The sequence below is a fragment of the Oryctolagus cuniculus genome, chromosome 6 (assembly GCF_051225735.1).
Source record: "Oryctolagus cuniculus isolate XC-2025 breed Fujian yellow rabbit chromosome 6, ASM5122573v1, whole genome shotgun sequence".
Taxonomy (NCBI): Eukaryota; Metazoa; Chordata; class Mammalia; order Lagomorpha; family Leporidae; genus Oryctolagus; species Oryctolagus cuniculus.
Window position 1 is genome coordinate 128,646,710 of NC_142872.1, and position 71,597 is coordinate 128,718,306.

At 45.2% G+C, this 71,597-nt stretch overlaps 1 protein-coding gene and 1 pseudogene across 13 annotated transcripts; one reads left to right on the forward strand and one right to left on the reverse strand.

Moving 5' to 3' along the window:
* Window positions 1–1,099: 1,099 nt before the first annotated feature.
* Window positions 1,100–37,057, reverse strand: AZIN1 (antizyme inhibitor 1). Of its 13 annotated transcripts, NM_001292042.1 has the most exons (14): window positions 36,571–37,057; window positions 32,624–32,761; window positions 30,504–30,604; window positions 24,637–24,782; window positions 18,793–18,989; window positions 14,928–15,101; window positions 13,997–14,169; window positions 11,691–11,825; window positions 8,673–8,754; window positions 8,282–8,356; window positions 5,826–5,988; window positions 4,771–4,886; window positions 4,196–4,410; window positions 1,100–3,721 (listed from the first exon to the last, which is right to left on the reverse strand). In NM_001292042.1, exons 5-14 carry the CDS (start codon window positions 18,892–18,894, stop codon window positions 3,610–3,612), a joined length of 1,347 nt encoding a protein of 448 aa, NP_001278971.1. In that variant the 5' UTR covers window positions 18,895–18,989; window positions 24,637–24,782; window positions 30,504–30,604; window positions 32,624–32,761; window positions 36,571–37,057; the 3' UTR covers window positions 1,100–3,609. The 13 variants fall into 13 exon arrangements, 12 of the variants coding, with proteins under 12 accessions (NP_001278971.1, XP_069931136.1, XP_069931131.1 ...); XM_070075035.2 differs by lacking the exon at window positions 30,504–30,604 and having other exon boundaries at window positions 1,399–3,721; window positions 4,771–4,883; XM_070075030.2 differs by lacking the exon at window positions 30,504–30,604 and having other exon boundaries at window positions 1,399–3,721.
* Window positions 37,058–58,940: 21,883 nt separating this feature from the next.
* On the forward strand, window positions 58,941–61,975 carry LOC149126298 (keratin, type I cytoskeletal 18 pseudogene; annotated as a pseudogene).
* Window positions 61,976–71,597: the final 9,622 nt, after the last annotated feature.

Below are 71,597 nucleotides of genomic sequence, written 5' to 3' on the forward strand. Positions count from 1 at the left end.
AAGGATGGGAAGAAAAAATAAAATGGAAGCTGGAAGGCAGATTAGTATTTAATTCAGCATTTTCAGGAAATGCAATTTCAAGCAGTGTGGCAACCAAAAGTGGGGGAGGGCAGCACTCCTGATCCACAGAGCCAAGATCCTTTCTCCTACAAGGCAGGCCTGGGCAAGGGCCCTCCCACCCCGTACAGGCGTCCTACCCGCTGGCAGCAGTTCAACCCTCTCACCCTGCTGGGTTTCCAGGATGCTGGCTGGCGGCAGGCCCGTCACCCTCAGGCAGAGTACCAATCTGCAAGATCTCAATATAATAGCCCAAGGTCTTAACTAATTTGCCTGGACAGGATCATTTTTTCAGCTGACAAACCGCACTCAAATCCTCCCATTAGCTCTCTACCACTGGGTCACGAAGCTTACCCAGGTAGTTAAGGAGTCCTTCCACTCATGAAAGGTACAAAACAAACAGAAGAAGGGTGGGTGCTGTGAGGCAACTCCTTAAGATGCCGCAGCATGGCCAGTGTGGAGTCCCACTACTCTGCTTCCTGCTAATGCACCTGGAAAAGCAGTGGATGCTGGCCTCTGTCACTTACTTGGCAGGCCCAGGAAGAGTTCCACACTCCTGGCTCTGGCCAGGCCCAGCCCCACGTGTTGCGGCCATTTTGGGAGTGAATCAGCAGATGCAGATCCCTCCTTCTGCCTCTCCACCTTTCAAACAATGAAAAAAATCATTTAAAAAGACAATTTAAGATAAAAACCAGAATATTCAGGGCTGGAAGGAAGTAGGTTAAGATGTCAAAACCTGAATAATGTTAGAAATAAATGGTTTGCTCCAATTTCGCTTGGAAGTTTAAAAACTTCCAATTTCACCGAAGTGAAAAACACAAGACTTAGAATTACAGGGCTCAGAAAATAGGAAACCAATGAAATCTACAGAAGTAAAATGACAAACTTTAGCCATGTGTCCCACCCTCTGCAGATTTTTGCTAAAAACTGAGGGGCAACAAAGTTGTAAGCGCCAACACGCACAAATAAGCCTAACACCATTATTCAGGAAACAGCTCAAATGGACTCTAGGGCCAAAGTTAACCACAGGAAGATGCTACCCATTTATCACAAGATCTTCTGTACTCCTATGCCACCCCCTCTATTGCCAATGCAGCCTCGACTCCATTACCTTACACCACCTTAGAGCTGCTGGTTCTTTCATTTAGTATACATTACTGAACTTTACCAACACCCTCACCATTCCATACCTAGCTCCCAGCACTGCTCTACAACATATTCAATCTACTTGGTAACAAATCCAGGAAGATTCCTAAAGAACACTTGCAAGTTATGTACAAAAAGCAGCTATGTACAATTTCCCCTCTATTTCATGACGCCAAATAAAACATGAGGAATAAAAACATTTTATCTGTGTATTCAGAATCACACACAAGTCACCTTTACAGTTCATTTTACTATATAGAAATCATTTGGGTCGTATATTTTCAGTTAAATCTTGAACTGAGATTACAATATTGTAAAAAAAATTCTTTTTACATTAATTCATGAACTGTTTTAGCATACCAAATTGAAATACAAGGTTCAAACTTCAGATTTATGGCAAACAGTCTTTAAAATACAACACAGACATTTCTTTACGTTACCAAATCATTCCCATGTAATATTTGCAACTCCGAGCTATTTCACGTAAAACAGCTCTCCGACAGACACAGCAAAACTGACACGCCGTGAAGCTCAAGCCTGCAGTCAAGAACTCAAAAGCTGTACCACCTTTTAAAAGGTTTGGCATTTCTGGACCACAACAATGTACATGTAAAGAAGGTAGGGAACAATTCCTCCTCCTTGCTATGATTTATAAAAAGAAAAATGTTGCAATGCAGCTTGGAATTTTGCATAAAACCCCATAAATATTACCCCTTGGAAAAGTCCAAGGGAATTAAATGACAAGGACTTTGGGGTCCTAATTTTATTTTCATTAATAGAACCCATGAAATTCAAATGGGTATAATCAAATCAAAAGTAGTAAGCACCTACTGGTTTGAGATTCAAATTTATTAGAGATTCATGATTAATTTCTTTCCACCTTGAAATCAAGGTGCAAAAACCAGCTGTTAAGTGCATTCCAAACTTCTCCTATGTAGCACAGGTAGAATTTTCTGTCTGTTGGCACCAAAGTGAAGTCACATTTCCTCTTGGGAGACAGAAATTCCACATCCGAACATAGAGTAAGTTAGGAAAAAAATGACCCTTGTTGCTTATTACTATTGTGATTCTGAGATCTAGGATTACTAATATACTAGCAGTGAACAAAGCAAATTCCTGGCAACAACTGTCAGGTTAGTGATGCTAACTCCCTTCCCCTAATCACCATAAAGATTTAGTATAAAAAGAATTAAAAGCAATTACTAAGCTGAACAAATGGGAAATAAGAAAATAAGGGAATAGTACAAACCCAAATCAAAAAAAGCCTAAACTTGCCATGACTGAAATTAGAAAATTGAAGAAAGTAAGTGTGCTTCACCCCACCCCCCACTCTGAATTTAAATATCCGTGCAAAAGAGCGTCAGGTTTCTGGATAGAGGTGTAGCCCTTCTTTAAGTTTTAGTGCTCTGCAGCTTTCTGAAATTTTATCTCCCTTCCCCCACATTTACCCAAGTGTTTAACAGAATCTTCCACTTCAGCCAAAAGATCTGTGATTCCAAGAACTCACTAAGGTACTCTATGTATCCTATCTATACAGAAACACCCACTGATGACAACTGGCTTACTCAAGATTAGCATTTTTGGTGTTAAACTGTTAACATCATGCCTACTACTGCACATCAACTCTCCATAATGAATCTGAGCGTCACAAGGATTTACCAAACACTTTACTTAAATTACTAATTAAATAACTGAAAAAGTTCTGAGCCAAACTAAACTTAAAGTGGGCTATAAAGAAAAATAACCTTCAACAACAGTCCATATACACATCTATTCCAAAACTACCTTTGCTAGCTAGCCCCTTCCCCAAAGTTTTAGCCTGAAAAAACAGTAAAATCTACACAAAATTTTATTGCAATCATACAAGGGTTACATTAGGTCAAATACAACAAATACTATGATGCAATTTTACATTTATTAAACTACAGTTCAAAGCACAAATTTACACATCCTAAATACACTAAACGTATCTAATGAAGTCACACTGGTCGTCTTCCACTGACATCTGATATATCTGGGTGAAAGACATTAACTTTACAAGACTTTTAAACACGAATCCTTAGTATAAAAACTGTGTACTTGTATGTAAACGGTTTAATGGGGAACCCAATTAATGGGCTTCCATCTCCGCTAAGTCATCCATTTTGTTGCATATTTTATTTTAAACGCTTAAGGGGTAGAACAAACTGGTAAGTTTAAATCTGGATACATTATCTAAATCTCCCATTACCCCCAGTGAATTATTGATGAAAACTGATTTCGTCTGGTCCCAATTGGCTATTACTAATCATTTTTGTTTCCAAGATAATTAACAAATAAGATTGTTTGAATTTTCCCCCCACACTGGAATGTAGACCAGACAAGCTTAACCTGCAACTTCAGATCTAAAGAAGCGTTAGTGCCTGTTTAAGCTTCAGTGGGAAAGCTGTCTTCTTGGCTCAGCTGAATGCAAGAAGGCACAAAGAAGAAGTTCTTCATCATTGTGTCTGAAGTAATTCCAGAATCTTGCATCTCATACCTACATAAAAATAAGCAAAAAGTTGAATTTCAGCCCAAAGACCACAGCGATCACATCACAAATGGACAAGGAAATAGGATTATACCTAGTCTTTCCACAACCCTTAAAAAGTTTATATCATTTACCTATTAGTTTAAGTCACATACTTGATACAGGAGTTATTAGCAAATAAAAAAAACATCACCTCACATAACCCGTTTGTTTAAAAGTAAAACCACCCAGCTGCTCCTCTTCCAATCCAGCTCTCTGCTGTGGCCGGGGAAAGCAGCGGAAGATGCCCAAGTGCTTGGGGCCCTGCAGTCAGGAGGGAGACCCAGAAGAAGCTCCTGACTCCTGGCTTCAGCCTGGCCCTGCCCCAGACTTTGAAACCACCTGGGCAGTGAACCAGTAGATGTCCCTCTGTCTCTCTCTCTAAGCTGCCTTTCAAATAAATCAATCTTTAAAAAAACAAACACAAACATAAAAACACCTTACCAATCACTGAATGACATCATGTAATAAACAGCTGGCCTCTGAAAATCATTAAAAGCAGACGGTTCGTGGAAGGAGTCTGCTCCCATGTTATCAAAGATAAGCCAGTCTCCCACATTCAGCTCAGGAAGAAGACAGTTTTCCACAATTAGATCCAGCTCATCACAGGATGGACCCCAAAGGCTGCTTGTAAACAGAGGCTCATCTTCCTTGCATTTCTGTAGGAAGAGAAAAGTGTTGCTCTCTTTAGAGTTAAGTTTTTATTCACTCTCAGATACTGAATTTGTTGGATGGATAAGCATTCTTCACTGTGTCAGACTCAACGTGCCACGGAAGGACAGCGTAGGCCCACGGGCCAGGCTGCTCCTGCTTTAGCCTCAGTGGTACCGCTAACTCCATGTCAGGGCAATGAACTAAAGTGACTCAGCCACAATATGTGAATCCTAAAAAAAAGGTATCTCCCCCCATTGTAGAGCACTTCCAAAAAAATTTGGGGTATACCCTTAGAAAACAAAAACCCAGCAGTTTGGTTTGTAAACTGCCAAACAGGTCTTAGCGTTCTTTGTAATAGAACTTGCCTTGTGAACCTCTGGAATGGCATTTAAGTTCTCAGACAGTTTACTTGCAAAAGAACCATAAACACCATCATTCATATAATACACGAAGGCTGGTTCATCACTTCCGGTTTTTTCTACTGAAATAAAACAGGGAAAGCAAAGATCAATTTATAGTAAACTGCACAATAGTGTAAAAGGCATTATTAAATGGACTGATATATTTAAAACAAATGGATGCAATTTCCACATTTCTCAAACGATTTAACTCCAAAATCAAGACTGATACCTACTACTGATAAACCCTCAAACAAAACAGCCTAAAAAATGGAACACACCGTTCACAAAGGGGACCCATGAACACATGAAAAAGTGCTCTGCATTATCAACTTAGAAGAGAAGAGCAATTTACAACCACAATGAACCACTACCACCACCTACTTACTGGAAACACTTTCACCTTTGAAAACATCTGTTCTCTGACCCAGCAGTTCTGCTTTTAGTGCACAAAAATGAACAAGGACCCCTTGCAGAAACAACCGAGTACAGGATTGAGGCAGGGAAAGGAGAAAATGAGCCCGAAACACCCTGACGCACCAGAAAAAGTATTAGGGACATGTCACACAAGGACTCGAATCTGGGACAGTAAGATAAATTAACAGATTCAATGATCGCTACTTTTTACAAAATGATTTCACGGGCCTTAGATGGCCCATGGGCAGGATGTTCCCCACCAAACTGAAAGACTTTCTTTTTGTAGGCCCTTGGTATGTAAGGAACTATGGGCAGAGTCTTCCTGTGACCCACATAAGGGAAGAGGAAAATAAGACAGATCACAAGGAAATAGTGGCACAAAGGACGAGAAACAATCACCTGATAGTTTAATCACAACATTCGTATCTGCACCATCAGTATACCAAGAGAGCTGGATTCATGAAATATCACAGAATAGGATCCTGGCTATGGCTTTTTGCAAAGTTCCCCGGCTGCCTACAGCTGGCTAAGAAGCACCCGTCCTTTTACCTAGAAACTAAGAGAATGATCCACTAACAGAAACAAAACTGAAATTTAGAACTCACCTCCAGAGGAAAGTTTACCATTTTCAACAACTTTCTTTGCAATGATATTAACTGCAAGTGTGAATGCAGAAGACACATAGTAGCTGCCAGGTTCTGAAATGATCTTAATACCAGATCCTTCAGGAAAGTAGACATCCAACAGAGGGCTGATAACATGATTAACCTATGGATTATAATCCCAGATTACAGTGTCAGTACTGGATAACATAAATCACAATATTAAATAATTAATAATAAAGTTTTCTAGGAAAACCACATAATTCCAATTACACACTATGAAGCTGAGCAATTTTGAAGTTATCTTCAAGTAATTAATTAGGCAGGTTTTCAAGCCAAAGTTTATCTTGTAACTGCCAGGAAGACAATTAAAAAAAATATACACCTAACTCCAATAGCAAATACCTACTGGTTTTGTTTTTTTTAAAGTCATTTTTCTATACTTGACTGCTATAAGCAGCAAGATTTTAAATCATGGGGGGTTGACTTTGTGGCACAATGGGTTAAGCCACTGCCCATGATGGTGACATCCCATATAAGCACTGGTTCCTATCAGGGCTAATGTACATGGGGAAAGCCGCAGAAGATGGCCCAAATGCTTGGCTCCCTGCCACCTACATGGAGTTCTAGGTTCCTGCTTCAGCCTGGCCCTGCCCCAGCTGTTTTGGAGAATGAACCCACAGATGGAGGTTTCTGTGTCCCCTACTCTCTTCTCCACCTTCACCACACAACTGTCTTTCAAATAAATAAGTCTTTAAAAAAAAATGAAGTTTCTACATACTATAGAAAACAAAAGGAGGAGGGCAGGAGGAAGGTGAGGAGCTAAGGAATGAAGTCCATCTAAAGAAAATAACTAAAGTTATCAAAGTTGTGGGTTCATTCATGACATCAAGTACAGAAACACATGGGGCCAGCACTGTGGCATAGTGGGTAAAGATGCCACTTGGGGTGCTGATTCAAGTCCCACCTGCTCCACTTCTGATTCAGCTCCCTGTTAATGCACCTGGGAAGGAAGTGGAAGATAGCACAGCTCCCTGCTAATGCACCTGGCAAGGCAGTGGAAGATGGCCCAAGTGCTTGGGGCCCCTGTACCACATGCCTTCCAAATAACTCTGCCTTCCAAATAAATGCTTTAAAATTTTTTTTAATTATAAAAAGTACAGAAAAACAACAGAACTAGAAACTTTTTGTGATGTTACAGGATTCAAAGGATTTTATCAAATTTTTTGAAGCTAACTGTATTTCCTTTCTTTTTTAAAAAAGATTTATTTATTTAAAAGGAAGAGTTAGAGAAGAGAGATCTTCTATCTGCTGGTTCACTCCTCAAATGGCTGCAACAGACTGAAGCCAGGAGCCAGGAGCTTCTTCTAGGTCTCCCACATCAGTCCAGGGGCTCAACCAATTCAGCCATTTTCTGCTGTTTTCCCAGGTGCATCAACAGGGAGCTTGATGAGACGTAAAGCAGCTGGACTTGAACTGGCACCTATATGGGGTTGCCAGAGTTGCAGGTGGCAGCTTAAACTCCAACTAACTACATTTTCTTTCTTCCTTTTTTTTTTTTTTTAAAAGAGAGATTTTATTTGTGGGGAGCAATCCGGACTAGACTAAGTTACTCGAATTAGGACTTATTCTATGCATCTGCTCTCCCACAATATGGCGCTGGGAGAGAAGTAAACAGCTTCCGCACAGCTGCCTCCAGTTCAACCAATTAACTGTAGGACTTGCTCCTGATTGGAGAGCAGCGTACTCAGCCGAGTTGGGATTGGCGGAGGAGGACTATAAAGGAGGAGAGAGACGGCATGCACCAGGAACATCTATGGGGAACATCTAAGGGAACCCGTGCAGCCCCCGAAGAAAGCCGGCCGGCGGTGTGCCGCTCCCCTGCGGAAGTGGGGAATGCGGCCAGGGGGAACTGCCCTTCCACGGAGGTGGAAGGGATAGTAGCCAACCCGGGAAGAACCAGCAGCAAACCCGGGGAGGGCCGAGCAGACGAAAGAACAGCGCAGGGTCCTGTGTCGTTCCTCCACGAAGAGGGGGAGCGACATTTATTTATTTGAAAGACAGAGTTACAGAGAGAGGTAGAGACAGAGAGAGAGGTCTTCTATCTGGCTGGTTCACTCCCTTGATGGCTGGGGAGCTGCGCTGGGGAACTGTGCTGATCCAAAGCCAGGAGCCAGGAGCTTCTTCCAGGTCTCCCACACAAGTGCAGGGACCCAAGGACTTGGGCCATCTTCTATTGCTTTCCCAGGCCACAGCAGAGAGCTGGATTGGAAAAGGAGCAGCCAGGACTAGAACCGGCGCCCATGTGGGATGCTAGCGCTTCATGCCAGGGCTTTAACCCACTGCGCCACAGCACCGGCCCCAACTACATTTTCTTATGATTTTAAATGTTATTGCCTTATGCCCTCTATTTAAGTAACAAAGTTATTTTCAAATTGTCTATGCACTGAGAAAGTTACCTCTTCCAATTGAAACTCAGTTCCTGTGAAGCCTCCACCAATGTCTAACATGTTCATGGTATAGCCAAATTCTCCCTAGAAATGAAAAACACACTTTAAATATCTGTTCTGATCTTTAGTATACCAAATTCTCTTGAGTTTTATTTAAAAAAAAAAAAACACTAATTTTGATGCTATATATATTGTCCTTATGATCTTTTCTGTATTGTCTTATAGTATATTACTATTTCACTCTTTTGCCCATTTACTAAGAATGCATTAAGCCTGGAATGCTTATCTGAAGTGTGTATGACATTAAGTGTGATGAGAGAAATTCACACAGGTAGAAAACATCGTCTTAGTCTTAACAAATATTCTGGCTTAAAAATAACAAAATAAACAAAGAACTCACAGCCATGTCAAAAACACATCGTGCATCAGATAGAGCATGGACATATACTTGAGATTCTTTGCAAGCACTTGAAACATGAAATCTGAAATAAAGAAACAGAACAATAAAGCAGCAAGTTTTATAGTCCTGTAAGTCCTTTAACTTATCATTCACTGAATGTACACTGGAAGTATACACATCATCAATTAACCTGATTATCCTCATTCTATAAGCAGAATTTTATTAAGAAATCAAGCTCAATGGAAATTAAGCAGGAAATGCTTATGTGTATGAAGTAACAAGTGCCAATCAAATTGGATCATAAAAGCTCTAAACATTCAATTCATCTAACCAAATACAAAATTGCGTCAATTGTGCCAAAATAAAAATACAAATGAATTCTTTTTAAAGATTTATTTATTTATTTGAAATGCAGAGTTGCAGAGAGGGACAGGCAGAGAGGTCTTCCATCCACTGATTCACTTCCCAAACGGAGGCAATGGTGGAAGCTGGGCTCATCCAAAGCCATTCCGGGTCTTCCATGCGGGGGTGCTAGGACCCAAGGACTTGGACCATCTTCTACTGCTTTCCCAGGGTATAGCAGGGAGCTGGATCGGAAGTGGAGCAGCCTGGTCTTGAATTAGCGCCCATATAGGATGGTGGCAACACAGATTGTGGCTCTACCTACTACGCCACAGTGTTGACCCCACAAATGAATTGAGTAAGTCATACTTTTTTTAGTGTTACTATTAAAGCTTCCAAACAGAATACTTAAATTTCACTGAAATACGGTTTTATTTCTTGATTACAGCAGTGGTTATACAAATGTTAAAATTCATAAACTGTATTCCTAAAAAGTTGATTTTTCCTTAACTTAAAGAATAAAAGTACACTGAAATTTGAGTTCTCAAACATGCCAACATTACCAACTAGCTGGACAGACATGGAGTCTATTGTTTGGCGTATAGCAAGATTCAATTCTTCATTTATAAACATTTCATTAAAAATCACCTATGTCTATACACAAAATGGTACAGAAAGACAAACTATTAACAAGATCACCTTTGTGGTCAGTTAAAAACCAAGACCTTTCACTAAACCAAGACTAGTAACCCAGAAAATCTAGAACTTACTGTTGCTATGTCCTCAATTTGTACTCAAACTACAATAAAATCATTAAACTTCTTCAGGTCTTGGTTATCTCACACTAAAAAAACCCACCGGGGCGGGTGCTGTGGCACAGTAGGTTAAGCCTCCACCTCCACCTCCGCCACCAGCATCCCATATGGGTGTTGGTTCAAGTCCCAGCTGCTCCACATCTGATCCAGCTCCCTGGGAAATGCAGTGGAAGTTGGTCCAAGTGCTGGGGGCCCTGCACCCACATGAGAGACCATTTAGGGAGTGAACCAGTAGATGGCAGACCTCTCTCTCTGTAACTCTACCTCTCAAATAAAACAAATAATAATAATAATAATAATAATAATAATAAAAAAAAAACCCAACAACAAAAAGGAGGGATGGGCTCTGCTTCCAGTTCAGCTTCCTGCTAATGTATCCTGGGAGACAGCAAGGTACCTGGGCCCTTGCCATGACACAGGAGACATGGAGAGCTTCAGGGTCCAGGCTTCAAATGCTGCAGGCATTTGGAAAGTGAACCAGTGGATAAACCTTTTAGACAAACAGAAAAAGAGAAGGGGAGTGGGCAAGGGAGAGGAGGAGGACACAAACACATACTAAAGTGCCCTGGGATTATTTACTTATTTTACACATTTGAAAGGGAGAGAAACAGGAAGAGGGAGGAAATGAAAAAGAAAGACAGATAGATATCTTCCATTTGCTAGTTCATTTTCTAAGTGCCCACAATAGTGTCAAACCCAGGAGCCCAGAACTCAATCTGGGTTTCCTACATGGGTGGCAGGGACCCATGAGCTAGGCTGGAAACAGAGCCAGGACTCAAACCCCTGCCCTCCAGTCTCGAACCAACGCCGATATGAGATGCTGAAATCACAGGCAGCTGCTTAACCCACTATACCAGCCCCTTGGTATAGCTCTTGGGATACTTGGACATATGTGGCATAGTAGGTTAAGCAGCTGCCTGTGATGCAGGCATCCCATACGGGCATTGGTTCAAATAGTGTTGGCTGCTACACTTCTGATCCAGCTCCCTGTCAATGTGCAGGGGGAAAGCAGCAGCAGATGGCCCAAATGCTTGGGCACCTGCAGCCATACAGGAGATCCAGATGAAGCTCCCAGCTCCTGGCTTTGGCCTAGCCCAGTCCCTGTTGGTATAGCCATTTGGGAAATGAACTATCAGATGGAAGGTAAGACGGCTCTCTCTCCCTCCAACTCTGCCTTCTTTCAAATAAATAATAAACTATGTATATATAAACTGTGTAGTTTACATATAAACTTTATAAATATATAAATATATTTTTATAAATATATAAATAAACTATAAAGCTATACCAAACACCAACTCATCCCTCCATGGGGATTAAAAGGAGGAAAAAGTCTTCACACAGGAAACAAAAACGCAATAATGTAACTTAGAAGTTGAATATCATTTTGTTTTTTAAAGATTTATTCCAGGTCTCATACATGGATGGCAGGGGCCCAAGCACTTGGGCCATCTTCCGCTGCTTTTCCCAGGCCATTAGCAGGCAGCTGATCAGGAAGCGGAACAGCTGGAACTTGAACCAGTGCTTACATGGGAAGCCAAGGTGGCAGGTGGCAGCTTTACCCACTGTGCCAAGGCCAGCCCCTTGAGTGTCATTTTAACATGCATTAGACTTCTAATCCACTCCACCCAACCCAAAGAAGCTGAATCAATGACACTGCACTAACTTAATCAGGACATTATGGGCTGCTTTGTCTCTAGGAGAGGTACAGTAACAAAGGAGAAAGCATGTTTGTTTTTCTTATATACATTTACAAACCCAGAGAAGTCAAATCTTAAGATTTCATGAAAATAAAGTCTTACACCAATAACCAGCAACATGTTATCACCATAAAACAAAATTAAAAAAAAAAAATACTTACTTAACCCCAATTATTTGCACATCTAGTTCCTTAGCACATTCCAACAGATGCCTACAGTTCTTCAGTGAGGTGCCAAACTTCATGTTACCCTCTTCACCTCCAATATAATCTTCTGTTGCAATATGTAGTAAGACCCTAAGAGAAGGGGAAGATGATTGGGGCAGAGTTGGTTTACACCATCATCAGCACATGTGAAGCCTGAAGATTGTAGGAAGTGTGTTGATTATGTTGCCAGTGCTCCAAAATCCAGCGTCGGATGAGTCAAGTGAACCTAATGAAAAACAATCCTGTATAGAGAAAAAACTAGCAATTAGGACCTACAGCATGAAGCTTACAAGGTTGGGAATTTGGAAAAGGCGCAAGTTAAGACTGTTGTAGCAGCAAGAGTCGGTTGGGCCCTGTAATGAAAGACGACATTACTTTCAAATGAAGTCCATCAATCCACCTAGAAAGACTAAATTGAATAGCAATGCCATAATTGTCTTTCAATACAAATATCAGGGCTTTAAATGTCTCCAAAAAGTCCCGAAATTGTCCTTAGCCAAGTCACTCTCACTGCACACTCCCGATGCGCCTCCTATTCATCCCTTGCATCCCAGCAGTTTTCTAAACAAAAAACTTGAGAAGCTTTGAGTTATTTTATGTTTCTCAACTGCAAACTTAGTTTACTGACTGAACTCAATTTGGTATTTCTTTCCAAACTATCACAACCAAGACAGAATTATCAGGCTAATTCAATTTTTCTATTATTAGAATTAACCACTAAACCAGAAGTGGTGACCATCCAGCTCCTGGGCCCCCAAAGTCACCTGGTCTAGCTAGTCCTGCCGAGGTGACCGCAGCAGGACTTGAAATTCAGTAAATCTGTGGCAGGCCAATTTTTAAAATGATAAATGTTATGGCCTGCAAATGATGTTAATAAATATCTAAATGGCCCTTAGCAGAAAAAAGGTTCCACACCTCTGCACTAAATGTAATAATACACAAATGTTGTTTGTGAAACTCTTTACCCAAGAAAAGTCCTGATGAATAAGTGACAATCAAAGGGCAAAGCCAGTAAAAGCAAATTATTTTACTTAAGGCAACAGGTCAGTTCTCTCAAGAATGTAGCAGTTTACAATCTAAAAGAGCAAACAGCCCAACCCAAACCTTTCTTCAGAAGATCACAAATAGGAAATTTTTTTTAAAAAGAAAACCAGGTGTTCTCTACAGTTTGCCCAATAATAATACACTTTCACTCTTATTCTAAAGCCTTAAAATAACATCAGTTCACAATGTGAATTCTGCCCCAAAACTTGCAAAAAGTACCTCTGGATGTACACAGTTGTCAAAAAAGATTGAATTTATGTTAAGAAAAATGTGAAGCTAAAGGAAACCACCTGGAATCTATGAAGGAGGGTCCAAAGACACTTTCATGTAGGTAAACCACTCAAGAAAAGTTGAGTGTTTAAGTAGATTAAAGCCATTACCTATACAGGAGAACAACCGAAAATACAAGGACACATCTAAAGGTTAGTGGAAATGCATATGAACACACACAGGTTCTACGCCCACGTGTGCTCAGTGATTTCCAAGGTGGTAATTCCACCTTATCATGAGATTAGCCTTTCAGCTTTACACATCAAAATTGATTTTTTTTTTTTTTTTTTGACAGGCAGAGTGGACAGTGAGAGAGAGAGACAGAGAGAAAGGTCTTCCTTTGCCATTGGTTCACCCTCCAATGGCCGCCGCGGCCGGCGCGCTGCGGCCGGCGCACCGCGCTGATCCGATGGCAGGAGCCAGGAGCCAGGTGCTTTTCCTGGTCTCCCATGGGGTGCAGGGCCCAAGCACCTGGGCCATCCTCCACTGCACTCCCTGGCCACAGCAGAGGGCTGGCCTGGAAGAGGGGCAACCGGGACAGAATCCGGCGCCCCGACCGGGACTAGAACCCGGTGTGCCGGCGCCGCTAGGCGGAGGATTAGCCTAGTGAGCCGCGGCGCCGGCTCAAAATTGATTTTTAATTCCATCTCCATAACTTTTCAGAAGTATCCTCATACATCTTACACCCAACTTATCAAGTAACTAAGAAGGTTAATGTAGCACAGCTATAGCCACAATTTGATGACCACACCAAAATTTCTCCCTTGAGTTACAGATTTATAAAAATAGGTATCCAATAGAATGTTAATAGCACCCAGGAAGCTTAACTAAGGTGAGTTAATCACATGACACCACTGCCCTACCATATTCCTTCTTTCCAGCCTAAAGAGAAACCCAACCCTTTAAGTAGCAAGACAATATTCTTAAGTATTTAGATTTACACTTACTTAGCATTTTGATGATTACGTGCAATCTTCTTCAATTCAATTTCATTGTCACATGTCATGATATTCACTCCAACTTTTGCAGCATATTTTATCTGAGATGCCTGCTTGCAAGGACTTATGTAAATAATGTTTTCTGGTGGCACACCCAATTCTTGCACTAAAGCCATTTCATTCTGTGAAATAAGATTTTAGACAGTGTCATCTAAAAGTAAAAGTATTACTTTCTAATTTATACTCATTTTTTGGCTAAAAAATTGTCTGAGGTTAAATTAAGATTCTAAAATGTTACAGTTCATATTCTGGTGATGCTCTGTCTTTTTTTTTTTTTTTTTTTTTTTTTTTTTTGACAGGCAGAGTGGACAGCGAGAGAGAGAGACAGAGAGAAAGGTCTTCCTTTGCCGTTGGTTCACCCTCCAATGGCCGGCGCACCGCGCTGATCCGATGGCAGGAGCCAGGAGCCAGGTGCTTTTCCTGGTCTCCCATGGGGTGCAGGGCCCAAGCACCTGGGCCATCCTCCACTGCACTCCCTGGCCACAGCAGAGGGCTGGCCTGGAAGAGGGGCAACCGGGACAGAATCCGGAGCCCCGACCGGGACTAGAAGGTGCTCTGTCTTAAAACCTTTAAAAAGAAGTACCAGAGCAATCTGGTAGTTTAGAAATAGCTGCTTTATGCAGTCAGAAGTAGCCCGCTCTACAGCTAGCTCTAGCCTAAGAAAGAAGAACAAATAATTTTTGATTAATAATAAAGAGAAAGCTTCACAAAGGTTCATCACAATAAAAATTTAAATTTCCAACATTAAATTGTAAATTTAAACAATTATTTAAAAACTCCACCCAAAAGTCCAACTTCCTTGCACTGTTCTACTGCTGTGGGTAAATAAAAAGTTTAGGTGAATCTTAAAATGCTGTAATAAAACAAAAACAAAACTTACTTTACTGGAACAAGCAAATCCAGTTCCAAGAGCTGCCAAAATCTCAAGTACAGCTGGAGTAGAGTTGCATTTCACTGTATAGAATGGCTTAATCTGAGCCACTACATTCTGCCATTGACTGTGTTTCTTCACAATCTTTCCAAGATCTCCCACAAAAAACGCACTTTTCCCTGTCTGTTATGGTTATGTAAAACAAAAAAACACAAAAACACACACAATCAAAAGATCATGAACATACTCACCAGTATATTTAAGTTTAGAAACCAGATCTAGTGACTATGAAAAGCAGAAACTTGAACATATTTGTTCTTTTTAGACCTTTTTGCTGTTACATACTGCCATATAAAATATTCTCTCCTTGGAGATTAAAAAAAAAACCTATCAATTTAAGTGACAAATGCTTCAATTTTACTTCTTGGTAGTTGAGGGAAGGAAAACTTTCTTTCCATGCTTCTCCAAATCTTTTTTTTTTTTGTAAGATTTATTTATTTGAAAGGCATTGTTACAGAGAGGCAGAGGTGGTGGGATGTACATGTGTGTGTGTGTTATGTGTGTCTTCCATCCGCTGGTTCACCCCCCAGACAGCCACAATGGTCAGAGCTTTGCCTATCCGAAGCCAGGAGCAGGAGCTTCTTCTGGGTCTCTTATGTGGGTGCAGGAGCCCAAGGACTTGGGCCATCTTCCACTGCTTTCCCAGGCCACAGCAGAGAGCTGGATCCGAAGTGGAGCAGCTGGGACTAGAACCAGTGCCCATATAGAATGCCGGCACTGCAGGCGGTGGCCCAACTGGCTACACCACAGCACCAGCCCTGTCTCCAATTGCTTTAAAACAGTGGAAGTTTGGTGCACTGGTTCAGACATTCCTTGAGATGCTCACATCACTTACTGGAATTTCTGGCCCTGAGTCCTTCGTGGGCTTTCTGATAATGTGCACCCTGTGAGGGAGCAGTGATGGCTCCGTGTAGATTCCTGCCCACTACATGGGTGACCTGGATGCAGCTGACCCTGGCTTCAGCCTAGCCCACCCTGGTTGCTGTGGGCATCTGGAAAGTGATCCAGCAGGTAGAAGATCTGTTTCAAAAGTTTTTTAAAAGTTAAATTATAGGTGGCTGGCACTGTGGTGTAGTGGTTTAAGCCTCCGCCTATGATGCCAGCATCCCATATAGGTATAGGTTTGAGTCCCAGCTGCTCTACTTCCAATCCAGCTCCCTGCTAATACACCTGGAAAAGCAACAGAGGATGGACCAAGTTCCTGGGCCCCTGTACCCACACGGGAGACCTGGAAGAAGCTCCTGGCTTCAGCCTGGCCCAGCTCTGGCCACTGTGGCATCTGGGGAGTAAAGTGATGGATGGAAGATTTCTCTCCTTTTCTCTCCATAAGTCTACCTTCCAAATAAAGCTTTAAAAAAAAAGTTTGATTATAAAAAACATAAAACACAGCTGGTAGCTCAGCATCTAATTTTCTAATACAGTGAGAACCAGGAATGTTAAGCAAAACTAAATACAGCTCCATTAAAATTACACCTTGTGGGCTAACACTGTGGTGCAGCAGTCTAAGCTGCTGGCATCCCATACTGGAGTTCCAGCTGCTTCTGATCCAGCTCCTCGTTAATGCACCTGGGAGAGCAGCAGAGGATGACCCAAGTGCTTGAGCCCATCACGCACATGGGAGGCCAGTGGATGGAAGATCAATTGATCTCGCCCTGCCGGCCCACCCCCCCTCACTCAAATAAATAACTGAATCATGTTAGTCAGGGAGCAAAGTTACTGGAAAACTTTTTTTTTTTTTTTTGACAGGCAGAGTGGACAGTGAGAGAGAGAGAGACAGAGAGAAAGGTCTTCCTTTACTGTTGGTTCACCCTCCAATGGCTGCCATGGCCAGCCCGCTGCGGCCGGTGCACCGCGCTAATCCGATGGCAGGAGCCAGGTACTTATCCTGGTCTCCCATGGGGTGCAGGACCCAAGCACATGGGCCATCCTCCACTGCACTCCCTGGCCACAGCAGAGAGCTGGACTGGAAGAGGGGCAACTGGGACAGAATCCGGCACCCCGACCGGGACTAGAACCCGGTGTGCTGGCACCGCAAGGCAGAGATTAACCTAGTGAGCCGCGGCGCCGGCCGTGAAAACCATTCTTTAAGGAGGTAAACTGGTTGGTTTGTTCATTGAAATGGACATTACTAGAATACACTGCTCAGTTGATAAGCGATATGGTAAGTCTGGAACAGCTGTGATCAAGTTACCCACTGTCACAGACATGTCATTCACAATATTCTAAGGGCACCACAAAAAGAACAAGGATAAAAAAAGGTAGGGGCAGGTTCAGTTTCCTTTCTTAGGCACAATAGGAGTTGAAAATGCAAAGCTTGTAGGTCAGTTAGGAGGTCACTAGGATGATCTGAGCAAAGGCAAACTGAATTAATAAAACAGAACTACAGAAGACAATAAAGGATGGTAGGGAGGAAAGACCAAAGCCGATGGGCAGAAAGGCCCACTCAGAAACAAGATGAAGTAGCATCTTGGAGCCACATAATACAATGAGGCTATCAGAAAACAGAACAGAGGACTCCAAATAAATGCTACTAATTGTGGGATAATTTAGGCTGTGGGACAAGAATGGATAAGAGAAATATTTCAAAGAATTTACCTGAAGCAGGAAACTATTGCAAAAGCAAGAAAAGGATAGGTGACTAAGAAAAGGTTACCAAAATCTAACCAGGAACTTCCTGTCGATGGCTTGGCAGAAATCGGTTGAATAGTGTCAACAAGTGTCACAATTTTTTTTTTTCCCCAAGAAGCTTAATGGCAAAGTAGGAGAGATATAAAGGGACTTTTCCAGAGTGAACAAAAAACTTGAGTCCATCTATATGTATGTCGACAGAAGGGCCAGAGGAAAATGGAGACTTTTTGGGGTTATCCTATTACTGGACACCAGTAACACAACAATGATTCTTCAACAAATTTGGGAATATGAGAAATTAGCTCCAACAAGTCAATAAATTATATAACTAAGTCTAAAATGAAAATAAATCACCTACTTAAGTAGCAGGGAGCGTGATTTTGCTGAAGTTGACTCCTGGGGTGGTAGAGAGGTAGTAAGCACTTAGAATAAATTATCAGTCAAAATCCACAACCAAGATTACATTAAAATCCATGGAATAAAGTCAAGAAACCTAAATGTGGGCCATGTATCAATTAGAAAGTTTTCTGGCAATTATGTCAAGAAAATAAATAGGACACACAAGAGCCAGGCACTAAAAGGCATAGAAGAGAAAGGGCCACCAAGAAGTTTCTGTTTTTTTAATGGAATGAATTGAAATAAAAAACAAATCACACTGATCAAAGAGAACAAAAGTGGAGGTGTGCTTCCAGTCAAGCTGGAAAACAACTGAATCAAGCAATTTTATCAGATTCACACATTAGAAATTAATAAAGCACCGATGTATTCAAATGTGGAATATATTTTTTTTTTCTTTTTTTGACAGGCAGAGTGGACAGTGAGAGAGAGAGACAGAGAGAAAGGTCTTCCTTTGCCGCTGGTTCACCCTCCAATGGCCGCCGTGGCTGGCGCGCCGCGGCCGGCGCACCGCGCTGATCTGATGGCAGGAACCAGGAGCCAGGTGCTTTTCCTGGTCTCCCATGGGGTGCAGGGCCCAAGCACCTGGGCCATCCTCCACTGCACTCCCTGGCCACAGCAGAGGGCTGGCCTGGAAGAGGGGCAACCGGGACAGAATCCGGCGCCCCGACCGGGACTAGAACCCGGTGTGCCGGCGCCGCTAGGCGGAGGATTAGCCTAGTGAGCCGCGGCGCCGGCCAAATGTGGAATATATTAACAATGTATTTGAGGAATGTGAGATGGCACTTACCAGGGTATGTTCATATACATAGTTATCAATAACATTTCCAAGGTTTGTTCCTTCATCCAACAGGCCGACGGAGTAGTTTGCATCGTCAATAAATCCTTTCATCTCAGCCGTATTCCACAAAGCCGAAAGTCATAAACCAGGAAAAACAAGAGACGGGCCACCAAGCCTATGTCTGGGTCCTTAGAATATGCAACAAACTGTCAAAACAGAAATTGCATCAAAGTTGGTATTACTTCAATAGTTATGAAAGCCTATGCCACGTGCCCAATTTAGTGAGGAATTTACATAATCAGGTAACACTCAGAAACAATGCCCACTGAAAAGTAAACGCAACTATAAAAGTAAATCTCTAAAAAAAACAAGCCCAGTACAATGTTATTTAAAAATTTCTATTTTCATCTTATCTAAAAGGCAGAGAGATCAACTGGTTCCCTCCCCCAAAATACCTCCAACAGAGCTGGGAAAGACAGATGCGGAGGAGCCTGGAACTTAATCCCGAGCTCCCACGTGGGTGGCAGGGACTCTGGTATTTAAGCCATCACCTGCTGCCTTCCAGAGTGTGCATAAGCAGGAAGCTCAACTGGAGGTAGAGTAAACGGAACTCAACCTAGGCACTCCAATAGGGGGTGCCGGCATCCCAGGCAGTGACTTCGTGGCTGTGAGGAACATCAGTCCCTCAGTATTGCTTCTTCAGAGGGTAATTCACTTATGTGCACAATTTATCATAAGCCATGGTCAACCTAGGTACCCAGTGTTGCAGACCCAGGCTACATTAGTATCTTGTGTTATGCTTTTGTAACATAAAATTTTACTCATTTTAACTAGACATCTTGAGGCAGGCATCTGACAGGATGGATTAAGAAGCCACTTGAAAAGTCTGGGATGCAGACTTTTCAGCAGGTGATGGCTCAAGGATTTGGGTCAATGCCACTCACATGGAAGACTGGGGCTGAGTTCTGGACACCTGGCTTTGTTACTGTTGCAGGCATTTCAGGAGTGAACCAACAAATAGATCTTTTCCTCTCTCACAGCCTTTCAAATAAATTTTAGAAAATATAGACAACTATTTGCAGCCAAGAAATTATTAAAATTCTAGTCTGACTTCAATACACTGCATCCATAACACATAACTGCAGGATAAATGTTAAGATAAAAATGTCATCAAAATCAGTAACAAGGTATAAGCCAGTTATTAAGAATTGATTAAAAAAAAAGCTTCATTCAGACTTAACCCTATCCCTCTCCAATCAGTCAATCAGCTGATCAATCAACCAAATAAACCTCTCCTCCTCCCCCAGTTCACCTCTTCTTCTCTGTAGCAGCATACACTGACATAATATTGGTTTGTTGTCTCACTGTCTGGTACCGCTTTCAGACTGCCACATTAATAACAGGCCTACACCGGCTGTCTCAGCAACCCGTCGTATAAAACCTCAGTCTTTTCCTGCCTGTGTCCTTGATTCCTCCCACCTACCCCCCTCCCCAGGCCCCATGCTAGAAGTCGAGTAAGGTGATGGTTCCTTTCCTGGAAGTGTATCCCGATTCAATGGTTCCCAAAATATTCCAAAACAACTCCTCAATAAGATATACTTTTAGTCAAATTTCATGAAATACAATAATACTTAGCTTTATTTTTAACACTAACAGTTTTATATTCCAAGAACCTGACTACATTTAGTCCAACTGTCCAATCTCTTTCATGCTGTGGTAGACATGAAAAGCTGAGGAATTACTTTTGTTTTACCAAAGGAGTAAATTTACGCTTATCTGCATAAAATCTAGTACTTAGCAGTAAACCACAACCTGGGCATTCTACAGGCCGCTACACCACAAATGATTAAATCTGCCCTGGGTAAGGATGTGTGTTTTAAGCAACTCCAGCTAGAAAATGAATCTCAGGGAAACATTCAAGCAATCACTAACGGCAATAGAAAGGGGCCACTCATTCAGAAAGATACATGTCAAGGTAAATAAAGAGTAAAGTATGAATTTCTTGATTAGTACCGCTGGTTTTTGTTGTTGTTTAACAGGTAGCTTTCATCTATTCTACTAATGGGAAAAAATTAATCAAGATTTTTAGACAAAAAATTCACCTTAAAGTGCTAAAAATTTCCTTTATCCTATTATTTCGGTTCTTGAATCTCTAAGCATATTCTACTGTATGGAAGTAGGAGGACACTTAATACTTGAATTGAATTAAAATTTTTTGTCAGGTGCAAGATGTTTGAAGCCCATGAAAACTGTTTTTCATGAACTTTTAAGAATTCTCGGTTGGCGCCGTGGCTCAATAGGCTAATCCTCCGCCTTGCGGCGCAGGCACACCGGGTTCTAGTCCCGGTTGCCCCTCTTCCAGGCCAGCTCTCTGCTATGGCCCGGGAGTGCAGTGGAGGATGGCCCAAGTGCTTAGGCCCTACACCCCATGGGAGACCAGGAGAAGCACCTGGCTCCTGCCTTTGGATCAGTGCGGTGCACCGGCCACAGCGGCCACTGGAGGGTGAACCAACGGCAAAAGAAAGACCTTTCTCTCTGTCTCTCTCTCTCACTGTCCACTCTGCCTGTCAAAAAAAAAAAAAAAAAAGGCCGGCGCCGCGGCTCACTAGGCTAATCCTCCGCCTAGCGGCGCCAGCACACCGGGTTCTAGTCCCGGTAGGGGCGCCGGATTCTGTCCCGGTTGCCCCTCTTCCAGGCCAGCTCTCTGCTGTGGCCAGGGAGTGCAGTGGAGGATGGCCCAGGTGCTTGGGCCCTGCACCCCATGGGAGACCAGGAAAAGCACCTGGCTCCTGGCTCCTGCCATTGGATCAGCGCGGTGCGCCAGCCGCAGCGCGCCGGCTGCGGCGGCCATTGGAGGGTGAACCAACGGCAAAGGAAGACCTTTCTCTCTGTCTCTCTCTCTCACTGTCCACTCTGCCTGTCAAATAAATAAATAAATAAATAAAAAGAATTCTCATTTGTATGGATTTAAAAATGTTTTGCACCAAAATATTTATCGTTTAATTCCATCTTTAACAAACTCTGATGTACCCTCTCAGTGGTGAACACTTGATCAATTATGGACCACCACAGGCAACTAACTGCTGCCCCGTGCTGAAAACCTCAACCAGGACAAGATCAACCTCCGTGTCCTAGAGCCGCAGTACTTACAAGACTGGTCACTTTCCTCTAACATTCAGATCCTCACGCACTGGATCTAGTCTTACCTGCTGACTGTCACATCCTTGACAGCTTTTCTGGAGTAATAAATCACAGGAACAGAGGGGTTTTTTTCCACCTATTTCAAGAACATTATCTAGTAGATTCAACCTCTCATTGCCTGCTAAACTGGCTGACATAGCATGTTTATAGCAGTATGCCAGGCATTGCTCTTTATTCAGTATTCTCTTAACCATCAAAACTACAAGAACGGTACTATCCCCATTCTACACATGAAGACACTGAGGCACAAGTAAGTAAGTAAATAGGCTACCTCTGGAGATGCTGGTGATCAAACTGTTTAGCCTTTCTACTTTTTTTAAGATTTTACTTAATTGAAAGGCAAAGTGACAAAGAGAGAGAGACAGAGATTTTCTTTCTGCTGGTTCACTCCCCAAATGGCCAAAATGGCCAGGGCTAGGCCAGGCTGAAGCCAGGAGCCAGGAGCTTCATCTGGGTCTTCCACATGGGTGCAGGAGCCCAAGCATCATGGGCCATCCTCTGCTGCTTTCTTAGGCACGTCAGCAGGGAGCTGGATGGAAAGTGGAGCAGCCGGGACTTGAACCAGCATCCATACGGTATGCTGGCAGCTCAACCCTTTATGCCACAGCACTGGCCCCTCTACTTTGCTTTCTATGACTCTATTACTCTTATTCTTTGTATGGTTTTAGATTTGGAGATCCTAAAACTTGAAACTATTTCTTTTCTCATCCACCTTATTTATCAACAGTCTACATGCAATAACATGCATCCATTCTGACAAACATCTACAACTGTATTATCATAATTACCATAAAGGTATGTTCTCCATGTGCTTTTTGTAGTAAATCTGACTCCACCCCACACAACCAAGGCAACCAGAAAACTGCTTCCTGTCACTGTAAACTAGACTTTTCTGCAAGGGCAATAATTTGAAATGTGAATTGAAAGTCAAAAAAAAGTTGGCAAATAATGGCATCAAAATGAATGAAAATATACTATCAATGTAAGTAAAAAATTGGAAAGCCAAGTCCTGCTCTAAATATATATTGTTTATGAAGTGACTTTTCATCTCTGAAATGGAATGGTCACTTTAGAAGTAGTGCAGGTGGTTAACCAAACTGACAAAAAAAAAGGATTCTGCTGTTAAGAAAGTTCTTTTTGTACCAGCAGTTTAACAAAACGCATGAAGGCACGCCCAAAAGCATTAAAAAGATGCAGCACATGCAATGTTATTTGATTTCCTTAATTTTACCAAGAACAAGGGGGAAATAATTACATACTTCCTGAAGGCTTTGGGATTCCCAGAAATTCTTGGCCCAGAGTGGGGTCTTAGAAACAGAATTAGAAGTGGTGGTAAGGAACTCCCAGAACTGTTGAAAACAGAGGCCCATCTTTCACATTCCTAAGGAGTGCATAGCTTTGATATGCAAGTCATCCACATGTAAATTCAATGCTCAACTATCAGTTACTATAAACCCAAGCTAGATCCAGGAAAAACTAACCCCTTAGAACAATCTGCAAAATATAAATACTTTCAAGGATACAGGTTTTCTAATACAATTTGGGCAATACAGTCTTTGTTCAAACCTAGTGTCATTTGGAAGTTCAAAATTTCCAATAACTGAAAGAAAAGTCGGTAAGGCTGGGCTGATCTTAAGTCTTCCTACCTTCAATACCGCTAATTCAAAGGAGTGCCATACCTCCTTGAGTCTTTATAATTTTCTTAATATGCTGGCAAAAACACTTTACAGCACTCTGATAACAAAAAAGGGTTTGTGTTCTAACATTTTTGCTTCATTTAAAGCACTAAGAAACATTTAGCTAGAGCATTTTTAAGAAACACTAACGGTAACTGGCAAATTATGTGTTAAGCCGAAAAATCTGAGACATGGCATGTTCCAAGGAGCCAGCATGAAAGCTAAGTGCTTATGTCGGGAGTGGGCACAGTTTATACTGCACGCCAGGTCCATGCTGTCACCTACTCCGTTTTCGACAGCACAAGGACACTTTCCAGGACCTCGCAAGCTCCAACCACAGTGAAACCAGGCCTCTCCGCAAGTCTCCCAATGGACACTGCGCTGTACTTTCTGGCTTCTAAATGAGCAATGGCACTTCCAAAACATCATAGCCCACCATTCTCTCCACTCTGTGCCGCTGGGCCTTGGCTTAGTTACATTGCACTTTCCAAAATCTACTCAGCGAGAATCTCAGGTTCTCCTCATCAAAATGTTTTAGTGTAACAAGTTTATTTTTAATAAAAGCTCTCATGTTTACTGGTATCATACACACTAAGAAATGTTCTCTACACACAAGCATATCTAAACTATTTTTAAAAACAAGTATCTTATTAATATATGGTCCAAAATTCAGATTATTCTACACTATTATAGTTGTTATAATCATGACACTATTTTCATTGAGCAGTTACTTCTTGGACTCATAGCTGGGAAGAATAAAGACATAACGACGCCTTATTTACACCTTTATATCGGTGTTTTTTGACAATACATTTTCCATGAAGAGCTGCCAAAAGAAACAAAAGGCTCCAAAGAACCCAACTGCTGCTCCTGGAGCCGGAGGAGCCGTTCAGGAGGAAGCTCAGTGCGCACGTCCGTCGAGCGGGTAGCTCCAAGAGTAGCGGCTGCAGCAGCTGGGCACTTGCCTGTTACACACCTGCTACAAGGGCTTCTACAGTTGGTTGTACTTCAGAAGAAACTGATACATCTCTCAAATAATCACAAGACAATCCTGGCAGCAACAGCCCACTTGACACCAAGCTGGATGAATATGAGTCCTGGATTTCGGAAGTGAAGACCTCCCTGGAAGCAGAACAGGGAGAGCTGAAGGTTGAGAGTACTGTGTGCGACACCTACGCAGGAAACCCAAGCTTAATACACAACCACTTGTCTAATACGTCCTTTGCTCATTAAAAATGAGAGCTTAAGATATCTTGAAACTTACACTATCACGGAAAATGCCTACTGGTATTTCTACCTTTATTTTTATATAAACACTCGACGTGGCACTCAGCTTACAACCTTATAAAAACAGACAATCTTAAGTCTCCTCTGCATTCTACCTACAAGAGAAAAAAAAAGGTTACTTACCCATACAGAATACCTTTACAAATAATTATAAATAGCTGCCCAGAAGAGCACTAGAAAACTGAAAAAGGATGACTTCGGCATAAGGGATGTGAGGCCTGGAGCAAGTTAGAATAAAAAAAAAAAAAAAAAAAAAAAAAAAAAAAAAAAGCAGTTTCCAGGAAACTATGTACTCAATCTGGTAGAATTTCCAATTAACTGGGTGGTGATCCTAAGATCAAATAAACATTTGCCATACTGAAGCAAGATTAAACGGCAAACAGTAACAAAAGCCTACACTGAGTATTTTCAGGTGATGAGGTTGGAAAAAACTGAGTAACAGAGGAAGAACACCAAAAGTGACTGCCTAAGAACATTTTAAAAGGGAATAAGAATATACAGGATGGATGTAAGAAGGAAAAAAAAAAAGGGAGAAAACCAAAGGAATAAGCCGGACAGGTTAAGTTGAAGTGCCTGTACACAGGCTACCTAACAAAATGCATCAGAAGAAATGTTAAAATATATCTTAATGAGAAAATGAAATTCAGGATTTTTCACAGCAATCTGTATTACTTTTACATATGGAGCAGACATGGTTAGGCACCCTTAGAAAACAAAGTGTTCTGATTATTTGATGTAAAGATGGAATTTTTAGCTGGAGACAGTGTGTGTGTTCTTGCACACAAGTTAAATATTTAACCCCTTTTGGTAATTGAGATGTATATTAATCCTAAGTTTTCTAGCTTTCCTGTTTTCAATGCAGTATAATGAATAAACCTTTTAAATAAACTTAGTTACCTTAGGGAAGATCTCACTGCCTAGCTGCTGCCTATGCACAAGGAAAATTTGTTTTTATTATACATAAAACTTAAGACTGGCATTATGGCAAGTTAAACTGCCACTTGCGAACCCAGCAACTCCTATCTGAGTGCTGGTTTTGAGTCCTGGCTACTTCACGTCTGATTCTAGCTTCCTGAAAACGAGCCTGTGAGGATATCAGATGATGGTCCAAGTCACTGGGCTCCTGCCACCCACATGGGAGACCAGGATGGAATTACTGGTTCCGGGCTTCTGCCTAGCCCAACAGGGGCTGTTGCAGCCATTTGGGAGTGAACCAGATCTCTGTCTCTGCCTTCCAAATAAATAGGCCCTTGTGTATCTCTCTCTCAGGTGTTGGATACATCTCCCTTAGAATATGTTTATAACTTTTCTGATCATTGTTATTTAATAGTTTATTCTATATGACCCAGTGTTTGGCAGTGTGTGACTTCACATTCTGGTACAAGAGACCCTATCCTGCTGACAGTTCTAAGTAGCACTGGTCTAGGTGCCAGAGTTTAGGGCACATAATACAGTAGAACTGCTAGGTTACTAACAAATGGTTTTCAAATCTTTTACTCATTTTTATTGTCCTATTAGGATATCTTCAAGGGGCTGGCGCTGTGGCATAGTGGGTAAAGCTGCCGCCTGCAGTGCCAGCATCCCATATGGGTGCCAGTTCAACACGTGGCTGCTCCACTTCAGATCCAGTTCTCTGCTATGGCCTGGGAAATCAGTGGAAGATGGCCCAAGGCCTTGGGGCCCTGTATCCGTGTGGGAGACCGGGAAGAAGCTCCTGGCTCCTGGCTTCAGATCAGCACGGCTCCAGCCGTTGCGGCCAGTTGGGGAGTGAACCAAAGAATGGAAAACCTCTCTCTCTGCCTCTCCTCTCTGTGTAATTCTGTCAAATAAATAAATCAATCTTTAAAAAAGGGTATCTTCAAATACTCCCATTTGTGTATTTGGGAATTATTTTGTTTCAGTGTCCTTGTGAACATATTCTAATACCCTATCCTACTCTTGGTCAACCCAAATACAGATTGCTGATTATGTTGAATCTAAAGGTACTACAAACTGGGAGTCAGAGGATCCTTGCAAAGAGTAAGAAACAGATAAGAGATAATCTAATGTCAACATAAAGCTAATATTAATTGCAGCCTATAGGAGCACACAAGAGTTATTGTAAGGAGTCGCATCCTAAGAACATGCTAGGAAACTGAAGAATTCAACTAGAATATACAACTGGAAACCCCTTACAGTTAAGGAACAGTTAGTTTATTAGACGATCTTGGAGAATGAACACTGTATATAATTTGTACAGTTCTTGTCAATAAATGCTTTAAGATTATTATGGCTCCTGCTACTCTGCTCACAATAATTCTCCCAAAGTAGTACTGTCCAGCAGAACTTTCTGTGGATGAGTAAAATGTCCTCTACTGGTGCTGGATAGCACCCTAGCACTTAAGATGTGGGTCTCATGCAACGGAGGAAGTGAACCAGTGGGTGGAAGATCTCTTTTTCTCTCTCTGCCTCTCTGTAACTCTGACTTTCAAGTAAACAAATAAAATCTTAAAAAAAAGGAGGGGTAGGCGCCGTGGAGCAGTAGGTTAATCCTCAGCCTGGGGCGCTGGGTTCTGGTCCCGGCTGCTCCTCTTCCAATCCAGCTCTCTGCTGTGATTAAGAATGTTGCCCTCAGGGCCAGCGCTGTGCCACAGTGGGTAAAGCTGCTGCCTGCATTGCTAGCATCCCATAAGGGTACCAGTTCAAGTCCTGGCTGCTCCACTTCTGATCCAGCTCTCTGCTATGGCCTGGAAAAGTAGTAGAAGATGGCCCAAGTCCTTGGGCCCCTGCATCCAACTGGGTAGTGAACCAACGGAAGGAAGATCTTTCTTTCTGTCTCTTCCTCTCACTGTCTGATAACTCTAACTCTCAAATAAATAGAAAATATTTTTTAAAAAGAATAAATCTCTAATTTAATTTAGTTTTAATTTGTTAAATTCTTATGGCTACTGTTTTGAAGGATGCTGTTTCTATAAGAAATTTTCAAAGTTCTAGAGATTAAGTCTGCACATCACAGAGCAAAAAAAAAAATAAAACCCATTCCCAAAAATGCCTTTGCCCCCAAGTAACAAAGATCAATCCAAAAGTTGACAGCACTAGACAATAAATGAACAAATGGTTAACAAAATTTCATAGGAAGTAAGTCCTAAACGGAGACTTGCACTATTGATCAACAAATACTTTCTACTTGTGTGATACAACGAAGAACAGCGGATTAGAGAACTAGATGGCTAAACCTCTGTTTCATTATGTGACAAACTGCTTAAGTGGGCAAGGAGGATCTTGGAATGTAGGTGAAGGACATATTATTTGCTTTCTGGGCCTTGCCAGTGTGTGAGCAATTCAACGAGGAGCGCCTCCTTGGGCTATCTGCATAATGGCCAGCCTACCATTTCCTTAGGTTTTATAGTTTTCAAACCTTTCTGCAATATCTCATTTGTAGTAATTGGAGTTCAGTGTACCAAAATGTTTGGTTTTAGGGAAGATTCATGAGAAACACACTGAAAACCTCTTGAAGCAAGAAGAGTTTGGATGAAGACCGCCTTAACAGAACACACACGTTAGTAGTCACTACTCAAATTTCTTCTCAGCTCATCTATCTTTTACAATTAATGCAAGAGCCTTCTATCCCCTGTAATCTTTTTAATGACAACTGGGCAAAAAAGTCTTAAAACTCATTGGTGAAGTCCATTTAAACAAATAAACTAAGTGGATCTACTCTACGCAGGCATACCTTGTGGCAACCCTTCATGCAGCAAGTCCATTGGCATCCTTTTCCAAATAGCTCAGATGATTATTAGCATTTTTTTAGCAGCAAAGTTTTATTGGGGGGGCAATCTTAAAATTAAGTATTGGTATAAGAAAGATGGAAGTCCCAACCACTGGTTCACTTCAAATGTCTCAAACAGCCAGAGCCAAGGCCAGGAACACAATTACTTAAGTCACCACTGCTGCCTCTCAGGGTCTGCACTGGTGGGCAGCTGGCATGAGGGACAGGAGCCAGGAAATCAAATCCAGGGATGTGGGCATCTAACCACTAGGCTAAATGCCTGTTCCAACAACATTTCTTAATTAAGGTATGTACACTGTTTATTTAGACATATTTTTCACTTAAAAAGACTACAGTATAGTGTAAATAACTTTTATACACACTGAGAAGCCAAAATAGCCATACAATTTACTTTACTGCAGTGGTCTGAGAGCAAACCCACAAGGCACATCTACACTTGACTACAAACTACATTATAAGGTATATGTGAATAGTTAATTCAATCTGACTTTATCACCAGATCCACTAGAATTACTACAGGCTTATTAAGTTTTAGGGGGCCCATCACAATAACCTAAAAAAAAAAAATCAATGTTAAAATATTGTCAATATATCTGTACAGCACTCAAATGTTGTACACATATTATTCCAAACTTTCTAGAGTTCATAACGGAATGATCTCAATGTTTAGGTGGTTCCTTGACTTAAAACCTAATCCTGAGGGGCCAATGTTACGGCACAGCAGGTAAAGTTGCAGCCTGCACCACTGGGATCCCAGCTGCTCCACTTCTGATCCAGCGCCCTGCTAATGCACCTGGGTAAGCAGTGGAAGATGACGCAAGTACTTGGGCCCCTGGAACTCACGTGACAGATCTGGATGACACTCCTGGCTTCTGCCTGGCGGTTTTGGCCTTTGGGGAGTGATCCAGCAGATCTCTCCCTGTAATTCTGCCTTTCAAATACATCTTTAATAAATAAATAAATAAATAAAACACCTAATCCTGAAACCAAATCATAGAACTCAGGTAACCTGCACAGAACTGAGGTAATTAAAAAAAAAAAAAAAAAAAAAAAAAACCACAGTTCGGAGTTCATATAGGCCATGTGACAAATAAGTTCCACGAAGGCTACTGTTTTAAGTCCTTTTAATGGTTTCCAAATAGTAGTTCTGCTCCACAAAAAATTAATCTCAGGATATTAGTATCCAATAGAGCAAACTTACATGTGAGAATAACACATTTCTGTATTTTTATTAATTCAAGAAACATTTGGGACCAGATAGTCCTAAATTCGTAATTTCTCAGATATGAAACAGTAGTGTATTTTGTGTGTGTGTAGACATATAAATAAAACAAATGTAACCAAAATATGAATCAGCCTTCTGTAATCACAATATTAGCAAAATTTAGGAATATTAACATTAAATGGGATAAGATTAAAAACAGCCTCAAATCAGAACAGATTCAGGTCAAGTTTATTTTCCAAAATTAGTTTAGGTCACATCAAGGAAGCTATAAAGGAATTACTTTGGGGAAAGGGTGCTGTGGTCCAGCAGGTTAAGCCACCATTTGGGAAACTAGTATTCCATTACTGGAGTGCCTGGAGGACACTTCTACTGACTCCTGGCTTTCTCCTGGCCCAGCCTTGGCTATTGCTAGCATTTGAGGAGTAAACCAGCAGGAGGAAGATCTCTTTCACCGTCTCTCTGCCTTTCAAATAAATAAACAAATCAATAAAAAATTCTTACAGTTATGGACCTGATGTTTTATGGCAAAGCATTAAGTACTACAGCTTAACATACATTTTACCTGGGCATAATAAATTGAAGAATCAGTCAACTTGGCTGCCAGACCAGCAGAATCAGTATATTCTATTTATCTCCATTCCCACATCATTGACTTTCTGGCTTCTGAAATATTATTTATTGTTTTAGACTTTTTCTGGATTTGGTAGAACCATTCATTAATCTATCAGCTTAATGATACCAGTGTCTCTTACGTCTTTAAGAGAAAACACTACACCATCATACTTAGCCAAATAAGACAGTTCCAAAAGACAAATACCGTATTTTTCCCTGATCTGTGCTCAGTGTATAAAGTTAATTGAAAATAGATTTTTTGTAAAAATTAAGAATAGGAATAGGAGAGGAAAGAGGAAGAAGGGTGGGAGCATGGGTGGGAAGTCGCACTATGTTCCTAAATCTGTACACAGGAAATACATGAAACTTGTACATCTGAAAAAAATTTATATATATGTACATATATATAAATAAATAAAAAAGAGAAAACACTACTAGAAATAATGCAAACTTCAGATCCCATTAATATCTGTTATTATGGGACTTGAATATCCTTTATGATGATCTTTGAAAGATGAAATTTGGTCTTGAACTCCCACCTTGGAATCCATCAATGACTATGATGTCAACTAGACTCCACTCCATAAGAAGGAAAAAAAAAGTTTTAAATCTCCATGTGAACTTAGGGGGAAAACATCAGATATGTGAGAAGTAGGACAGACAAACCTGAACCTAAAATTCCAATTGGATTTACCAAATGCATTTATAAAATTCTTGTTTTAGCATACTCTAATTATATAAAATGTTTTTATTTGATGGAATCTGTTTAACAAGATGCAACCACAGAAAAACTAATCAGGGGCCGGCACTGTGGCCCAGCTGATTAAGCTGTGCTTGTGACGCTACATCAGGCACTGGAGGATCTGGGTTGCAGTCCCAGCTCTACTCCTGTTCCAGCTTCGTGGGACTGTGTATTTTGGAAGGTTCAGGCACACAAGTACTTGAGTCTCTGCCACCACATGGGCCCAGGCCTGGTTGTTGTTGGCACTTGGGACAACCTCTTTTTCTGTCACTCGGTCTTTCAATTAAGTAAGTCTTTAAAATAACAAGTTAATCAATATACTCAGCTTTTCTAAAAATGTCTAATCTATTCCCTCCAACTCTCCAGTCTACTTTAAAAAAGGTCCAAATTTCAACACCAAAATCCAAATTTCAATAGCAAGAAGTTCATATGCTACTACATACTTATAAAAAAGAATCAACCACACAAATCTAGCAGTTCAAATTCAACCAACAACTTACTGTGTAATTACACTGTGCACAGAGTTCAAAACTTAAGTCAAGCCCTATGCAGAAAACCAAGCCGCCAAAACCTGTCCCTGAAAATCTGAAGGCAGCCTGACTGGAAACACACATGTATTATCTTTCAGTTAGTCCCCTAAAAACAACCAGTTCTCCCTGCTAGTTGAGTACTATATGAAGTCAGTTCATGAAAAGGAGTACAAACTCTAGAAAACCACACTGAGTCTGCCAAGGCCCTGTGGATATTTACAGCATCACTCACAGGCCATACAAAATTATCAACTTAAAAATTAGCCAGGTATAAACGTCCTGGATTTGAGTCCTGCCTGCAGCCGCATTGGCAGGGCTACACCAAATGATTCTATGAGGCTTACACAGTGCATGGGCCAGACGTTCCCCACCCCTGCCGTAGGGAATAGTTTCCCACAGAGTGGAATGAGAACACTACTAAAAAAAAAATCTATTTTTCAGATGAAGCCCAAGTACAAGTCCACTGAGTTAAATGGTTGAATGATCTGAGGATATCTTAAATTCAAAACCACACTGCATAAAACCGGAGCTAGTAAGATTTCCTAAAACTTCTCCTGCAATATGTGCTTACAGTAATATTTGTTACATATCAAAGATATATTTTAAGTGATTCAGTCATTGGTAAATGCTACAACTCAGTCAAGTCTAACCCATAAGTATCAGGCTTCTGTTTCAGAATTTCAAAAAACTTTATGGTCACTGCACTTAAAGAGGTAAATAAAATTTCAGGTTCTGAGAAACATTTAGCAACACAGCAATACCCCCCTCCCCGCCCCCAAACAAAGGTGAAATACTTACATGGACAAGTTAGGAGATGGAACCCCCCTATCATCAGCTAGGTTCCCAAGGTGGCTCAGCGTTGAAGTCGAACTGCTCTCTATACAGCACTTCTCCTAGGCCCTCTGGGTAGTTGTATACTTGGTCAGAAAGGTCGCCCTGAAGAAAAATGAAAGAAACAGTTGGTAGTTCTATGTTTTTTTTTTTGTTTTTTTTTTTGTTTTGTTTTTTTTTTTTAAAAGGTTAGATTGTGTTTCAAGCTGGTTGACTTAAGGATGAACCTGAGAGTAACTTTAGTTTTAACAGAGTCTGCTTTATTAAAGTCACATTACACATAATGTTTTCAAAGGGCTTTACAACTGTACCAAGGACTTTTTCCATGTTGTGACTGTTCCTAAGCTGCTGTACCACATAATTCACAGAACCTAACATCATGGTCATCTTACCAACTTGCTTCCTTTACCTACTTACTCTGTGGGCTTCCAGCCTCCTTCTATTCATGTTTGCTTGTATTTGTCTTCTAAAACCCAGACTGGAGGTGGCCTAAAATTTTAAAATTTCCAATTGTGTTTGAAAGACTTTCTATCTAACATGTTCTAGTAGTCTGGAACTACCTAGAATACCCTGTTACTCCTAAATTCAGATTCTTCTTTATGTCTAAATTCCTATTAGGCCAAAAAGATTTATGATTTAGCTAATACTATATATATATATATATGTATCTGAAATAACTACTGAGAACTATCTCATACTATTGGACAAGTGACCTCTTAAAGGTTTATCTCTTCATACCTCCTCCTGTGTAGCTCTACTTCAATCTGTTACCATGAACAGATGAATGTGAAAGTGCTTGGCACACCAAGCAATAAACAGAGTAATTATTAGAAATGATCACCACCTATGATTTAACTAGACAGACTTGTCACGTAAGCCAAAATGCAAGACCTCTATTTCTATCTGCAATTCAGCAGTTATTGTTTTAAAGTAATACAGTCTCACCAAACTTGCTAGAAAAGGAGTGATGAGAAGGAAATGTTATGAACCAGAAATTCTAAGGTCAAAAATTTGGAGGACCTCAAGAGCACCCTAAGCATGCCCTTATATAGCCTATCTCATTCAACTAGGGTAAGGGCACCCTTGAGAGAGGTAAAACATTCTTTCTAGCTAGAGGAAACTGATCACACTTAAAACACAAATGATAAGGAAAGAACTCATACCAGCAGGGAACAATGATTATAACAGTTAGGTTCCAAATAATGTATTACCCTCAACAAACAGCCAATTCTCACATCCAGATAATTTCAGAAATAATTTTAAAAAATCTAACTCATCCTGGTGACAGTTCACTCTCAATTATTCAAAGGAACAGAATAATCAGGGTAGCGGAGACATTATTCATCTTTTTCCTGCTATGCAACTCAAGCAGTGATGTGCAACATCAAGAACGTTACACAACAGATATTCAACAATGTTGTTCAGTGGAGATATCTGACACATTCTCAATCAACAAAAAAATACAGGCAGGCAACTTGAATCCAAAATCTGGGTAAGAGGGCCATTTACATAGAGCATAGATGGAATTTTCGTTAAGATGAGGTATGATGAAGTAGTTTAAATAGAAAGGCAGGGAAAAGATGGAAAGGAGAGATACATTATTTTCTTTAGAATGGTATATGGAACCAACTGGATCAGGCCCAACACCACAATCAAGTAGATGTCTCCAGCTACATCACTTTATCAAAGAGGGTCTGAGGAGGTGAGTAGACCAGACACACACAAAACACCCATCACTTTGACAGTAACTTTCCAAAACTCCATCTTAAAAAAAAGTATTTCTATGAAAATACACTTGTCTTCACTACTGTAGTATTCTTCCTAAAAAAAAAAAAAAAATCCACCCTAATTATGAAAAAAATTTCAGCCAACCCCAAATTGGGAGGTATTCACCCAGACAATTCAGCCAATACTTCTCTAGACTGTCAAGGCAAGGTCATTAAAGACAAGGTTAGACTGAGACTGTCTCAGACCAAAGACTCGAGGAGACCCGACAACTAGACAAGGCAATGCCTTGGGCTGGGTTCTGGAACACCCTCCTGCAAAGGCACATTAAAGAAAAACCATGGAATCCAAACAAAATTTGGAATTCCTAGTACAAAAGTCATTTTCTTAGTTTTGACGAATGTACCGTGACAATGTAAGATGTTAATAATGTTAACTGTCTAAGTATGCAAGACCTGTTACTACTTCCGTGAACAACTAAAATATTCTAAAATGTTTACTTTCAAAAAATGCAGCAAGATAGTCACAGAATGACTGTTACTCATAAGTAAAGAGGAACAACATGGGTGAACATCAAAAACACGCTGAGTTAAAGAAACCTTTTATGCCAAAGAATGCATAATGTACTATACCATTTTACATCTAAGTTCTAGAACAGGCAGAACTAACCCTTATGTAAATTCACACCCCCACCCTCACGGTACCCAGCTCTACTTAAAGATATGTGTATACTAAAGCTGGGGAATAAGTACTCCGACTTTCTTTGAAATGTGTCAAGAAATAAGATGGACAAAGCAGATTCTGCACAGTAATAAGAGTAGAATCTAGATGGGGGTACCATTATTTCACCTTCTGTGTCTGAAAATTTATAGGAGCTTAGAGCAGACTGCTTCATTGCCTTTACCTCTGTCATTTAAGGAGCCCACCCTTCCTGCTTAACATAAACTTCTCGGGCTCATCTGTCTTCGTAACCAGCATCTGCGTGTTCTCACATTTGTAAAAGACATTAAAGGATTATCAAGGGCCCTGCCCGACCATCTTAAGTTAACCACGCGTCGGCCAACCTCGTCCACAGCAACCTTTCTGGTGCATCCCGCCATTCTCTCCCCCAGTTCTCGGATTCTATTCCAAGGTGGAGATGTCACCGGTGGAAACAGAACACACAGAACTGAAGCACCCGAGATGCCACCACAAAACCAGCTCCATCTACTCGACCACCACGTGTCCCCGACGGGTTCACGTTTCTGAACCAGCAGTTCCCCAGATATGGACTTTGAGGGTTAAAACACGTCACCACCACTGACTGATGGCACTCAAGGTAGCACTAGATAAGCCACCCAGCCTACCCTTCTACCTCTCTGCCCGGGAATCGCGGCGCGGACGGGAAAGCGAAGCCATGGTGACTAATCCTCAGGCTTCGGGAGGTGACTGGGGTGGGTGAGTGAAGGCGACTTGGCCCAATCAGAAGCGCCGCAGGGGCGGAGCAGCAGCCCCGAGGCTTCCAGAAGGGGCCAAAGGCCTCCAGCTCGCTACCTGACACCGGGGCTTCCCCGCCGCCGGGCCCCGAGCGGCGTCAACTTTCCTCCAGCAGAGGGGGACCGCGCTCCCGCACCACCCCACAAGAACCTGACCTCCCCTGCAGCTGTCACCGGCGGCCGGCGCGGGGCCCGCCCCGCTCCATTCATAACCCCAGGCCCCGGCCGTTGCAGCCCAGCGCGGCGCCCGCACGCCCGCCCAACCCCGGAGGCGAAGGTGGCCGCGCCGCGCGCGCGGTCCGGGCTGCGGGACCCCGGCCCCTCGGGGCTGAGGCCGGGCCCCCTCCCCGGAAACAGCAATGCACCACGGGAGCCCGGTGGGGGCCGCACGCCGCGGCAGGCGACCGCGACCCCCCGAGCGCGCCCCCAGCACACGCCCCCTCGCCCAGAGCCGTGGCGGCTCCCGCTCCGGCTCGGCTTAGAGCCCGGCGGTCACCCCCAAGCCCCGAGGCGCGGGCCGCCGCCGCCCTAGTCGCGTCGCCGCCGGAGGCACCGACAAGCCGCCACACACGCCGGCGTCCGCCATGTTCGGGGCGGCCGGCCGCGGGCGCTGCAGGGACGCCGCGGGCATCGGGGCCCAGCGGAGGCACCCGGCCGCCCCCCGGAGCCTGTCCCGCGCCGCGGCCCCTCCCGCGCTCTCGGATCGGTACTCACGTGAGATAACGGCCCAAAGAGTCGGGTAAAGCGTCTTCTCTTTTTCGGCGGAATTTTTAAAGAGGGATGTGGTTACCTTGAGCAGAAATACCCAAGGCGGCCTGGGCCATAGGCTGCAGGAACGACGTGGGGGGAAAAGCGCGGCACCGACACCAGCTGGGCAGCAGTGGCGGCGGCGGCCGGAGAGAAATGGAGCGGCGCGGGCAGAAGGAGAGAGGCGCGGGCCTGGTGAGGGAGAGGATTCGGCCTCGTCACACCGCAGAGCACCACCGCGAGAAAGATGAGAAGAGGCAGAGAAGGAGACGACCGGAGAGTGGAAAAAAAAAAAGGAAACGCTACAGCCAGGAGGAGAGGCAGAGTGTGGGAAGGCGGCGCCGGCGACGCCAGTATTTATAGCCGGGGGCGGGGCCCGGTGACGTCACAGCCGGCCGGCAGCGCGCGAGCGGGGCGGAGCCCGGCTGCCGCGGGGAGGGGGGAGGGGGCTGGTGGGCGATGGAGGGGGCGGAAGAGGAAGGAGGCCGGCGACCGGGGCGGGGGGCGGTGCGACCCGGCCGGGCAGGTGCAGGGTCCCCGGGCCGCTTCCCGCCCTCCCGCCACCCCGCGGCTCCCGGGCAGGCGGAGGGCCCGCCGCGCGGACGTGGGCGGGCGAGCGGGGAGGCGGCTCAGCTCGCGCGCGGCGTCCGCCCGGCACCCCGCCCTCGGAGTCCCGCGCTCAAGCCCGCGGCGGGCCCCTGCGCTTTGTGAGCTGGACAGTGGTGCACGCTGGCCTCGGCTCTCCGGGCTGGCCTGGGCCGGGATTCGGCGCGGACCCCCGCGGAGGCCTGTGGGCGCCATGGCTGCGGTGTTCCCTGTAGCAAGCCCTGGGAGGCCCCGGGGTCTGTGTTTCCTCACGGCCCAGTGTTGGGGTGGCTACAGAGGCTTGTGACTGCGGGGGGAGGTCCTCGCTGCCCCTGGGTTGCGGGGCGCTCAAGGCGCTGCAGGAATTTTTTTAGAGGACTGTGGCTTTTATGTCTTCGTTTTAGAAAGGGTTGGTGCAGAGTAGGGTTTTATTAATGCAGGACCAGTGTTGGAGAAGGGTTAGTGATGTTATAAAGTGCACATTACTTTAACCCCTTGGTTGTCGCGGTCATTTTAATTTTCTCTGCAACAAACTTTTTTTACTAGTGAGCCTAAAGTGACGTACATAGCTTCCCCCCCCCCCCAAGATTTTTTTTATTTATTTGAAAGAGTTACCCAGAGAGAGGAAGAGACACAGAGATCATCCAATGGTTCACTCCAAATGGCTGCAACAGTTGGGGCTGGGCCAGGGCCAGGCTGAAGCCAGGAGCTTCATCTTGGTGTCCCACATGGGTGCAGGGACCCAAGCACTTGGGCCATCCTCTGCTGCTTTTCTCAGGCCATTAGCGGGGAGCTTGATGGGAAGTGGAGGAGCCGGGTCTGGGACTGGCACCCATATGGGGTGCGGGAATCGCAGGCAGTGGCAGCCCCACCTACATAGCTTTTAATTCTTGTATTTTTTTAGATATCTAAGCACGGGTGATCAGGGACCCTGAGGGCTCCCCTGTAGCACACCCAGACTCAGGGACGCAAATGAAATTACCCATTGCCACACCTATGCAGAATTGAGGTCTGTGAGATTAAGAGCCCGATGTTTTCTTCCCTTTCTTCCCCACTGTAGCAGCGACGAGGTTGGTGAGAGGTGGGCTATGTGGTGATGCTGAAGTCCAGGCCTTGGATTAGAGCATACTGGGTAGAAATCGGGAGCTGTGGACACCGCCAGTTTTGTTTTTCTCTTGCTCTGGGATATCTTGGCTTCATTTTTTTTTTTTTTTTCATTTCTTCAAAGTTCTGTTGGCAGGCAACCTCACTAGGCCCCCTGGAGGAAGCAAAGCTACAGATGAAGCCCCACTTTAAATTTTGCTTACCATCTAGCAGGGGGGGGAATAGGACAATTACTAAAAATACTGAATTGTTGACAGACAAACAGATGAAACACTGCAAGGAATTTATGAACAGAGGAAATTGCAACTAAGTGAGAGAAAGACTGCTGGGAACAGGTGGGGGTGATTTCAAGAGCCAAAATTCCAGGCAAGGGGAACAGATGAGAAGAAGGCACAGAAATCAGCAGACTTAGAGAGGGCGAGTGGTTCTTCTGGCTCCAACATTGGAGCATGAGAGCAAATGGGATTGAAATGGTAGAGCGAGGGGGGACCAAGAAGGGACTGGAACTTGGACTCTTATTCTGGAACCCTTTAAATAAGGACATGATATGCGCAAAGATGCATTTTAAAAATAAAGGTTTAGCTAATTGAAGGGTAGAGTTAGAGGAGAGCAGGGAGAGAGATTTTGTGTCTACTGGTTCACTCCCTAAACAGTTGCGATGGCTGGGGGATGGGCCAGACCAAAGCTGGGAACTCTATCCAAGTCTCCCATGTGGGTGGCAGGGACAAAAGTACTCGGGCCACCCTCTACTGTTTTCCTAGGCGCATTAGCAGGGAGCTGCATTGGAAGTGGAGCAGCAGGGACTTGAACCGGTGCCCATATGGGATGCTGGTGTTGCAGGTGGTGGCTTAACCCATTGCACGCAACACCAGCCCCCTAAAGACACATTGTTAAAAGATTGTTCCCTTTGTGCTTCTGGCCACTGAAAATAGGGCAATCTGGAGAACTTCGGGTATGAGTTTGACATGGTCCTTAAGGAGTAGTTGATGTGTACGGGAAGAGCTATCTAAGCACAGGACCTAGAGAAATGCTGGGAAGAAGAGACGCTGGCAGAGAAGACCAAGAGGACCCACCAAAGAAGTAGAGAATAATGACATAGCACTGTCAGGCCACTTGAGGAGGAGGGCATTTGTTCCAAGGGGGAATGAGTGATCAGGGTTTTCAGATTCCTCAGACAAAATGAAAAAGGAGTTCTGACTTTGGCAAATGGCAAGTTAGTGGTAAACTCTATTCCAAGGTTGGCAGCAGGGATGTGTTCCACATCAGAGTACCTGGTTCGATTCCTGGCTCTGGCTCATGACTCCAGCTTCCTGCTGATGCAGACCTTAAGAGGCAGGGGTGATGGCTCAAGTATTTGGGTTCCTTCTACCCACATGGGAGACCTTGATTGAGTTCCCAACCCCAGCTCTTGTGGACATTTAGGGAGTGAGCCAGCTAATGGGAGTGCTCTCTTGCTCGTGTGCACATTCTCTCTCTCCTTGTCTCTCAAATATGTAAATACATTTGCATACTTTTTTTATTTTGAATGTTTTTCCCAAAAGCATTGGGAAATGTTGCAATCATGGGAGTGGTTTACATTTTTGAAAAGGGGAGACTAAGAGGTGGGGAGAGAAAGGGTTGTAAGTTTGTGGCAGCTGTTTGGAAGCAGTTGTACTCATTCATGGAGAATGGCTAAGGTCTCAGAAGAAGTTGTCCATGGCCGTTAAACCATGTCAGAGATGCAGGAGGAACAGAAGGTTACAGAGATTGGAGTGAGCAGTAGTGAAGTGAAATCAGTGAATATTGACCTCTTTTCAAGTGCATGCCACTGGACTAGGGCCTCATCCAACATCATTTACACCATGAAGCAATTTGACTTCTGCTGTTGAAACTGTGTGCCCATGTGATTAGTATTTGTGTATTCACATTTAAAGAACAATGCTAGCTTTTAAAGAATACAATAGAACCTTAAAACTATACTACATTGGAATAGACAACATACTATGTAACATTCACAGAATGATAGTTACATGATGAGAACAGCATATTTAATTGCATTTGGGGTTTGGGGTTTTGGTTATTTTGCCAAGTCAAGTTACTCAGACACAAATATACAGGTAGTGCCAATGGAAATATTATCATTAAGTAAAGAGCCCTAAGATAAAATTATATACCATTCACACTTAGATCATCCTGGCCCATTGATTCAAGCTTATTAGCTTGTGTGCCAGCAGATATAAAGGACTGCATGAATTAGATTATTGATAAAGGGTGTTACCTATTAAAAATAGGTAAATATATAATCAGAGTATAAGAAATTTCATGTAGTCACATATGTAAGTTTGACAAATGTTAACAGCTCTTGGCAACTGACAGTGAAAATCAGTTTAGTACTTGCTGTGGTTAAGAGTGTGTTCTCTCAGGGGCCAGCGTTGCAGTGAAGCAGGTTAAGCCACCACTTCCGGTTTGTGTGCCAGCTGCTCCACTTCCAATCCAGCTCCCTGCAAATGCACCTGGGAAGGCAGTGGAAGATGGAGCTGGTACACAGCTTCCTGACACCCGTGTTGGAAACTAGGATACAGTTCTTGTCTCCTGGCTTCAGCCTGGCCCAGACCTGGCCACTGCAACCATTCTAGAAGCAAACCAGCAGATCAAGATCAATCTTCGTCATCTCCAGCCTGTTGTTCTGCCTTTCAAAATAAGTATTTTGAAAGTGAGGGTTACAGAAAGAGAGGAAGAGGGAGACTGAGAGAGGTCTTCCATCCTCTGGTTCACTCCCAAATGGCTGCAATGACCAGTGCTGGGCCAGGCCAAAGTCAGGAGCCAGGAGCTCCATCTGGGTCTCCCATGTGAGTGGCAAGGGGCCCAACCTTGGGCCATCTTCTGCTGCTTTTCCCAGACCATTAGTGGGAAACTGGATGGGAAGTGCAGCAGCTGGAACACTAACCAGCAGCTATATGGGATGGTGGCATCGTAGGCACAGCCACAATGCCAACCGCAAAAATAAATGTAAAAAAAAAAACAAAACAGTGGTATGCAGGGCAAGCAAAGGGGAATAGAGGCCAGATTCAAGTCCAGGTAGAAGGAATAGAAAAACGTATGCCCTGTTTTCATTGCAGTGAGTGGGTTTGTCGTTAGATGCAGATCAGCACTTTGACCTCTGCTGAGTGACTTGGATGGTTTCTGTGATAAGCCAGTCATAAGCAAGAGGCTGATGTCTTTGATTACTTTGGCAAACAACAAATTACTCACTGTTGATATAAGAGGACTCATTTTAGAAACCTATGTAAGAGGCCAGAGCAATAATCCAGTTTTACAAATTAAATGCAATCGTCATGACTGGAATAATCAATGGGCAGGACCCAGGAGTTTCCTCCCTTACGTCTTCCTGTAATCCTTGAAAGTTAGGAAATCCCTGGAAAATTAATTACATTTTCATTTTGCTGCCAGATATTATCTGATAACAAGTATATTGTTTGTTGAGTAGTAGCAAGATAAGTTTATATCTCTCTCTCTCAGAACAGCTGCCTGGCTGACGGCCTACATTTTTTAGTTAAGACCTTAGAAAAGAGTAGCTCTGAAATCCAAACTTGTCTAGCTGGAATTATGGTTTGCCCTGTATTTTTTTTTTTTTTTTTTTTGACAGGCAGAGTGGACAGTGAGAGAGAGAGAGAGACAGAGAGGAAGGTAGCCCCTGTATTCTTTAATAAATAATCCAGCTTGGCTGCTGTCAGCTGAGCTGCTTCTGCTTCCTTAAATGATTGTTAGTAACTGCAGGCTACATTTTACTTAGTGAGACTTTTTTTTTTAAGATTTATTTATTTATTTGAAAGGCAGAGTTAGAAAGGTAGAGGCAAAATAAGAGAGAGAGAGGTCTTCCATCCAATGATTCACTCCCCAAATGGCTGCAATGGTGGGAGGTAGACTGATGCAAAGCCAGGAGCTAGGAGCTTCTTCCGGTCTCCCACATGGGTGCAGGCGCCCAAGGACTTGGGCCATCTTCTACTGCTTTCCCAGGCCATAGCAGAGAGCTGGATCAGAAGAGGAGCAGCCAGGACTCTAACCAGGCAGATATGGGATGCTGGCACTGTAGGTGGCTGCTTTACCCCCCATGCCACAGCCCCACCCTCTTAGTGAAACTTTTAAGATTATTTTGTTATTTAATTTGAAGTTTTGCAATTCTCTTATAAACATATCTACCTAAATTTGCTTCCTCTGATTGTTAACTAGAAGGAGGAAAAGCCAATGCAATAAAAAAAATAAAATATTAGTTCTTTAACAAAATAGAGACAAGAAACAGGAACAACTTGCTTTCATGAAAATAATTGTTTTGGGTGTGACAAAAAGCTCAGCCGACCACCTACAGTACCATAGCAGTTGAACAGCCCTCTTACCAATCCTAGTTCTGCTTTGAGTAAGGGACTTAACTCTGACCCACTTCCTTTCCTGCAGGAAATGCTCTCCCTACCCCTTTGAAAGAACTCTTCCCTTGTATACCATGAACTCTGTTGGGAGCCACCATCTTCTCAGTCCTGTCCTGTCTTGCCCCAGTAATTGATACGAGGGTTGACATCTCCTCGCCCCATCGTGGGGGTGGAGGCAGCTCAATAACAATGGAACATATTTATCTAGAGCGTTCTTCCCTTGGGATCTTACTGCTGAGAAATGGTTGCAGAAAGAAGGACGTAAGGGATCATTTCTGCTAGACCATCTGAGCTGGGAGCTGTCAGGAAGCAGGGTCCCACAAGAAACAAATGCTCATGATGAAGAGGGATGAGTCAGCATTCTGGTTTACCATATTTCTTGCTCTTCAGTTACACAAAGAAATTCCTGTTTCTTAGCTAAGGTAGTGGCAGTTAGCTTTCTGTCACTTGCAACCAAGAGTCCGGGCCTGCATAAGAGATGACTAAAAAGATCATCATTTAGGTTTAAGAAATCAGTTGCACAGCTGCAAGACAAGAGCGGTCTGATTGTTTGCTACTTAAATGGTGCCTGGAGATGTTCGTTGATCACAAACTTTGCCATAAACCAACAAAGGCATGGGATAGCTTAAAGGAAAAAAAAATATATATATATATATATGAATGTAATTTGGATGACATTAGTGAAAGTATAGTTCCAGGGTGCTTGTGGCTTGAGGTGCTACAAGTCAGATACCCCACTGTAGACTTTCTGTTTGGAAATACAGGCAGAGTGGACAGTGTGAGAGAGAGAGAGAGAGAGACAGAGAGAAAGGTCTTTTTTTTTTTTTTTTGACAGGTAGAGTGGACAGTGAGAAAGAGAGAGACAGAGAGAAAGGTCTTCCTTTGCCCTTGGTTCACCCTCCAACGGCCGCTGCGCTGATCCGATGGCAGGAGCCAGGTGCTTCTCCTGGTCTCCCATGGGGTGCAGGGCCCAAGCACTTGGGCCATTCTCCACTGCACTCTGGCCACAGCAGAGAGCTGGCCTGGAAGAGGGGCAACCAGGACAGAATCCATCGCCCCGACCGGGACTAGAACCTGGTGTGCTGGCGCCGCAAGGCGGAGGATTAGCCTAGTGAGCCGCGGCGCTGGCCAAGAAAAGTCTTCTTTTTGCCATTGGTTCACCCTCCAATGGCCGCCGAGGCCGGCGCTCTGCAGCCAGCACACCGCGCTGATCCGAAGGCAGGAGCCAGGTGCTTCCTCCTGGTCTCCCATGGGGAGCCGGGCCCAAGCACTTGGGCCATCCTCCACTGTACTCCCGGGCCACAGCAGAGAGCTGGCCTGGAAGAGGGCCAACCGGGACAGAATCTGGCACCCCAACCAGGACTAGAACCCAGTGTGCTGGCGCCGCAAGGCAGAGTATTAGCCTAGTGAGCCACGGCACAGGCCGGAAATACGTTTTTGTTATGAGGTTCTGGATGACACATTGCTCAGGAGAATTAGATAGTTTGGAGAAGTTTGGAGAAAGATAGCTATAAAGGTGAGCAGAGCTACAAAACTAAGCACTGTTAGGAATGACAGAAAGTGACAGATAGGAGGGGGGAAAAGGTAAAAACAAAAGCCATAAATTGTTTAAGATCCATAGCACTGTAAGGTCCAAGCCCTGCGGGGTGGTATAACTTGCTCAAGATCAGATCACCAGGCTAAGCAGAGAGAATCCAGATTTGTATCCAAAGATGTCCAGTGCTCAAGGCCAGGCTTCAGAGCCGCCGTCAGGTGTTCTGCTTCTTTGGATGACTTTTGTCCTTGGAATATGTCCAGCTGGCAGGTAAATGAGACAAGTCACAGTCTCCAATGGGGCCTAGCCAGGGGCAGTGGGCTTCCTGCAGCGAGAGGGGCTCCCTCCTCTCCTCTGAGCTTACCGAGGTTTGGTTTGTGCCTTTCCATGGCTCTTTTCATTTACCTGTCTAATGTGATAATTGTTGTCTGAATTTGGGAAATAGTAAGTTTCTTTAGGGCCAGGATTTTGATTCTTTTTAAAAACCTTTCACAGAGGGGCCCATGTAGTGGATAAAGCCACCGCCTGCATCACCAGCATCCCACATGGGCGCTGGTTCGAATCCCAGCTGCCCTACTTCCAGTGCAGCTCCCTGCTAACAGCCTGGAGAAAGCAGCAGAAGATGGCCCAAGTGCTTGGGCCCCTACCACCCTCATGGGAGACCTGGATGGAGTTCCTGATTCCTGGTTTCGGCCTGGCCCTTCCCTGGCTGTTGCAGCCATTTGGGGAATGAACTGGTGGAAAGAAGATCTCGCTGTAACTCTTTCAAAAAAAAAAAAAAAAAAATCTTGAAGAAAATAAAAAAAAATCTCCCAGGACACTGAGTAACTGTGCCTGGCACACGGGCCTCTAATGACTTCTTGGCAGTGGAGTAGCTGACATCATGAGGGCACATCGTGGAACAGAAAGCTCTCTGGTTCCTGCACTTGCTCAGAGAGAGAGGGGATTCTGCCCAGGGAGGACCCTGGACCAGAGAGAATCCTCAGACACTCCCGTCCTTAACCACAAGGTGCAGGTGAAACTCACACATCACTGTTCATTACATGCTCTTTAAAAAGAAATTAGCTTAAGTTCACTTCAAATAAGACTTCGTATTCACTTAAAGAAGTGATATTTCTCTACAATTCTTTGTTCATCCATATGAATGCTGGGATGCTGTTTATCTGTGATTGGCCATTTTATGGATTTCTCCCATCCCCCTGGGAAATCTATAGCTTGCAATAGAAAAAGAAAATCCCAAGGCAGGTGTTGTGGCACGGCAGGTTAAGGTGCTGCTTCGGACATCCATGTCTCATATTCAGATGCCATTTGGAGTCCTGGCTCCTCTGCTTCTGCTCCAGCTGCCTGCTAATGCGCCAGGGAAAGCAGAGAAAGATGGCTCAAGTATTTGGGCCCCTGCCACCCCTGCTGGGGACTTGGATGAGTTCCTGGCTCCTGGCTTCAGACTGGCCCAGCCCTGGCTTTTGTGGCCATTTGGGGAGTGAACCAACAAATAGAAGATTCTCTCTCTCTCTCTCTCCCCCTCCCTCCTTCTCTCTCTCTGCCTTTAAAAAAACACAAATCTTAAAAAATAAAATTAAATTAAATTAAATCTCTGGGTCTAATTTGGAAGGAATGTATAATTTTATTCTACATTTTAAATTTTAGTCATGAAAATGGGAATGGACTGTCAGACAATCAGTGGGGTGTTTCATGTTTATCTTTGTTCCTAATTACTAAGAAGAGAGTGTTTGCTGTTCAAAGAAAGTGAATGAATACAAAATGAGGGGCACTATACTAGAACAAGAATGCTTGAAAAGAAGCAGTCTCATTGTTCTTTGTACGTGAAAACAATGGGGCTTAACAGTATATTGGTTCCTAAATCAAATTTCCAGCTGCCAGCAACCGCCGTCCGTGAAGATGATTTAATGCGGGAGGGTCTGTGTTGGGGCCTGCCTCCTCCTCCTGGGCACCAGAACCCACTGGCAGCAGAGTTACCAGACTGTGCAGCACTGGATTCCAACAATCGGTTGCTAAGGCACAGGAAAAGAATGAACTAAACCTTTTGTTAGAGAACAATGGCCAGAAAAGCAAGGTTCTTCCAGGTACTCTGAGCTGGCATGAGTTGGGGCCTCCCCGCTGGTGCTCCGCCTGCCCTGGGGTTGCTTAGACTTGGGGTCTGGTGAGACTGGGGCAAAGCCTGGGGGATCTGACAGGCTCCGGGAGCAGGCCAGATTTGCAGGGGAAACACAGGACAGCGCATTCTACAGCGGCGGCCTGCTCGTGGGGAGGGAAGCCCTGGGGGACCCTACCGAATGCGTGTCATTTTTGCCACTTTGGCCAGCTTATTTACCACGGTTCATCCATGCTCTTGATTACAAGCTTCTAGAATAACAAATCTATAATTGAAGAGAGCAGGAACACACTGGCGTGTCAGCAAACACGGGGTGCTGGGGGAACAAAGCTCACACAATTAGTAAAATCAACAACTGAAAATAAAACCAGAAGTTCAACTTCACTGTAGCAGCCTTGAAAATAGGAGAATGTTTATCTTTTTTCATAGGCACATTGTACATTGTATTCTTAAATTTCTGGACAACTTCATACAAGTTTTGAGTTGATCGGTGTGCTGATAATATTTTTAGAAAATATGAATTTAAATGCTAATTTAGAAAGATGTAGACTGCAGTAAACTGCTAGGATTTCTGATATATTTGAAACCAGACGATAAAATCCTAAGAGTTTCTTCATTCGCATTTTAATAAGGACAGAGCTTTTCTAAGTGATGAAATATTTGCTTCATGCTTGCCGTATTTCTACTCTGCTGTCAAAGTCGGTACAAAAGAATTCCACCATCCAAATTGTAATCATCAGATAAACTTTAAACTTCCCCGTCTCGTCTCCTGATAAAGTCTTGTTTATTCTGTCAGACTCAGTACAAGCATAATTTTCCTCTCTGGAAATTTCCATGAACTTTTCTCTTTGGGGAAGAAAAGTTTTGGCTTCCTTGTGCTCCAGCTGTGCCTGTGTCTACCTCCGTGGATGCAGAATGTACTGACTTGCCCAATGGAGTCCCACTAAGTCCCACCTCTTAAGGATTCTACCATCTCAGTGCTGCCGCACTGGGCACCAAGCCTTCAACACATAAGCCTTTGGGGACAAACCACATCCAAACCATAGCAGTGAAGTAGTCACAAAGATAGATGGGGGGCTGGTGCTGTAGTGTAGCGGGTGAAGCCACCGTCTGCCGTGCCGGCATCCCATATGGCTGCTCCTCTTCTGATCCAGCTCTCTGCTATGACCTGGGAAAGCAGTAGAAGATGTTCCAAGTCCTTGGGCCCCTATGCCCATGTGGGAGACCCAGCAGAAGCTCCTGGCTTTGGACTGGCCCAGCTCCGGCTGTTGCAGCCATTTGGGGAGTAAACCAGGGAATAGAAGAACTCTCTCTCTCTCTCTCTCTCTCTCTCTCTCTCTTTGCCTCTGCCTCTCTGTAACTTTGCCCTTCAAATAAATAAATAAATCTTTAAAAAAAAAAGATATATGGGTGTCTAAGAATGTAATTGTTAGCTATTGTGGCAGGCACCTCCTAACCTGGTCCTCCATGGTCTTCCCATTCCGTATCCATATCCCTGGAAAACCTCTTCCCCTTGAATGAGGCCTGGACTCCTTGACTTGTTTCTTTTTCTCTTTCAAAGATTTATTTATTTATTTATTTATTTGAAAGAGTTACATACAGAGAGTGAGAGAGAGAGGAGAAGAGAGAGCGAATCTTTCATCTGCTGCTTCACTCCCCAAAAAGCCACAACGGCCAGGACTGGACCAGGCTGAAACCAGGAGCCAGGAACTCCATCCAGGTCTCCTGTGTCGGTGCAGAGGTCCAAAGACTTGGGGCACCTTCTGCTGGTTTCCCAGGTGCATTTGCAGGGAGCTGGATCATAAGTGTAGCAGCCAGGACTCGAACCAGCACCCATATGGTGCTGCAGGCCAGGGATTTAACCCGCTGTGCCACAGTGCCTGCCTCGATGGGACTGTTCTTATAAATCCAGTGTTGGAATCACTCAGTTTCTTTCATTAAAGTGCAGCTATGGGCAGGCATTGTGGCACAGTGGGGGAAGTCACCAAGTGAGATGCCGGCATCCCATAGCAGAGTGTTAATTTGAGTTCCAACTACTCTGCTTCTGATCCAGCTTCCTGCTCTACTTCTTGGAGATAGCAGATGATGGCCCAAGAGTTTGGGTTCCTGCCACCCACGTGGAAGACCCAGATGGATTTCTGGGCTCCTGGCCTTGACCTGGTCCAGTTCTGGCTGTTGGAAGTCATTTGGGGAATGAATAGCAGATGGATGGTCTCTGTTGCTCTACCTTTCAAGTAGATGGAAATAATAAATATTGAAAATAAAATACAGCTCTGAATGGCCAACTGCCTCTAGGACCAGTGTGTTCTGTGTCATCTCAAACTCAAGGTTTCCTAATCTGTAAAATATGATTATTATTCCACATAGCCAGATACAAAGTCTCATTTAGCTATAAGAGTATAATGAACCTAGGTTCCAAATTAAGTTAATCATTCCTTACCCCTAAACTGACCCTCCTTTTTCAAGTTCCCTCTCCATAGTCTTTCTTTTCTTAAAGTCAGAGAGAGAGAGAGAGAGAGAGAGAGAGAGAGAGAGAGAGAGAGAACGTGAGCTTCCATCCTCTGGTTCACTTCCCAAATGGCCGCAATGGCTAGAGCTAAGCCAGGCCAAAGCCAGGAGCTTCTTTCAGGTCTCTTAAGTAGGTGCAGGGGCGCAAGCATCAGGGCCATTCTCCACTGCTTTCCCAGATGCATTAGCGGGGACCTGGATTGGAATCGGAGCAGCCTGGACAAGAACTGGAGCCTATATGGGATGCAGGTGCCAGAGGCTGTGGTTTTAATCGGCTAAGCCACAGTGCCAGCCCTGAAAAACAGTTTTAATTGACATTTTGGAACATGGTGGTGCCAGTATCACTTTGATACATTGTGTTCAAGTCTTTTGAGTATATACCCAGTAGTGGATTGCTGGGTTGTATGGCAAGTCTATTTCTAATTTTTTAAGAAATCCCCACACTGTTTTCCACAGTGGCTGCACTAATTCCCGTTCCCACCAACAGTGTATAAGTTCTCCCCTTTGTCCATTCCTCACCAGCATCTGTTACCCTGTCTTTTGTATACTAGCTGTTCTGACAGGGGTGAGGTAATATCTCATTATGGTTTTGATTTGCATTTCCCTTATGGCTAGTGATGTTGAGGATTATATATATATATTTGTTAGTCACTTGTATTTCTCCTTTTGAGAACTATTGAGGTCCTTTGCCCTTTTCTTAACAGGATTGCTTGTTTTGTTGTTGTTAAGTTTTTTGAGTGGCTGATAACATTTGCAATAGTAATCCTTTGTTGGATAGGTAGCTTGCAAATATTTTTCCCATTTTGTTGAATGTCTCATCTATTGATTTTTTTTTAAAGCTATTTGGCTCATAGTCTTTCTCTTCTAAATTAAAGTTCCTAAATTACAGCCTTAAAAACAACACTTAGTATTCGTTCTCCTTAAAAAAGATACTAGAAGAAGTCCCTCTGAAATCGTATCAGTCCCTGCCCCGTTCCAGTGCTCACCGCCGACAGCTTGGTGTGTATTTTTGCTTACCCGCAGTCTTAACTCTCCTGGTCAAGGAGATGTCTGTGGGTTAGCTTCCAGCACCTTGCACTCCTCCATGTGCTGTGATGGGTTCAACTGCAGGCATGTCCTCTCCACTGAACTGCTCTGCAGTCGAGGGCTTAAGCCTCAATATTCCTCCCTCCTTTCCCTTCCAGCTGCCTCGTGAGGTTCCCCACTCCCGCTCTGAGGAATAATTGTCCAATCTTTCTGTTTTGAGATGAAATTAACAAAACACCCAACCATTTTAAAGAGTATAATTCAGTGGCATTTGATACATTCAAAACGCTGTGCCCAGGAGTCCATGTTGTGGCACAGGAGGTAAACCCACTGCCTGCAGTGCCAGCATCCCACATGGGCCCCTGTTCATGTCCCAGCTGCTCCACTTCTGATCCAGCTTCCTGCTAATGGTGTGGGAAAGCAGCAGAAGATGGCCCAAATGTTTGACCCCTGCACCCATGTGGGAGACTTGAATGACTCCCCCAGGAAACCTAACCCTCTTTGTGCTTCCCTGTAGTTTTATAAGCCTGTCCCTACGGAATCTGTGGACGTGTCTCAGGCACACATACATATGTCTGTCTTCAGGGCCCGCCACAGCATACATTGAATTGATTTTTTGGACAAGGGAATTTGGATCTCCTAACTGAAATGCATCGCACAAACATTCAGAGTATACTCTCTATATTTGCATGATAACTCTCTCTGCCTGGCAATGTAGCACCTTTGCCTCCTGCGGCCCTCTGGAAGATAACAGCCCCACCTGATCAGGTGAGCGTCTGTGAGCCTAGGCTTGGGTGCTGGGGGTGGCGGGGGTGGGGAAGCCCATAGCTGACTGGACCGGGCATGAGCACACACGTGACCCAGGAGGTTCCAGTCCTCAGCTCTGTGCGTTGCCAGTTGATTGCAGGTGCTGGAGCTTAGAGGTCATGATGGACAGGAGTGGCTGCCCTGTGACGCACCCAGGAATGAGCGAGCAGAGGATGGCAGGCAAAACAGAGGAATGGCTGCTGCTGGCTCAGGTGCAGAGACAAGGATGACAGAGAGGCAGCAGCCCCCATGTCTCCGAGGCTGCTCCAGCTCACGGGCCGTGCTGTGGCCCTTCCTGGGATTCCGTGAGACCTCTTCAGGTTTGTGGTAAATGCCCCCGTTTGGCCTCCGTGGCCTGCAGTGTCCTATGGTCTCATGCATCCTGACTGCAAAAAGAAGTTCTTTCGCTTCATGAAGCGGCCTGAGCTCGGATCACATCTACTCACCTGAGTTTATGTCTCTCTTTTGACCCCTCTTACTGGCTAACTATGACCTTGGGCCAATCTTTTCTCTCAGCTTCTTTAATACGTGAAACACAGTCATTTCATTTTTCATACTTTTAAAAAAAGTTCTTAGGATATAGACTAAGACTTTTTTTAAAAAAAGATTTTATTTATTTATTTGAGAGAGTTACAGACAGTGAGAGGGAAAGACAGAAAGGTCTTCCATCTGCTGGTTCACTCCCCAAATGGCCGCAATAGCTGGAGCTGAGAGGTGCTGAAGCCAGGAGCCAGGAACTTCTTCTAGGTCTCCCACATGGGTGCAGGGACCCAAGCATCTGGGCCATTTTCTGCTTTCCCAGGCCATAGCAGGGAGCTGGATCAGAAGAGGGGCAACTGGGGCCAGAACAGGTGCCCATATGGGATGCCAGCACTGCAAGCAGAGGATTAACCTTCTGAGCCACAGCGCCCGCCCCAGGCTAAGAATTTTCCTACACGTTTTGCTAACAAAAAGACTTCCCCCAAATCTCGCAACTGGTTATTAGTAAAAATGGAACTCAAACACCAGTCTTCTGACTTCTATCTACTCGGGTGGTCATCAATCTACTTTAGACAATATAGAAAATTTTTTAAAATGCTAAGTATTTTTGGATATATTGAATAAGGGAATGGATGGATACACACATGAACCAAACTCTGTGATTCTTTTCTTGAGAGTTTTTGGCAAAAGACTTTCAAGTCTTCAGAAGTGACAGTGACTTTATATTTTTATGAATCCTACTTCTTTTTTTTTTTTTGAATCCTATTTCACCATGTAGGTTGAGCCTCCTTAATCCAAAAACATAAAATCTGAAATACTCCCAAACTCCAAAACTTTCTGAACAGCAACATTTCACTACAAGTGGAAAATTCCACGCTGTGAAATTGTGTTTTATGTGAAAAATTATTTAAAACACTGTATAAAATGACGTTCAGGCTATGTGTGCAAGATATATATATGGAACAGTCACCAGGTTCGTATTTAGACTTGAGTCCCATCCCCCAAGATATCTCATTATGTAAATGCAAATATTCCAAAATCTGAAAAACAATCCAAATTGCAAAACACTCCTGGTCTGAAGCATTTTGGATGTGGGATACTCACTGTATATGCTTGTAGCGAGTTTGCTGGAGGAACTACCAGACCAAGATCTGTGCTTCTAATGCACTGCTCCACGTCTAGCAGTCTGTGCAATCTCCTTCCAGTAACCACCTGGAAGTTGCATTTCGAGGCTCCAGGGCTCAAGACCTTACCTATAGTCAGGTGCAATACCTGGTCCTCCCCCACTGTAAGGTGTGCTAGCTCAGGTCACAAAGGACTTGGAGTGCTAGGATGCTACCACATCTTTCCTGCTCCACACAGAGCCCTGCCGAGTTACCACTCTTTGCTCTAGCTGCCGCCACCAGCCCACGGGGCTTCTTTCTCAATTCACCCTGAAAGTGAAGAGTACGTTATGCAAACGAGGTGTAAGCTCAAGAACACCACCCTTCCCCTTCCCCCCTCACACCAAGAACTACACTGGGGCTCCTTGCGTGATTTAGAGATTGCCCAACACCTGGGGCTGTAACTGTGCCTATGTGAAAAGGAAACGGAAGGAGAAGTCAGATTTGGAGCCAGTCCACTGCTGGAAGGACTCACCTTCACTTTGACCTGGCCGGTTATATCTCAGGAGAAGCGCTGACGGTATGGGTTGGAAGATATTATAACATCAAGTGTTTTTTTGTATTATAATGATGATAGTTATTTTGTGATATATAATAGTATTCTATGTTGCCATTGCCTGTTTTAAATCCTTTGTGTCCATTATGTGTGTACGACAGTAGGCATCATGGCACAGTGGATTTAGGAAGCCTGCATCCCACACTGGAGTGTCTGGGTTCAAGTCCTGGCTTTTCTACTTGAAATCCAGCTCCCTGATAATGCATCCTGGGAGGCAACAGATGATGGTTCAAATACCAGTGTCCCTGTCACCCACATGGGAGATCCAGATGGAGTTCATGGCTCTTGGCCACAGCCTGACTTTGCCTTGGCTCCTGCAGGCATTTGGTGAGTGAACCAATGGATTGAAGATCTCTCTCTCTCTCTCTCTCTCACTGCTTTTCAAATAATTTTTAAAGATTTATTTATTTGAAATTCAGAGTCACACACATAGAGAGGAGAGGCAGAGAAAGAGAGAGAGAGAAAGAGAGAGAGCGAGGTCTTCCATCTGCTGGTTCACTTCCCAATTAGCCGCAACGGCCAGAGCTTCGCTGATCCAAAGCCAGGAGCTTCTTCCAGGTCTCCCATGCAGGTACAGGAGCCCAAGGACTTGGGCCATCTTCTACTGCTTTCCCAGGCCATAGCCAAGAGCTGGATCGGAAGAGGAGCAGCCGGGATTTGAACCGGCACCCATATGGGATGACAGCACTGCAGGTGGCAGCTTTACCCACTATGCCACAGTGCTGGCCCTAGAATATTCTTAAAAATCAAGGACTCCAACTCAAGAATAAATTTCATTCCTTTATAAATGTGAGGGCCAAAGTCTGGCCTTGGGTTTAGCTGACTCCTGTGATGCTGTCCTCCAGTGTGTGTGCCACTTTGAGTTTCTGCTTTTCCACTTCTAATCCAGCTCCTTGCTAATATGCCTGGGAAAGCAGTGGAAAATATCTCAAGTGCTTGGGCCCCTGGACCCCTGTGCAGGCTTGGGTGAAGTTCCAGGCTCCTGGCTGTACCTGGCCAAATCCCAGTTGTTGCAACCATTTGGGGAGTGAACCAGCAGATGGAAGACCTCTCTCACTTGCTCGCTTTCTTTTTCTCTCTGTAACTGCTTTTCAAAAACATAAATAAACCTTGAAAAAAATCTGCAGACATGTGGCATGACATGACGTTAACTACAACAGCCTCTCTGTTAGTTCCACGATGTTTCTGAAGAAAAACTGAGACATACAAAGCCATAGAACTAAGCAAATCTCAAAAATCCTGGCCAAAAGGACTTTTCTCCTTGCTGATTGCCATCCAGAGACCACGTTTTTGGAAACTCTGAACAGAATGAGTTTGTGAGGATGAAAAACCCGCCTCCCCTCCCCCGAAACTTTCCGTCCTGTGCTCTGAGAGTCTAGGAACGCTTTGCAGTCCCAGTGGCGACGTGAAAATCAAAACTGACTTGGGGAAAAACAGTTAACTTTCTGACCTCTTTGTACTCCCTCTTCAGAGAATTTTTGCCTGCTGGCTTATTTTCTTAATGTCTCTTAGTTTTGTTTTTTTCCTTATTTTGGTTTCTTATATGAAATGTTCCATCTGTGCGTTCATTTTCTGGATTAATTCCCTTAGAATTTTAAGAATCTTTCACGAACTGTTTTTTTTTCAGCCCCTCAGAAAGAAATATATTTTAGAGACTGGTGTTGTGGCCCAGTGGGTTAAACAGCTACCAGTAGTGCCAGCATCCCATCTCGGCACCAGTTTCAGTCCTGGCTGCTCCACTTCCAATCCAGCTCCCTGGTAATGTGCCGGAGTGCTTGGACCCCTGCACTCACGTGGGAGACCCAGATGAAGCTCCTGGCTCCTGGCTTTGGACTGGCCCAGCCCTGGCTGCTGTGGCCATTTGGGCAGTGAACCAGTAAAAGGAAGACCTCACTCTCTCTCTGTACCTCTCCCTTGCTTTCTGCAACCCTGCCTTTCAAATAATATTTTAAGAAAGAAATATATTTTAGATTTTAACCTACAGAGACACATATTTACACATATCTGAAACATAAGTTTCACAAAATAATACTTTTGCTGTGAGGTATGCATCATGATGTTGTTAATTCTTCTCTACTTTTTATATGAAAAAATTGGGAGGCTGGTGCTGTGGCATAGCGGGTAAAGCCGCTGCCTGCAGTGCCAGCATCCCATATGGGCACCGGTTCAAGTCCCAGCTGCTCCACTTCTGATCCAGCTCTCTGCTATGGCCTGGGAAAGCAGTAGAAGATGGCCCAAGTCCTAGGGCTCCTGCACCTGTGTGGGAGACCTGGAAGAAGCTCCTGGCTCCTGGCTTCGGATCAGCGCAGTTCCGGCCATTACGGCCATCTGGGGAGTGAACCAGCAGATGGAAGACCTCTCTCTCTCTCTCTGCCTTTGCCTCTCTGTAACTCTGACTTCCAAGTAAACCAATAAAATCTTTAAAAAACAAAAAAGTTGGGCTGAAATTTCAGGAGGAGCAGAGGGGAAGACTCAGTAGGAGAGAGGGCACTTTAGGTCCAGTAAAACTGTTCTACAGGAGGTGGTAACAATGACTGGGTGACATTGCATTTTCCCAAACCCCTAGAATTGCGCAGCCCAAGGAGTGAACCCTGATGTAAGCTGTGGACTTTACCTAGTGATGGTGTATAAACGTTGGGTCATCAAATGTAACAAATGCACCTTCTGTGCAATTTTTGTGTTAATCTACACTTGCTCCAGGAAACAAAGTCTGTTGTTTTTTAAAAGGATTGATCGATTATTTGATTTGTTTGAAAAGCAGAGTCGTAGACAGAGGGACAGATCTTTCATCTGCTGGTTCACTCCCCAAATGGTTGCAACTGACAGGTCTATGCCAGGCTGAAGCTAGGAGCCAGGAACTCCATCCTGGTCTCCTGAGTGAGTGGCAGGGGCCCCAGCACTTGGGCCATCGTCTGCTGCCTTCCCAGATGCATTAGGAGGGCGCTGGATTGGAAGCACAGGAGCTGGGACTGGCTGGCAGTCTGGTAGTGGATGTCCACCTGGCAAGCAGTGGCTTGGTCTGCTACGCTGCAGTGTTAGCTCCCATCAAAGTGTTTTTTAAAAGTAAAAAAGGAAATTTGGTTGTAGCCTGCCAAACTTGATTTTACTCCCCCTTGATGGCTCACTCTCCACAGTCTGAATATTTGTGACCCAGAGAGAATGTCCTGGACTTCTAAGCAGCTCTGGCACTCCACAAAGCCAGACCTTAGACAAGCCACATAACATTGTCTCAACTGCTCATCTGAAAAATGGGGTGTTTGAACAGATGAAAGTCAATATCCTTTCCAGCTCCAAGATACTATACCTCTCAGCATAGATTCTAATTTTGGATGCCTTAGGATGAAATAAAAGTCATTACACATGAATTATACATTCTACACACATTATGTTGGCCAACCCTATAGTGAAGGCATCTAATGAACACTCTGGCTAATCACTCCTATTTAAAATAAGTAAATGCAATGAGAAGAAATGGTTCTTGAGCAGAATATAGAGATCACATTTTTCTCTGGGTTCCTGACTCAAGATCTTTGTGGAATGGGGTGTTCGAGTCCTGGCCACTCTGTCTCTGAACCAGCAGTCTGCTAATGTGCTTAGGAAGCACCAAGCGTCTGGCCCAAGCGTCTGGGCCCCTGACGCCCATGTGGGAGACCTGGATGAAGCCCTGGCTCCTGGCTTCGGCCTGGCCCCGCCCTGGCTGTTGTGGGCATTTGGGGAGTGAAGCAGAGGATGGAAGATGTCTTTCCCATTCTCTACCACCCTCCTCCCCCGTTACTCTGCACTTCAAATAAACAAACAAATCTTTTTTAAAAAGTAGCTCTTTCCAGAAACATATCTTTGTGGGAGAAACAAAGTGAGAAGCATCTAGGAATGATAGAAAGGATCAGTTTTGGCACTTGTCTGCCATGCTATTATGGACTGGTAATAACTTAGCCAGAACTTAGTTCCTATTGGCCTTGTAATATTGGCTGGGAGCCTATTACGGGCTCCTGTGCTGGGGGTGTGAGTCCAGAGGTACCCCTGTAGCTTGAGTTAGGAAACGGAAGTCAGGCTACCCCATCCCAGAGCTTTCTGGCTTTCCTGGTCCTTAGACACCATGGGAAGGCAGCGTGTCGGGGAAGCGTGCGACGGCTCTGGTTTGAATAAACCTGGGGTGAATCCGAGTACTGCCTGACGACAGCTGTCAGTTATCTGTCCCCTACCTCCCAGGACCTCAAATGAAGATAGGGCAATGAAACCTCACGTCACAGGACTGTCTAAGGAGCCTGTGGGGGTGTGGCTGTAATCTTGGCTCTGGAATACTGCAAATATCAAGGTGCCCTTGAACTTCTCATGTATTCATGTTTGTTCTGTCCCCTCTCCACCCCAGACCCTCTTTCCATGACCACTCATGTCACAGACCCTTCCCAGACCCCTAGTACTTCCTCCCCTTCATTCAACGTATTTGCCTTGTTTTCCAAGAACTAGTGACCTCACGGAGTTCTGGCACTTACCCCCTTGTGTGCATCCCCTTTTGTCTTTTTTTTTTTTTCCTAAAGATTTATTTACTTATCTGAAAGTCAGAGTTACAGAGAGGCAGAGGCAGAGAGAGAGAGAGGTCTTCCATCTGCCTGTTCACTCCCCAATTGGCTGCAACGGCTGGAGCTGCGCCAATCTGAAGGCAGGAGTTAGGAGCTTCTTCCAGGTCTCACACGCGGGCGCAGGGGCCCAAGGACTTGAGCCATCTTCTACTGCTTTCCCAGGCCACAGCAGAGAGCTAGAGGGGAAGTGGAGCATCTGGGATTTGAACTAGTGCCCATATGGGATGCCAGCACTGTAGGCAGCAGCTTTACCCACTATGCCACAATGCCAAGGGGCTCTTGGAGAAGGGCCCCATTGACAATGAACTTCAAACACAGCCTGGAGAAGGAAAAATATATCAGAGCAGAATGGTAACCCTTGCTGGTAGGTGCAGTTCAGTCTTCTGGCTTGGTTGCAGGAGAACAGCCTTCAGGTTGATTGAACAACTCACAGCAATGACAGAACCCAAGTTACCATCTGACTCGCTGGGCACCTATTCAGCAGTTGGCATCAGCTGTATCCGAGCCTCACAACCACATTGAAAGGCTAGGTTTTCCCTTTTACAGATGAAGACCTAGAGTCTCTATGTATACATTCATTCATTCATTCATTCAGGAAAAGAGTTTAGAATTAGACACCGGGGACAGAAAGCTGAATAACACATAGTCCTTGCTCATAGGAAACTTAGCGTTGTGTTGGAAATCTGGCTGATGGAGAGACAATGGTAATCCTGGGTGGGCCCGGAGGAGGGCAAGAAAACACACAAGATGGTACCTGACCAGGCCTGGGCTGGCACGGGGGTAAGCATGTGAGCCTCAGCCCTTTTCTTAAACCCAGTTCATCTGAAAGCTCTCCCCTCCCTCAGCTCTCACAACCCCCACACACCCACGCCAGATGAACAAACCTAGAGTCATCGCCCCAAATCCCCATAAGTTTTTCTCTGCCCTTGGTTATCCAAAATGGTAAATTCCAGTGCCGGGGAAACCTCTGTATCTTAACAGGAATCTCCAGGAGACAAAATGTACCCAAACAAGCAGGCTGTATAGTTTATTGCCAAAACAGGACACTTTTGTGAGTGAAAGGGGCCCTGTGCACAGTGATGTCAGGACCACAGGTGTACACTCAGTGTGTCCTGGCAACCTGGAGCACAGGTTTACGTCTATATCGAAGAGACCCAGGCTGAATGCTGACCAGCAGGGAAAGTACTGGGGCCCCTCAGTGTCCTTTGAGCCTCTCCACTAAGCAGTGACATGAGCTCGAATTGTGGGTCTGCTTCCCCCACGCTCACAGAGGCTTTGGTGGAGAAGGGGGAGGTGGCTTTAGCAATAATCGCAGAAGTCCCTTAGGAATTGTCACCAGGATGAGAGCACCCGCTGGGGGAATATTCATGAAGGAGCAGCACCTAGGGGAGAGGGGGCCACCCTCGCTGGTGCTGGGAGCTCAGCAGTCCCACGGGCTGGAGGTGGTGAGCCAAGCCCACGTCGTGCCTCGCTGATGCATGGCCGGGCTGAAGAAAGAGCTCATTGAATTGTTCACGGAAAAGAGTGGTGCGCAAAAGGCCAGGGCTTGAGAATGAGGCTGCCTCAAGCACAGGGCTTGGCAGGACACCAGGGCCGAGAGGTACAGCAAAGGCCTCCCAGAATCGCTTCTCAGAGCAGGGCTTGCGTCACAAATAGGCCCCGTGCGCAGACAGACGGGAGCTCGCAGGCTTTGTCTCCGTGGGGTTCCCTGCTGACGGAGGTGCCAGCGGCTGCCCGAGCTGTGTGAGCACAAGGCACCTGCAGCAGGAGCAGGAGCAGGTCCCCAGGGATTTACCGGCTGCGCCTGGCTTCTGAGTATCGCCTGCACCACCAGGAGCCAGACACCGAGGTGGCCAGACTTGGGTCTAATCCTGGCTTGTGGTCTCCCCTTCCCGATTGAGTGAATGAAGTCACAGTGATAAAGCATCCCTTACTGTCTATCTGGCACTGCCCTGAGCATGGAGGGTCTCTTATCTTGCCCTTTGCAGAAACTCTCGGTACTACTTATCATGCCCAATTCGTAGATAAGGAAACTGAGGCACAACAAACAGGGAGGTTGTGGTGGAAGCAGGGTTTGAACCTGGCTGTGTGACCGTAGAAACTGAGCGTGGGACCGTGGTCCTACACTGCCTCTGTCCGTGAATTTGCAAATGGGGGGAGGGGGTCTTTGCAGCCGCTCCTCCCAGGATGCTGTGATACTCAGTGGGTGGGTGAACATCTTAGGTACAGAGCAGTGCCAGCTGCTGCGAGTGTGCTTAGTCACGACCTCTCCCTGGCCTTGCTGCGGCTCCTGTTTCCTCTCAGCCTCCTTCAGACGATTTGCTGGGTGAATTTCACAAGACTCGGCTTCCTGGATTAGGACCTGCTGTCTATTTGGTGTATGCTCAGGGGTACAGGCAGTGACGACCCAAAACCCTGTGGGGTGAAGGATAAAAAGAGAGGACGCAGGTGGTGAGCTTGTGCTCACCTAAACAGTATTCCTGGAATCCTCCAAAGATCGAAGTTCAAGTGTGTTCTGAGCACAGTTTTGAGAAGTTCCTCTATGTAGTTGTTTTATTTTAAAATAAGCATTTTTTTTTTTTAAATTCATTTGACAGATAGAGTTAGACAGTGAGAGAGAGAGACAGAGAGAAAGGTCTTCCTTCCGTTGGTTCACCCTCCAAATGGCCGCTACAGCTGGAGGTGCGCCGATCTGAAGCCAGGAGCCAGGTGCCTCTCCTGGTCTCCATGCGGGTGTAGGGCCCAAGCACTTGGGCCATCCTCCACTGCCTTCCCAGGCCACAGCAGAGAGCTGGACTAGAAGAGGAGCAACAGGGACTGGAACCCGGCGCCCACATGGGATGCCGGCGCCGCAGGTGGAGGATTAACCAAGTGAGCCATGGCGACGGCCCTTTAAATAAGCAATTATAACAAAGTGACCCTCCTGGTTTTGTTCTCTCTCCTTTTTTTTTTTTTTTTTGTCTCCCATGTGCTCTCAGAAACTCAAAACAAAAGTCAGAAGAGATGAACTAAGTGGCTTGCACTCAAGCGCTGGCCTCTCACCTTCCTCCCTAGACAGCCTGACCTTCTCCATGTTCTCCACCAACCCCTGGTCCCTGGGCTACAGCTGGTCGCCCAGCCTCCACCTCCCGTCAACCAGAAGCACGGCCAGCGTCCATGCAGGCGCTGGGGGCTCAGGCTCCCAGGTCTCCATGGAACTCCACCAGCTTCAGGGGCAGCCAGGGGACCAGGGACCTCGCCATGGCAGTGGCCAGGGATTCTGGAAGGAAAAGACAGCTACACAGGACCTGAGCCACCACCTGCCCTCCTACCTGGACAGTTTGAGGAGCCTAGACACCAAGAATTGGCAGCCAGAGAGCAAAATCCAGGAATATCTGAAGAACAAAGGGGTCCAGCTCAGAGCCTTGGGGACATTATTTTCAAGGCCACTGAGCAGCCAAAGACACAGATTTTTGCAAATTCTGTGGACAGTGCCTATCTGGCTACTGATGACTTTAGAGTAAAGTATGGAGCAGAGGAGGCCATGTGCCAGTCCATGTAGAGCCACATCCATGGGCTCTGCTTTTGCGACACCAAAACCACTTGGCTGCGACTGGAGATGGAAATCGAAGATCTCCAGGAGCAGCTGCTGTTCATAAGGAAGAGCCGTGAGCGGTCGGGGAAAGGCCTGCAAGCCCGGACGTCCGGCTCTGGGTTGACCATTGCCCCTATTCTTGGGACCTCAGCAAGAACGTGATAGACGTCAGCGCTGCTGAGATGGCATGATGCTCACAGAGCTGAAATGAACCTTCCAGTCTTTGGAGAACGGCCTGGAATCCATGAGGAATCTGATGGCCAGCTTGGGGACAGCCTCGGGGACAAGGAGGCCGTGCAGTAGAGCAGCTCAGCACCTGGGGTCAGAGCTGGCACAGACCTGGGCAGAGGGGCAGCAGCAGGATCAGGAGCCCAAGGCTCTGCTGAACATCAAGGTCAAGATGGAGGCTGAGGAGCCGGTGCTGTGGTACAGGTTAACCCCCTGGGCTGTAGCGCCGGCATCCCATGTGAGTGCTGGTTCGAGACCCGGCTGCTCCACTTCCTATCCAGCTCTCTGCTGTTGCCTGGAAAAGCAGTAGAAGATGGCCCAAGTCCTTGGGCCCCTGCACCCTGGTGGGAGACCTGGAGGAAGCTCCTGGCTCCTGGCTTCGGATCAGCGCAGCTCTGGCCGTTGCGGCCAATTGGGGAGTGAACCATCAGATGGAAGACCTCTCTTTCTCTCTGCTTCTTCTCTCTCTGTGTAACTCTGACTTTCAAATAAAGAAATAAATCTTTAAAAAAAAAAAAGATGAAGGCTGAAATCTCCCTTGAGCGTCCCCTGTTGGAAGATGGGGAGCACATCATTGTAGGTGACACCCTGGATGGCAGCAACTCCAGGCAAACCGTCCAAAACACCGCCCTACCTCACCCTACCCCCGCCAGGATCACGGAGAGCAAGGTGGTGTCTGAGATGAACTGCACCAAAGTTCTAAGGCCTTGAACCAGCAGAAGCCGGGTACCCCTTTGGGGAGCGAGCAGAGGCCTGACAAAAGTTCAGAGGTTACTGGAAAAAAAAAAAGATGAAGTAAAACCATTTCTATGTCCCCAAACCCCCATATACAAGGGAAGGGAGCATTTTTTCTTCTTGGGCAGGGTTAGATGTGTGGGAGTAGGGGGTGGGGAGATGGATATCCACCATCCGATTCCAAAGCTCCAAGTCCCCTCCAGTTCCAAAGCTGGGATGAGACTTAGTGACCCCAGAGCAGCCCTGGAGATATCCCAGAGCCGGAACCAATGCAGCCCAGCCCCTCTGTGGGGAAAAGTCCATAGTACGAAGAAGGTTCATGCTGGGTTCCTGACCTGGGGCTTGGGGCGGGGGTCTCTGCAGCTGCATTTTTTTTAGCCCTTCTCCAATCCTTTTGGGCTCAGTCAGATGCCTGTAGCCTGGTCAGTGGTGTCAGGCCCTGGGATCTTATCTGCTTACGCTTACCCACAGTGTTTTAATTGCTCCTGACTGGATGTCAGCATTCCAGGACCACTGAGGGTTTCCCAGAATGCCCCTGGGGGAGACCTCCAACAAGCGTCTGGCAGAGCAGCCGCCTCCATCCTCCCTTGAGTATGTGCTGCCTATGTAGGCTTAAAGATGAAAGATGTGAAATGTTCATAAGCCTGTGGCTCAGGACTTCTCTGGATTTTCCTGGAAAGCTCTATTGGGGGGCGCTGGCTGTTTTGAAAAGACATGGTGAGGATTGAAGCTGCAGCATGGTTGTGTCCCTCGTCCTCCTGCGTTGAAGCTCTGTACTTAACCTTGGAGCTGGCTTGCAGGGGCAAGGGAAATCAAGTGGGGAAAAACCACGATGGACGGAAGAAACTAACTAGAGATTTTTCAGGGACAGTGGATCTGGATGAAAAAAAAAATCTCAAGGTTGGTTTGTAGAGCAGATATAGCACCTGTATCATTACGGCCCCATCAGAAAAGCCACAGGGCATCTTGCCTCTTCTTAGTTCCCTGCTCTCCCCATCACTCTGCCCCTTCCCATCCGACAGAAAGCTCCGATTTGTATCAGGCATATGCACCCCAGCAAGTGCGACTCAGCCGAGCTACACTAACTTCCGTGAAGCCGTGAGGATGGAGTTCAGCGCTTCCTGGTGTGAAGGACCTTCTGGGTACTCGACCCCAGGGAACTCCATTGGAGAAGGAGCTGGTTCACCTAACACTAGCTCCGTGGTCCGTGGTCCCTGCGGAAAACTCGCTTTCAGCCAAGGAAGCTCAGATGTGGCTAAGAGATAGCATAGGTGAGTTTGACCCTCTCATGTGCTGTGTTTGCTTTGAACATAGCTAGACTGGGGGCAGGGGAGCTGACCTTGAAGAGATAAAGACTATTTTCCTTTGAGCTGGAGGACCTGAAAATCTCTGTTTTGTTACTGCCTGGAAGATAAGCAGAGCTGGTGCCAGCCCTGTGAAAGGTCACTGAATACCCAGCACTCTTGTTGTAGTAACTGCTTCTGTGAACTGGCCTCAGAAGGAAAAAACAGACCATTTCATTCCGGCCAAAGACACCTGGGGCTTTTAGTCTGTTTGTTGTTTGTTTTGTTTTGTATGCGTGGATAGAGCATCGGCTTAGAGTCTGGTGTCCCTGGTGTCAGAAAGAAATCCTAGTACCTCCTGCTTGTGGCTGAATTATCCCTGGGCCCTGGAATATAATCCACTTGGAACACAGGGAATTCTGGGTGACGGCTGACCACCCCTCCCCATGGGTGGGTTCCATTGGCTCTCTCTCCCACAGCAGCACCCGGCATGTGGAACCTCGTCACCACGTCCCCGCTCCTGCTCCAGTGCCCAACCCAAATGACTTTTACAAAACTACAATAATTAGTTGCCTGAGGCTCATGGCATCTTACGAGCTGCCCAGCTGCAATCGTTTGTCACAAGCTGGCTTGTAATTTTAAATATACCTGTGCCCCACCCGGATTTCAACATGCTAGTAATTATCCTACTCCTAAAATCTGGTGACTGGGGGGTGGGGAGGCCGGGGAGCAGCTGCAGGACCCAGACCTGCTAATAATAGCTCCCAATTCTGCCAGCACTTGCTTTGCCAGGTAGGTGCTAAGCACTTCTCCTTTATCCTCTGGAATCCTCGCAGGAGCTCTGGAAAATGCAGGGGATTCCCACCGAGCTGATGGGGAAACTGAGGCCTCTGTGGGATGAAGGAAGTTGCTTAACTCACGGGAGCTCCTGGCTGATTCTGAAGCCCGCCTGCTTTCCATCATCACGCTATGCTGCTGCTCCAAGTCGGTGGATTCGAGTGGGTGCCAGGAACTGCCAGGGAGACAGGAAGGGAGCCTTGGCAGAAATGCCAAGCCCGAAGGGAGTTGAAACCTGAGATCTGGCGGTTCACCACGGTGAAGCTCGGCGCCCAGCAGCTGTGTGCTCGGAGCACAGGCCGCAGCTCCTGCCTGTCTATTTAGAAGCATGGAGAGGTAGCACCCTTGGCCACAGCCTGCCGCTAACTCGGTGTGGAAGAGTACAGAAGTGTAGAGCTGTGGATCGGTTTTGAATTTATTTTAGTGTAATCTCTAAGCTGAAGGCTAGCGGGGAATATGTGTGTGTGTGTGTGTGTGTGTGTGTATGTATATAAAATGAAACTCTGATGTTGCTTAAGTCATATGCAAATACTAACTGGTTTTCCAAGAAGTTCTGAACAGAATCAATGCCCTTCCCTGGGATACCACCCCAAAACCAGCTCCAGAAGAGCCCCAGTGAGCTCCTTATCTCACTTCGCCACCCCCACCCCCAAGCTGCAGGTGTCTCCATGTGATAATGAGGGCAGGCCTTCTGGTCAGGTACCCACATCCAGCCTGGCACCCAGTTATCTTCCTCCTCAGCAGACAGCCACACAGGCTGCTTGGTGGATTGTGGGTCACCCCCTCCTGTCTCTCCTCGATAGTTGCATTTCTCTTCCACTGCTATGTGTTTAGAGGTAGATGAAGTGAGAGCGTTGCAGGTATTTTGGAGTGCTTACCATATACTAGGTATTGTTCTAGGTCTGGGATGTGCATTAACTCTTCTTAACCTCCTGAAACAGCACGGCGTGGGTAGTCCTATTATCTCCATTTCACAGACGCTGATAAAAACCGGGGTCCAGAGAGATGAAGTGACTTGCCCACGCTACACAGCTGATGAATGAAAACCTAGGCTGGCCACGCTCTTAGCTGCTCTGCCACAGTGGTTCTAGTCAGTGTGTTCACCCAGATGTCCGTTTCTGGGCACATGAGCACTATCTACTGTTCTAACAGGTTCTTGGCTGCAACACTGGCGTTCTGTCAAGTTCCCAGGTGAGTGTGAGGCTATTTTAGGTGGTCATCGGACAGTCACATAGCGGTGTTGTTGATGTTCTCATAGGGTGGCTGCGGGTGATTTGCCTTCCTGTGAGACACCCTCTCCTCTTGCTTTGTCCCGGGGTGCTGTGACTCAGTTTCTAATGGCACTGAATGTGAGCGTGGACGGCCTTGGCAGCATCATTGCCTATTCGTGGAACATGTAGTCAGCCAACCAGGAAAGGCACAGAGCAGAACACCGTTAGAGAGGCAGTATTTGGGATCACTCACAGGGGCATGCCAAGTCCAGAGCTCATGAGAAACTTTAGAGAGAGGAAGGATAATAATAGCTAATGCTTATTAAGCCCTTACTCTGTGTCATCCCCAATCTAAGCACATTCCAGGACCTATCGCATTTAATCCTCACCTTCAACCCGCTGATGTGGATCCTATTATTATCCCCCTTTGGCAGATGAAAAAAAAAGAGGCACAGAGAGGAGACATAACTTCCAAAAGCACAGGGCCCACACACAGGGGAGCCAGGATTCAAACACAGCCAGTAGTTTCAAAGACTGAGCCCAGGCATGGTGTTGCCACGGACACTTGGACTCCTGTCTGGCCCCGTGGCTCTGTTTTGGGGCCACGAGGACTTTCAGCTGTCCTACTGCCATCTCCATTTTCAGCCTCAGATGAACCCCGAGCAACGAAGTGGAAAGAAAACCTGGCCTGAAACAATTGCACAAATCACCCCTCGGGAGCAAGGTTGGGAGGAGACGGGGAGGGCAGAAGCTTTTAGATGCAGCGAGTGACATCTCCCGTGGATCACTGGGACAAAGAGTCAAGACAGGCTTTGTTAGGCAGCAGCCACGGCGGCAGGTGTGTATGTTGGGGGTAATGCAGGGGTTTTCCTTGACCCTCTGAGTTCTGGAAACAGGACTCCAGCTCTGCTCACGTTGCCACTATGTGTTCTTGCCACCTGTCACTGCTGGTCAATGGAAAGCACCACTCCCAGCTGGTAACAAAGGTTTCATTTTAGCACTTGAAACACTGGGCACCACCACTCTGATGGTTATAAATTATAACATTACTTGGGATGAAGTTTTAAAAAAAGGAATACAAATATATTTGCAGATCATATATCTATGTTTAATATCCAGGATATATAAGGAGTACAGCTCAATGACAAAACCCAGTGACAAAAATGGGCAAAGGATTTGAATGAATATTTCTCCAAAGAAGGTATACAGATGGCCAAAAAACCTGTGGAAAGATGTCCAACGTTGCTAGTCAATAGGGAAAATGCAAATAAGAACTGCAAAGCTAATTATCCATTGTCAAAAATTGGAAAATAACTAGTGTTGGCCAGGATGTGGGAAAATTGGAACCCTGTGCATTGTGGGTGGGAGTGTAAACTGGAGCAGCTGCTGAGGCCAACAGTCTGGTCCCTCAAAAAGTTAAACAAAGGGTGGACATTTGACCCAGCAGTTAAGATGCCTGCATCCCATATCGGAGTACCTGGATTTGAGTTCTGGCTCTGGTCCCAATTCTAGCTTTCTGCTAATGCATGCCCTGGGAGGCAGCAGGTGACATCTCAACTACTTGGGTCCCTGCTCTCTATATGGGAGACCCAAACTGGATTCCTACCTCCTGAATTTGGCTTGGCCCAGTCCCAGGTCATGGTAGGATTTTTTTGTTGAATAAGCCATCAAATGGAAGCTCTGTGTTTTTCTCTCTACCTTTAAAATAAGTAAATAACTATCTTAAAAGTTAAACAGAGCTACCACATGACTCAGCACTGCTTCGTCTACACCTGAAAGAATTAGAAGCAGGGATTCAGAACTTGTGCACGAAAGTTCATAACAGCCTTGCTCATGGTAGCCAAAAGGTAGAAACAAGCCAAATGCCCATCAGTGGATAAATGGATTAACAAGGCATGGTGTATCCATACAATGGGCTACTATTAGGTCACAAAGAGGAAAGAAGTACTGATACATGCCACAGCGTGGATGAACACTGAACACATTATGCTCAGTGAAAGAAGCCAGACACAAAAAGACAAATTGTGTAGATTCCACTTGTATGAGATACCTAGAATAGGCAAATCTATGCAGAGAGAAAGGAATCAGAGACTCCTGAGGACTACGGAGGGAGGGAGATGGGAAGATCTTATCTACTGGGTGCAGAGTTTCTGTTTGGGATAGTGGAACAAGTTCTGAAATGGGACACTTGCTTCAGAGCCCTGTTAATGTACTTACTGCTGCTGGACTGTACACTGTAAAATACTTAAAATGGTAAATGATGTTCTGTGCATTTTTCCACAAGAAAAAAAATCTCCCCAAAATGTTATGCAAAAAACTCTGTTGGGTTTCATCTTTTAGGAGTCTGTAACCTATTAAAATTCGGTATAACTACTCTGCAGAGAGGTGGACCATGTGAAAACTACACTTGGCTCTCGGAGCTGGAACTAAGAACACCATGACTCTACTCCTTGGAGTTTCCCCAAAGTAAATCCATCCACACATGGTTGCTATTGGACCCTCCCTGCTGCTGCTGCAGTATCCCTGCCAGTGATACCGAGTGTGGCCCGTCCCCGGCTTCCAAAGCACTCACAGGGGAGGAGAGCCACTCCTTGTCTAGGGCCGCATCTCATCCAAGTACTTACATTAAAAGATGAGCTAAGGATTTATCTGGCCAGTGTTTAAACTCCAGTCATTCTTTAGGCAGGAACAGAGCCAGTTGTAGTGTTTGAACTGCATCATTATTTAGACAGCAACTGAGCCAAGTTTATGGAATTCTGGAAGGCAAGCTTAACCTCAGGGTACCTTAGCCGTCCAGACTGGTCCTGAGGAGCTCATTTATCCATTCGTAGCCCGAGTCTCCTCTGTCTACTGCAAACAGAGAGACAGAGAAGGCATCACTGCTGCTCTTGGGAGTGCAATAAAAAGCCCGAGAAACACTCACAATGCTAATAAAGTTAATTAAATGTTAATAGCACAAGTTCAAAGTGCTGTGGGTTGACTTGGGAAGGGCAGGGGACAGGAGGAGAGGCCATGCAGGGTCACAGAGATGAGATGGCATCCTGAAGAATGCAGCCTTCCAGGGTGACACTCATCAGGGACTTGATGTATAAGAAACCACACAGCAAAGCCACAGAGCGTGGCAGGATGAGACATCTGGAAAACACAGGCAGCTGACTCTGGGCCCTGCGAAGCTGAGTGGGAGTCGCAAGAGCCTGCAAGGACAGAGAGGAGATTTTTTTTTAAGAGGGGAAGGAAAGGAGGGAGGGACGGAGGGAGGGAGGGCAGAGAAAGCTCTCATCTGCTGGTTCACTCCAAATGCCTGCAATCACTCCAGGCTCAGGGCTGAAGCCAGGAGCCCAGAATTCAAGCTAGGCCTCCCTCTGGGTGGCAGGAATTCACTCAAGCCATTACTGCTGCCTCCTAGAGTCTTGTGTATTGAACGGAGGCACTCTGATATGCACGGTGCATGGTGTTAGCCTGTGTGTTTTAACAGCTAGGCCAAATGACTGCCTTAAGAGCAGGAATTTGGATTTTTATCATGATTTTATCATGTTCAGTGGACAACTGTTGAAGCTTTGGTTTTTTTTTTTTTTTTTTTGGTTATTTTGTTTTTAAAGATGTATTTATTTATTTGAGAGGTAGAGTTACAGACAGAGAGGGAAAGAGAGAGAGAAAGGTCTTCTATCCACTGGTTCACTCCCCAAATGGCCACAATGGCCAGTCTGAAGCCAGGAGCCAGGAGCTTCTTCCAGGTCTCCCACACAAGTGCAGGGGCCCAAGGACTTGGGCCATCTTCTACTGCTTTCCCAGGCCATAGCAGAGAGCTGGATCAGAAGAGGAGCAACCAGGACTGGAACAAGCGCCCATATTGGGATGCTTGGGCCACAGGCTGTGCCAAAGCGCTGGTCCTAGCTGTTGAAGATTTTAAGTGAGGAGGGAGGCTGGAGGGGTAAGATTTTGATTTCAGAAAATCTGAAGTTTGGAAGATGGATGTGAGGCATCAGAAAATTGGGACAAGGAAGCCGGTTGGAAGATTGTCAGAGTAATGAAGGGGAGAGATGAAGAAAGACCGGATTCAGGGCTGGCATTTTGCTACAGTGGGCTAAGCAGCCGCCTGCAGCACCCGCATCCCATATGAGTGCCACTTTGAGTCCTGGCAGCTCCACATCCAATCCAGCTCCCTGCTAATGTGCCTGGGAAAGCAGTGGAGGACGGCCAGAGTGCTTGAGCTCCTACCACCCACGTAGAAGACTCAGATGAGTTTCTGACTCCTGGCTTTGGCCTGGCCCTGCCCCAGTCATTGTGGACATTTAGATGGAAAATCTCTCTCTTTGTATAAATAAATTTTGAAATAAAGAAAGAGGAAGGAAAGAAGGAAGAAAGGAAGGAAGGAAAGAAGGACCGAGGGTGGGAGGGAGGTAGAGGGCTGGAGCTGTGGGTAAAGCCGCCACCTGCATTGCCAGCATCCCATGTGGGGGTGCTAGTTCGAATCCCGGCTGCTCCACTTCTGATCCAGTTCTCTGCTATGGCCTGGGAAAGCAGTGGAAGATGGCCCAAGGCCTTGGGTCCCTGCACCCACGTGGGAGACCCAGAAGTTCCTGGCTCCTGGATTCAGATTGGTGGAGCTCCAGCTGTTGTGGCCATTTGGGGAGTGAACCAGTGGATGGAAGACCTCTCTTTCTCTCTGCAACTCTGCCTTGCAAATAAATAAATAAATCTTAAAAAAAAAAAAAAAGAAATGCAGATTCCAGGCCTGTTGCAGAAGCAGCAGAGATAAGATAATCACTGTAACTGTGTGACTACACTGAGGTCCAACAGGAGGTCACAGTCCTCAGAATTATGGTGGAGTTGAGTCCTCAGAGCCAAAGGGTAGCTGGCAGCTCCTTGGTCCCCTCCTTATGACAAAGCTCAGGTGGCCCCAGTCCTGCTGTAGAGATAAACGGGTCTGTGGCTGCTTTCTCCCTCCTTCCCCTTCTCCAGGGCACCATTGGTAAACCTTCCCAAATCACCTGAAGACACAGCCTTTTCTACTATCTTAATTTATTTCATTATTTTAACATTTGTATTTATTTATTTCCTTTTTAAAAAAAATATTTCATTTATTTGAGAGGTAGCGTTATAGACACGGAGAGACAGAGACAGAGAGAGATGGTTCACTCCCCAGATGGCTGCAACTCCAGGCTCAGGAGCTGGCGATCCGAAGCCAGGAGCCAGGAGCTTCTTCCAGGTCTCCCAAGTGCTTGGGCCATCTTCCACTGCTTTCCCAGGCCATAGTAGAGAGCTGGATTGGAAAGGGGGCAGCTGGGACTAGAATCCACAGGTGAAGGATTAACCTGTTGTGCCACAGCACTGGCTCCTATTTATTTACTTTCATTTGAAAGGCAGAGAGACAAGGGATAGTGATAGACACACAGAGACCTTCCATCTGTTGGTTCACTCCCTGGCACTGGGCCAGGCTGATGACAGGAGCCAAGAACTCCACCCAGGTCCCAGGTATCTGAGACATTATCTGCTGCTTCCCCAGGCATGCATTAGGAAGAAGTTAGAATCAGAAGCAGAACCGGGACTCAAACCCAGGCACTCCAAAATGGGATATGGACGCCCCAGGGGGCGTCTCAGCCACTGTGCTGAGTACCCATTCCTTCGTTTCATTCTTTAAGTCAGTCTCACAGAGACTTCGAAAATCAAGAAAGCATAGGAAGATGAGGAGGACTTCCCTCTCACCCACCCACACCTGCCCAGATCCCAACCAAAGGAGCAAAAAGTAACCAGTGTTAGTACTTTCTTATGTATCCTTCCAGAGAGATTTTAAAAAACCTATATTCAAGTAAATATGATTATATATTCTTCCCTTCTTTTTATTTCTGCTCCTTCTTGGGCTTCCTTAGGATCAGTTTAGGAGAGCCCGAGGAAGTTCCTTCAATGCTAAGGAGTCAGTCTGGTGCTATGGTTGGGATATAGTTTGAATCACACCTCCCCCCACAAGTTCAAATCCTGGAGGCTTGGTCCCCGGGGTGATGGTGTTGCCTTTGAGAGGCATAATAGAAGGCCTAATAGGGGCCTAATAGAAGGTGCTCACCCTGGAAGGGCTTAATGTTGATCTTGTGGGGTAGCTCTGTTCTCATCAGAATGGGTCTAGAAAGTAATGGATATTGTGGCTCTCTCTCCCTCTCTCCCCCTCTCCTCCCCTCCCCCCTTCCTGTCTCTTATGCAGGAAGACCCTCCCACCACGGTCTGCAGTGAGACCCTCACCAGAGTTGAGCAGATGCTGGGACCATGCTTTTG

What these genes read in the sequence shown, in the direction of transcription:
- AZIN1 (NM_001292042.1), bottom strand. Translation starts at nt 18,894, where the DNA reads ATGAAAGGATTTATTGACGATGCAAACTACTCCGTCGGCCTGTTGGAT. An exon ending in CGTAATCATCAAAATGCTAA is followed by an intron (nt 11,826 to 13,996) that starts GTAAGTGTAAAT and finishes CCCTTCTCTTAG; the next exon opens with GGTCTTACTACATATTGCAA. An exon ending in ATGATGTCATTCAGTGATTG is followed by an intron (nt 3,722 to 4,195) that starts GTAAGGTGTTTT and finishes ATTTTTATGTAG; the next exon opens with GTATGAGATGCAAGATTCTG.